General features: G+C 42.7%; 3 protein-coding genes across 3 annotated transcripts; 1 reads left to right on the top strand and 2 right to left on the bottom strand.

Moving 5' to 3' along the window:
- Positions 1-9,852: 9,852 nt before the first annotated feature.
- LOC308042406 (cardiac-enriched FHL2-interacting protein) lies at positions 9,853-14,484 on the top strand (the record flags this gene model as incomplete). The annotated part of the gene is made up of 1 exon (XM_080347770.1): positions 9,853-14,484. The coding sequence occupies one exon, from the start codon at positions 9,853-9,855 to the stop codon at positions 14,482-14,484; it is 4,632 nt and encodes a 1,543-aa protein (XP_080203896.1).
- A 16,786-nt stretch (positions 14,485-31,270) lies between these two features.
- On the bottom strand, positions 31,271-48,762 carry DRGX (dorsal root ganglia homeobox; the record flags this gene model as incomplete). Its single annotated transcript, XM_080347405.1, has 6 exons — positions 47,993-48,762; positions 45,064-45,161; positions 44,704-44,805; positions 41,942-42,114; positions 41,489-41,601; positions 31,271-31,536 (listed from the first exon to the last, which is right to left on the bottom strand). The coding sequence occupies exons 1-6, from the start codon at positions 48,024-48,026 to the stop codon at positions 31,271-31,273; spliced, it is 786 nt and encodes a 261-aa protein (XP_080203531.1). The 5' UTR covers positions 48,027-48,762.
- Positions 48,763-63,375: 14,613 nt separating this feature from the next.
- LOC308042405 (bone morphogenetic protein 2-like) lies at positions 63,376-68,695 on the bottom strand (the record flags this gene model as incomplete). Its single annotated transcript, XM_080347769.1, is given in 6 exon segments — positions 63,376-63,824; positions 65,546-65,747; positions 66,990-67,106; positions 67,866-68,005; positions 68,214-68,620; positions 68,622-68,695. Coding segments are annotated over 6 exon segments (1,389 nt in total).
- Between the last annotated feature and the right edge of the window lie 3,394 nt (positions 68,696-72,089).

The raw sequence follows: 72,089 nt of genomic DNA, 5'->3' as shown, positions 1-72,089 counted from the left end.
GTTCTTCAGAGGTTCTGGGTGATCTGGAAAAGCGCTGTGACTACAATATCACTGATTTTGCTGGGGGCCGGATTCAGCCAGTTACTGGCCTGTCTTAGGGAGCAAGTGAGGATTCTGCTTAAAACTCCTGTCATTTTCCTTTCTGTCTTTTGCATATGTCCTTTACAGAGTAATCACAAGAAATGCCTTAGCGTGTGCATTAACTATGAAAGAATGAGGAATTGCCTTGGGGAAGCAACATACCACACCACAAAAAAACACCAACCTCCTGTTGCACAGTGAAGAGGGAACCGGAAGGAGCTTCCATCTTGCTCAGCACAAGACCACTGCCTATCTTTTGCTCCTCAAAAGGAGGAAAATAGTATGACTTCCAGAGATAATAATATACTTGGAGGGCAGAGGTGGGTGGGCTCTACCCTGCCCTATTAAAATCCTCCCTCTGCCAGATAGCAGGCAGGAGTAAAGCAATCCACAGCTTTTTGTCCTTCAACTGGAATGGCTCTGTTATAATCACAAATGGTTAAGGAGCAGTTTGTCATCAGAGGAAAGATGTTATGTGAATGGATGGTTGTGTGCTGGAGTCATATCCTCTGGCATGTATATAAGTGTGTATTTCCCTCCCTATCACACTGCTTGCTCAAGATCTGAGCTCTTTTGACTGCATTTGAAAGCTATAGCAAGGTATAAGTGAGAAATAGCGCTATTCCTGCAGCCTGAGGCAGAAAATCTTGAAAACTAAATCCTCCACCTTCTCTTCCCCTCTCTGGTACACCTACCTGTTTGTCTTCGGTAACATACAACTGGTATTTCAGGATATTGCATCTCTAAGTCCCACGGAATTCAGTGAGTGAGAAAACCACTTAGAACTTGAAACAATTTTGAACCCAGCATGTACAAATGGCTTCAATTCTTTTCTTCATAGAAAACAGATTCAGCAAAATCCTTGTTCAAACCCTGGAAACATTCAGAAGATATAAAGGAAAGGAGCAGGTGAGACTATCAGTAAAAGAATAATGCTTGTTTTCTGCAAGCCTGTTATTTCCTGAGACTGTATCCTGTGTGAGTGGGTGTGGGTCAGACTCTCCTTGTCAAAAAGCTTAAATGGTCTAAGTGTAAACTTGACAGTGTAGATGGTTTCAGTGTGCAGGGGCTGAATTGGAGGGCAGTGTAAGTGGGGGATGGTTTCAGATTCCGTAGCCTGGAAAGAGAAATGAGGCATGGCTGGTTGCTAGCTGCAGATTTCCTTGTGTCGGTCACAGAGGAGAGTACACCTGCTTCCTTCTTGTGCCTAGTGTACTTGCTGGTATCATTACAATTTTCCCATGACAGAGGCAGGGACTGTCTGGCATACTCCTTTACATGGCATCCAAGCCATTAGATTTGGGCTTTTGTCCATGTATTTTTCTTCCATCCCCCCTTTGTAATCTCCTGTCTCTAGATACTGCAATGCTGTAGTACTCTACATCTTTCTCTCTACTGTGGCAAAATCTCCTTTCTCCCACTCAGAAAGTGAATACTCAGAAGCTTTCATCCTCTGAGCCTTGCTTGAGGTGAAAACCTGTTTCGTTAGCCAAAATCCTGTCAGTGCTCAGTGAGGGGGCTGTACCAATGCAATATCAGTTGTCACCTTGAACTAGTGAGGAAGGCTTGAGTCTTCATGATCCCAAAGACAGGCATAAGTATCACAAACCTGAGGTGAAGCTGTGGAGATCTTTGCAGTAAGTCAGCCACCTGCAAATCTGGATGGATTTCACTATACAATATGGTGCCAAGCTACAGCACCACACTCATCTGAAGGGATTTTTTTGCAGAGGCTCATGGTAAAGTACCATGCCCTTTGAAGGGCAGTGGGAAGGCACATTTTTGCCTTAATTGACAAATGCTAAGCTCTTCTTGTGTGATTCAGAAAACATAGACTTGGTTCCATTCCCTGCCACAGATGTCCTGTTTGATCTTGGACAAATCGTTCAATTGAAGCTGGGCCTGAACTGCTGATCTGTAAATGTGACAGAAATCCCACTTGCAGTGAGAGTTTGTAAGGATAAATAGCCATGAGGTGTTCACATACCATATTACTGGGGAGCTGTATAAATATCTCAGTGTATAATGACTGACCTAGTTATAGACAGTGGCCTTTTCCAGTCAGACGTTTAATGCCAAGAAATGCACTGTTTGGGTTCAGTTGCTTAAATGTCACTTGTCTGAGCTGACCTCAGATCATGGGAGGAGCACCATCTCTTTGCCTTGTGGTTCTCGTAGACTTGTGCTGTTTGTCAAGTGTTGCACCTGCTCTTTGCCTGTGTTAGTAGTGTGCTCTGTGCCTTTGACATCCTCCATCATGTCTGCTTTTAACTGATTCTCCAAAGGCCATGGATATGGCTCAAGTAATGGAAGGAGTGAACAGGAGTTGCAAGAAAGCCTCAGTCTAGATACAACCCTTTCTGAGAGACATCTCCTTCTTCCAGACTTGACAGGCCTCTTGGCAGGATGAGGCATTTGGAGGACATTGGGAAAGGCAGTCCGGAGACCAGCTGGAAGTAACTGTTGGGTCTTTGCCATTGAACCAGAAAGGGAAAGGTAGAGAGACTTGCCATGATTCTCCATAGCTGTCGCAAGCAATCCCTGTTCCTCCCATTTTTCTTCACATGAGGTCTTCATCTCCCAGTGCTTGAAGCTTTGTGGTCTGAGCTGAAGAGGTAAGCGTTCCAGCTGGGGCCCAGAAGAGGTTCATATCCTTTGAGGAAAGGACACAGAGCAGGATACATAACACATGGTCATCAGTTACGCTGCCTCCTTACATTCATGCTTCAAACAGGTTGCACTGACCTTTCTTGAGCTGTGAGTCTGATGAGTCCCAGGTTCCAGCTCCCATGGCAACAGATGCACCAGCTTCAGTAGAGCTCACTGGGAGAAAAAGACTTCAGCTGTCTTTTCTCCAGAAAAAATACATTTGATTAAACAAATGAAATCCCAATCATATTCATTTTAATGACATTTCTGTGAGAAAGATAATTGGAAATTATTTTTTTATCATTTGGATATTTACTTGGGGAAATTTCAAAACAAGATCACACTCTCTGTTGAAATACCATCAGAGTACTGTTTGACATAGAAAATATAATGGAAAGTTTCAGTTAATGTTGAATAACATACACCCTTTCTGACTTAAGGACAGTAATAATATACTATTTTTACTATTATGGTGTGTATTACATGCTACTTCTCTTTGCCTATAGTGTAAAAATAGTTAAACAATCTGAAATGAAAATATTTTTTTAAATTCGGAATGAAATTTTAAATTTAGAATTTAATTTATCTTCAGAATCTTTATTCCATGTGAAATTTCAGAAACAATCTAAATTAGAACATCCTCCCATCATGCACACATACACACACACACACACAGACAAACACATTTCCAAAAGATAATATTGACCACAGGTTGTCAATTCAGATTGGCAGCCAGCTCTGCTGGTCCCATTTGGGATTGTACAACATCTACTACACCACTCTTAGGTCTAGGTATTCTAGTGAACATTGTAGAAAAGAGAAAAATTACTTTATCCCAAATGCCTTGCTATTCTTAGTGGTGAGTGATACAGGTTAGAAAATCAGAATTGCCCAGAGGACATGATTCAGTGGCATAGCAATGTGATATTGATTCCAAATCCCTTTCCTTTGCATGTTGGTTTTCATACCACATGGGGGTAAGGCTTGGCTCTTCAGAGATGTTGGATTTCACTTTACTGTGGTTACAGTTGCTTATGTAGCCTTCTGGATAGTGCATCAATGTCAGCTTAGGAAGCAGATGTATTGAGGGGCACCAATTCTGTTCTCAGTTATTCTACTGACGTCAGTAAAGTGACTCTAGATTTATACCAGTGTAACTGAGAACAGAAGTTGGCTCAAAGTCAAGAACAATCTCTCCTCTTCCCTGGCCCAGAACAAGCTGTTCGAGACACAATTACTGGGCCAAATCCTCAAGAGGAATGGACCCAGTCTATGCTGGTTTTGTTCAGACACAAGGTGCTTTCACCTTGCTTTCCAGTGCAATGAGCAAAGATCTGATGCTGGAATAGCTGAGGTCACCTTGTTCTATGCTAGTAATTTCTGTCAGTGTTTGGGATCTTTACCCTGAGATGGACAGATCCAGTACTCCACCCTCCATCAGCTGGAGCAGGTATTAGTAATTAAGCAAAGTGGTTCCCCTTTCCTCCAGTGGGAAAATTCATTTTGGCTGCCCTTTATGGCCACAAAGCCTAGGTGAAAGTGACCTTGTTGGATGAGGGAAATTGAGGCTCATACTAATAGCTTTCATCTTATGACTATCTTAATCAAGAAGTTTCCTTTCTTGACACTTCAGGGAAATGTGGCTGGAGCACCATTGTCTTTCTTGCCAAGTAGCTCTCCCCTCCTTGGTGAGGGTGTTGTGATCCTCCTCCCAGTCCATGTGCCACAAAGGTTGCCCAGAGAGGCAGCATGCCTGGAGCAGCCCAGGCAGCAGGTCAGATCAGAGAGAGCATGTTCCTCTGATGTAGCCCAGTATGACCAACTCACACACCCTTAGTAGTCCAAGCAGCCCAGCACAAGGGATTTTCAGGTATTCTACACCAGACTACAGGGGTTTTTCGTTTCTCCTGGACATCCTTCTGGCTCCTTGTCTCTGATGAGGACTCACAAGGTGACCTTTAACTCCTTGACATCTTTTTGTCTGTTTCCCTAAAAGTGCAATGAAAACAGTAGTATTGTGATCATCGACCAAGAGCAGCACACCCAACAGCCAGTCATGTACTAATCACTGCTGCAATGCAGGATTTTCTGGCGATACCCAAGAGACCTCACTGAGCCACCCTGCTCAGGCAAGAGAGGAGCTGCCATCAGCTGGGAGCGCTGCCTCAGCCTGGTGGCACATAGCTGAAAGGGCCTGCTTACATCCAGCCCCCTGATCTGATTATGAGCTCCCACGTGTGCCATGAACAAACATGCTCCTATGTAAAAGAGTCATCAATTCATTAGGGATTCACTGATTTCCCAGGGTAAGAAGCAATAACTTTGTTGTCATGATGTGGCCCTGGAAACTCAAAGCAACAGCGTGTGTGCAAGCAGAGCACATTGCTGAATGAATCTCAGCCAGCAGTCACCACGGGGCTCTGAGTTTTGGACTGGAGTTGTGGATGGAGCACCATATGAAGAAACCAGCTCACAAAGGTTAAAGAACAAACAAACAAATATTTACTCCCTCTCCCTTCCCATCCTCAAGGGGAGTGCAGTGCTGCTGACTTCAGACTGCTATGCAACTCCCAAGGGCGCTGCCAAAATGCCACTGCAATGTCTCATGGCACAACACCTCAGCCAAATACCAGCCCAAGGGGGATGGGAGGACCAACCAGCCCTTTATATATCGCAGCAGCAGTGATGTCACATGCTCCAGCCAAGGTTGCTGGATTTCCCAGCTCCTGTCTAGTGAAGAAAAGTTGACATTCAGTCTATGCCAGGCCAGGAATAGTCTCTGTAATTTAACCTCCTCATCACAACTTGCTAGGCACTTAAGAGAGTCACTGAAAAAAGCCTCCTGTTTAAAAGAGAGAGAAGGCTGGTTTCTGATTAAGCTCCTTGAAATCTGTACATTCATGCAAGCTTTTACGGTAGCTCATATCAGATGATGCCTACTGCAAACACCTCTACATGTTTCTCTGCATTTCCCAAGCAGTTCCAAACACACAGCCTTACTTTCCTCTGTCTTGAAAACAGACTAAATTCAGATATCCTTAAATGTTTGAGCTAGCTTAATCCTGACCTAAGCTCAAACTCTGCGTCTTGCTTGCTGGCTGCCATGTTTGTCCAAAAAAGTGAAGAAAAGAGACTTTACCAGGTTACCTAAACAGCCATGAGGAATTTCTTTGTCTAAAGTTCAGACGTTGTCATCATACCTATACAAGGGATAGCTAGATCCATACAGTGTTCTTGTTTCCATCCGGTCCCAGTAGTGATCTGCACCTTGAATAACTGGTGCAGATAGAGCTTTTACAACTTGAAACATTACACTGCCCAAGTACAAGTATTATGGTCAGGCAAGACAGACAAGAATCTTCACAAGGGTTTCAGAGACAGTGATAATCACTATACTTTTTTTAATCAGATGCGCTGAGTTGTTTTTGTAACAATGACTCCATCTAGGAAAATAAGTGCTGAGATTACATCATGATCTCCATGTTTATTGTTACCTTACTCACTTCTCAGTAAATGTTCTCAGTTTACAAGGGACAAGATGTTTCCTCAGACCTCTGTCCATGAGATCTGAAAGCCAAGCTTCCTCCTAGTTCAGGCACCACCACCAATTTTTTGCTGGAATTTAGTCAACAACTCCATTGATGAGTGAATCACAGCATAATTATAATCTCCCATGGCTGTGTTGGCTTTGCACACTACCATGGAAGCAGAAAGATTGTAATTTAACCCTTGAGCAGAGATAAGTGAGTACACATGTCTTCAATGAAGATGCCCTGTTACATCTGGTTGCAACCAAACATTGTATTGTTTGGTTTTTTTATCTTTGCTTTTACCTTTTTTAATCAGACATCTTAAACAAACCACAAAAAGCTGATTGGTACAAGCTTGTTCCTGAACTAACACTGACTACTGTCCTTCCTCAGGTAACACGTAGGAGACCATCTGAGTGGGCAAGCCCTTGTTTCCACTTTTGCCATTATGTTTTGAATACCACATGCTGACACAAAAGTTTCTTAGAGGAGACCCTTGCTTCAGAAAAATCTACTGTATCTACACCTATGTGCTATTTGCACTACCTCAGGGCCAGTTCTCCTTGTAAGAAATGGAGATACTCTTGCAAAGACTAAACAAACTAGCCTGAACCTCTGGGGAGTCCACAGCAAAAGAGCAGCAGCAATGCACATACACTATAGCTGAGCTTTCCTTTAGCATGTACTGGCACTGGTTCATGCATGGAAGCAAAAATATGTTTTGTTTACTGCCCCTCACTGTCCCAGCTGTCCACCATTCATCTCCTTTACAACAGGGACAGTGAAAAGGCTGGACTTTCAAACATCAGCTGCATTAGTTCCCAGTCTACCCATCTGTCTATGCTCATTGGCAATAGGAAGTTATATACAGGTGGAGCAGAGACACACATCTTCCTCTGCAGTTCCTCTGAAAGGGTGGTGCAGCAGTGATGTAGAGAGCAACAGGGAAAAAGTCACCCCTCTTTTATCCTGGAGATGTCACCCAGCCGGTGCAATGGACAGACTGCCAGGAAACAATTGCTCATTCAGCTGTTAGTCCCTGGTGGGGCTACCAGAGAGTGGTGGAGGTTGTGAGAGTTGCTTGCCAGGAACCTGACTGCTCTCCATAAGCTACCAAACTCTCAGGGCATCTGGTTATTATCACTCAGGGATGGATAGCTGTCTCTTTTGGTAAGAAATCCTGTAAATCACTCCTAAAATAGTTGAAAAATGTGAATTAATGAATAAATGAATGAATACATCATGAGACAATCTTCATACCATGGTAACAAATGTCTTTGTTTTCAAATTGCAGAGTTCACAAGATCAAAAAATGCTGAAGGTCAGAAACATCCCAGGATGCTACTTCTGTCGAATCTACATCATTGGACTATTTCTATCTTCTCACTAAAGATGGTCAGAAATGAAGCTGAATACAAGCATGAGAGGAAGTTCTAAAGATGAAAAGCAAAATTACATGGCAAGTATGTACCTGGACTTTCCACTCATATAACAGTTAAGAATCAAAACCAAGAGTGGGATGGCTTTTCATTTGTCTTTTTTTTTTCATTTGTCTCTTTTTTTTCTTGCTGCATTACACACAAAAATGTGTGCGTGGTGGGGGGTGTGAAACTCAATTCTGAAAATTCTTTGTACAAAGTAAAGTGGAGAAGCTCTATTAAGCTTGGTTTATTTCTGGTATAAATCTATTGTAGTTTTGCATAAGTCATTGGAATTGTATGGCTGAAAGGACAGAATCAAGATTCACTGTGACATTTTGAATCTAAAAATAGGTTGGCTGAGGTTTTTTTTAAATAGAAAAGGAAGGTGAGGAGTGTTTTCATTTAAAGAATCAACTGAGCCTGAGTAACTCAGCTTATTAAGCCTGGTTCCTCTGACTTTTCATACTTTGATCAACGCTGAGTCATTATAGGGAAAAACATGCCTTTTCCAAGAGTTTCACTGACATGGGCCAAAGTGGGACCATCAATTTGGACAGCTGGTGGGGCTGAAATCTGGATCTGGATGTCATTGCTCAGTTCTAGAGTGGATCCAAGCTTGAGATGAGGACAGCTTCCGCTTGCATAGAAGCTGGAGGCTGCTGTAGATGTGAACTGTGGTGTTTCACCTCATCACAAGTCAATGATGCAATTGTACTTGGAAATGAAGATAAACATCAGACTGTCTTTAAGGGGTGGGTTTAGCTAGTTCTTGAATATACTTTTAAACCATGTCTCACTGTAATTTAGTCAATACCCTGCTCAGGCCCTTGAATGTGAGAATAAGTATCTAAAGAGTATACAGAATAAAATTTAAAGAGTTTTAGTGTATATGTTTCAAGTACAGCTGAAAGGTCTATTTTGCTTAAACTTATTCCATCCAAGGATTCCCCTATCCTGTCTTCAGTCTGATGTGGAGACAGACAAAAACCACAATGCTGTGGTCCCTGACTTTGCATCGTAATCAGGGATTAATGTAAGGCTGTTATATTTTATAATTCTGTTGAATGGGTTACCATTTGCTCTCATCAGTCCTAGAACTGAAACTGAACGTTCCCTGTGCTCCTTTAGTGGGTCTGCTAGAGTCCCCTAGGCACTCCTGCCTTCTGCTGGCTAAGCTGATATTAGCAGCCTCTTCGGTTTCAACATACCAACCCAACCACATCTGGATATAGGTGGTTAAAGGATTTTACCCCAGCAATATTTGCTTGGAACATGCTAATGCACAGTAAATCCTCTACCTGTGGTGCCATTCTGTTTTATTAAACAAGAGTTCTGCTCAGAGTAATTGTCACAGCAAAGCTCCAGCCTGATACAAGCAGGTTCACCTCTGTAGACTTCATTTTCCACAGTCATGAGCTAACAGACAAGTGAGAATAGAAACTTCTATGATAACTTTATTTTTTACAAAATATTTTAAATTCTAATTATGATGTCTTGCCAAGTAAGTTTTATCAACTTTCATTTCATTTTTGACATAGTGTGAAATGATGTACCGTGTCATTTTTTAAAAATATTTTTGCCTCTTTATTACTAATTCTTCATGACCAAAAAATGGCTTTCTTAGCTAAATACATGCACAGCACCTGAAAGTGCTTATGGTTGGAGATATGGAAAGAGATGTACCTGAAATTGGGCTCTTATATCTTGTTTAAAAGCCCAAGTAAGAAATCTGAGGTGAAACTACATTTTTAATACGACTTTTTAGAAATTAAACTATCCTATATCCTAGGCTAGAATTAAACTAGCCTATTAAACTATAGGCTACTTGAATTGATCAAAATAATAATTGTTTTTCATGTGTTTATTGTGTTGTTAGCATCTTGCTTAGAACACATGTAGGAGCAAATTAGTCAGTGACTGATATATCTGGAAAATGCTCTCTATCTAATAGTGTTAATATAGAAAAATGATAATTTATATTTTTTGGCTTTGCAGAGAAGAAAGTTTCCTTCAGCTATTCCATAAGATTAATTGATGTGCAGCAGCACCGTCTGGAGGAATTGCTTTGTGCTTGTGAATTGCAAATAGCTGGAACCACGCAACACAGTCATCTGCCTATTTGACACCTGAAATTAATCCTTTGGATAATTCATTCATGATTCCTAAGAACAATGCAGGGAAATAAGAAGCATACAGAAGGACATAGTGACTCCTCAAGTATCGGGAGTCTTCTGGATGACACAGACAGAGAGGTGAGCAGCCTCACAGATAGAGCTTTCAAAAGTTTATGTGTGGCAGAACTCGAAGACTCTCACAGTGAACCAGAACTTGCCATTTCACCCGACTTCACCCTCCAGTTCCCTGCTAAATTTCACCCAGGGACATTAAATCATGTCATCAAGAAAAGCAATATCTGTAACAAGCTAACAGCGAGAAACAATGAACATACAGTATGGGCTTCCACATTCCAGCAGTTACCAAAGCATGCTCCAGAGGAGAAAAGGATTGATAAAAATAACACTTTTGCCACAGAAAGGAAAAAGCTGAATTTGCCAGTCCCTGGTCCAAGGAACAATAAACATGTTTCAAAAGTGTCCTCGTTGATTAAGACGTTTGATAAGACTGCAGACCAGGGGTCAGGAAGTTCCCTGATAGCCATTAAGCAGCCCATTAAGAACAGCTTTCAAAAATGTAAATTAAATCATGGAAATGATATGGCTTTCTGGGATAACACAGACATTTTAAACATCCACAAGGAACTTTCTGAATTTTCTGAGGCTAGTCAAGGTAGCCACTGTCTCATCAGTAAACATGAGCCAGAGAAAAGACCTAATAAAATGAACCTGAGTCACTGTGGCTCCGATGGTTATTATCCTGTGCTGATTGAGATGTCAAAAGTAGCCAGGTCAAATTTTTCCCGTTCATCTAAAAAGGCTTTAAAAAGCAGAAGTGTGAAAGTTAATGAGCCAGCAAAAAAAGGTAATTTTCTTCACAGTGAGAATAGTGCTTTTGAATCATGGAATGTTCATCATAAAAAACTGACTGAAACGAAGGAATTTGTTGATATGGAAATGAAAAAAGAAGGTCTCACATACCTGGAGGAAGCACCATTTCTTAAGGAATCCTACACACTTCAACATAAATTGCCACCTGCCAAGACCACTGTTGTTAAGGAGCAGGAGGAAGATTTTCAGATGGAGCCAGCTCCACCAGAAGTTGCTTTCAGCATCCCTCTCCCAGCTGTACACATACCTCAGGGCTCCCTTTCTTCAGAAACTGAATTTCCTGCTGCTCTTCCTCCCACTCCTCCGCCCAGGATCCACATGCACCAGGGTCCTCCTCGGCCACCCCCTGTCCCACAGGCACTTCCTCTTCCATCCCCCACCCAGGAGGGTCATCTTCTAACACCCCCCATCCCTGAAGCCCCCCCTGTGCCACCACCCCCAATGCCAGCTCAACTTTCCCCCCCTCCCATGTCCCAAGCTTCTGTCTCACCTCAGTCCATGTGCTACAGGACAGTTTCACCCTCACCCATGTCCCAGGCATCTAGCCCACCACCACGAAGATCCCTGGCCACCTTAACTGAAGAGGGGGCCCTGAGTCCCCCACTGGACAATACCTGCCCACCCTGGAGGAGACAGAAGGCTACAAAAGGGGCAGCACAGAGGACACAGACTTTCAAGGAGAAGTTCACAGCCAGCAATGAGACATGCTCGTTATCTGAGCATGGTTTGGATGCCACTCCTCTGGCTAAACAGGTAAACTCCCCTGGATCGATCAGTCCCTCCTTCAACATCACTGAACTCTTAACACCCATCATACCACCAAAACAGGAGGTGGACCCTATGGAAAGTGAGCTGATCCCACTGACACCTTCTCCCACCGAGAACACAACAGCAATAGACCATGAGGGGAATGCATTTGGTGATTACAGGTCTCGAGATAGTTACAAATCAAAAGCATCGAGTCTGTTATTCAACTTGAAGGATGTGCGTAGACGTGTTAAAAGTACTTATACCCCTTCTCCTCTGTTAAGGGCTTTGGAGGAAAGAAATAAAACTAGGGAAAATATACAGGAGAGTACAAAAATGAATGTCTCACTGTTGACTTTACAAGAAAAAGGTAACAAAAAGGTTGCACAGAAAGATGAACTGAGTGATATAACCTCCATATTGTCTGGCAGTATTCATGAAAAGGACAATAAAACTGATTTAACTGGACACTTTACAGACAATTACCTGACTTTGAGTTCACCCCAGACAACAGCAGAACTTTTAGTTTACCAAACTGGAGACAACTTACAGCAAGATGATTCAAAATGTGAAGGTCTGGTTAAAAATGCAAGGGGTAATGAAAACTTCTCCTTTTTCAGACATGAATCAAATAAATCTGATTTAAGAAAACGTATGCAGCATCCAGCACTGAAACCATTCAGCAGAGACAATACAGATGCAACAGCTGAGCAGCCTGTACAAAATCCCAGTGTCCAGGGTGAGGTAGGTGAGAGACAGGCTGCTATTCAGAATGAAAATTTTACCTTCAAACCACTCCCAGATCAGCTCTCACCAGCAGATGATGTGCCTTACAGTGACACACAAAACAGTGTGGTGGTACTTGGTCATGAAACACAAGGCAAAAGAAGCACTAGTTCTTCGGAGCAATCTTTTGTCTCCACGGTAGAGCAACCACTTCAGGAGGAGCCTTTTCCGCAAGTGCCCCTGATGCAGAAGGCAGGTCTTCAAGAGAGCCAGAGGACTAAGAGTGAAATGGATGCAGGCAGCAAGAAAAACCACAAGGAGAGAGGGAAAGAGGTTGAGGAAGATCAACTGCAATATTATGCTTGTATCAGCTCTAGTGATAGTGCAGCAGAGAAGAGGGAGGGGAAGGTTACTGAGAATGAACAAAGCAGCCTGGTGACGGAGAAACTAAGGAGTGAGAAAAGGGAAGAAGCCAACAGCATGGATTCTGCTTCTGATAGTATAAGGGACACATCTGCCCCCAAATCTGAGGAACCACAAACACCTCCATCTTCAAGCTCAACCAAACCCAAGCTGTTTATGATTAAAGATAACACAGTCAGGTCACCTCAGGTAATAAGGGCTGTCAAACTGCCACTGTTGAGGTCCTTTTCGCTGGACGATACAGTGAGCAGCAGTTACAAGGAAATGGAAAGTAGGTCTGTGCCCTCAGCAGAGCACAACAAGCAGCACCAAAACATGTTGCATGCCCAGGATTTAAGCTGGTCGGCATTGAGGCGCAGAGGGCAGCAGAATGTGAGGGATGGAGCAACCGACAGAGGGAAAGAGTCCAGTGAGCCTGGATCTTCAGCAACACTGGATCCTAGTCTTCTGGAAGATACAGAGAGCTTTTCATTAGGGAAGATGGCAGAAGATGATGAAGAGACTTGTGCTGTCTTAAATAAAGTCGGAAAAATGAATGAGGAAAGTGTCTGCAGAAGGGAAGAGAAGCCCAAGACTAGGAAGTCAAGGCACAGCTTAACACAGCCAAATTTAGGTCTGGAAAATGAGTGGGCACAGAACAACCCCATCTATCCTGCAGAAAGAAAGATGAATTACTTTAAGAATCCTCATCTATCTAATCGTAGAGGTGGCTCTTGTGCAAAAAAAATCATCACTAGGAATACAATTTCCCCTGTGACTGGCTCCATCTCAGAGGGCCACACATTTTCTCCTGTAGCCTATGAAGCTTTAGAGGATTTCCTACAGACGGAAGGTGCACCAGTTGTGTTAGACAGTCTTGCATGTTCTGCTGTTACAAGCCCCAGATCAGGCAGCACAATACACTCTCTTGCTGCCAGTTCATCATCAGAGAAACCAACAATTTCTGGCCTTAGAGAGACAGAGGATGTTATGAACCCTGACTTGCTAAACAAGGCACTGAAGAGCCATGCTGGTATGTCTGCAGAAGTGATACTTGATCCAGTGCAGAGAAATCTGCATTCTGATTCTGCAGGAGATGCTGAGAGACTGGAGCTCAAGGGACCTGGGGAGAAAGCAGCGGGCAAGCCTCCTGCTGTGCCACCCAAAACAGAAAAGGCTCTGCGACGGGCCAAAAAGCTGGCAAGCAGGAGAAAGAAAATTCAAGAGCAGCAGAAAAAACATCAGATTGAGCATACAGATGCTATAGGAAGAAAGTCTTCTAATTCTGGACAGGAGCTAGCATCTTCCTCACCCTTAGGATATTTTCCTCTCCATCCTGCCCCTCACTCAACGTTTACTCCCACAGAAACCAGTACAGGAAGACTCAGTGGTGTATCAGCAGTAAGCCCTTCACCCTCTTCAACCCAGCGTAAACTCCTCCAAGACCCAGACTCTGGCCAATATTATGTAGTTGATTTACCAGCTGAAGTAAATTTAAAGACATTTTATGACCCAGAAACTGGAAAATACGTTCAAGTCTCAGTCCCTTCCTCACAAGGGGTCTTATACCAGCCCCCTTCTTCAGAAATTATGAATTCGCCCTGTTCCTCTTACCCTAGAGTGCTGCCTTTACCAGCTTCATCTGTAGCAGTGCTGAAGTCACCTTCTCAGCTCTCCGAACCTACTCAGTTAATGTCAGCTGTACCAGGAGAACCAGCTGAACTACCTGAAGATGGCCAGCAGGACTACAGATATGCTGAGACTGTGGATACTCAGCCTTATATTGAGCCAGCCTCTTACTCCTACAGTCAAGATGCTGAAGAAACTCAAGTTCACTTACGAAAGGGCATGAGCCCAAGCCCAAATACTGACATAGTGTCCCTCACTGGCTTAGATGACTTTGCTGCTGAAGGAGTGTCTTGAAAACTGAAATAACAAAGTATACCAGCTAGTGTTTTTAAGAACCATTCGGACAGACACACAAAAGCACATGCATATTTTATGTTTGTACAACACTTTATGTCTGAATCTCATTGTGGTTCGGTTAGGAAGGAAAATGAAAGCTGACCACATTGAGAAATGTGAGGTGATTATCACTCTGAAGAAGTGTGAAACTGAGTAAGCACTAAATTATCAGTGAGATGAAGGGGCAATGCCAGCTAAACAAGCAAATAAGACAGTATGAAGCCACTGCTTGCTGCTGCTGCTGCTTTGCCATTATGATGGCTGGGATTGCTAAAGCAAGTGTCCTTTTGCCCAGATGTGTTGCATGATAAATGACACAAAGAAAAACCAAAACCTATGAGACCATCATGTCTTGTCCTATGAGACCTCAGACAGATGCCACATCTACTGAATTCTCCTCACTCACTGCCTTTGAACTATATTGACAGGTAGAAAGCATATGGCTACAAATATATCCCAAACCCAAGATTCATTTTTTGCACACGTTGATTTCCCAGATGTTATTGATAAGAAGATTGTGTACCAGATGGACAATACAACAGCCATGTCAAAAAACCTTTGAAGAACCAGAAAACAGTGGCAGATGCTCTAGACTGCTCATATACTTCTGCGGTATCCACCAACGTGCTGCTGAATTCTTTGTATTTCTTGATGATCTCCAAATAAGTTCTCTTAGAGTCAGGGGTTATTTATAATGCAGCTTAAAACCTTAACTTACATTGATACTTGGCCTCAAATATTTTGGTGCAGAGAAAGGCTGAATGAAATCTCATAACTGTATTTATTTTTTTTTTGTTAGGCTGAGAAGACCTGTGGTTATTATAAGTGAAATTATTTTGGTTTGTTTCCAGGCTCCCACTGAAATACATTACTAACTTTTAAAACCTGAAAAACATATTTAATTTTGGTCTTGTGAATTCTGTGATTGTTAAAAAAAAAAAGAAAAAAAAAAAGAAAAAAAAAAGAAAAAAAAAAGAGAGAGAGATCTAAAACATCCAAAGTATTCACTTCTAGAAAAGTGTTTCTTTGAATTGCCACTCTTCCTTGAAAGATCTGTATCAAAATATCACTCATCCTTATGTAAGATTTCTATCGTTATAGAGAATGAGAGAAACTTGGTGAAAAGACGGGAAAATTGAATGTAATATGCCTGCTTATAAATATCTGTATTTGGATATTGGTTTCCTTTTTCTCTGTCTCATTTTCATACAATTTTTCCCAATGAAAACTGAAATGCAGGAACTATAAAGAAGAATTATATCCGTTACTTTCAGGCTGATTCACATCTCAGGCTATTTGTACAGGATTGTTTTCAGTTAAGTGACTGTTGACTTGCCAAAAAGAAAGGGAAGAATCAGGCATTTTGCTAATAAATACTATGTGAAGTTGGGACACAGGCACTGACCCACTCTACCAGTTTTAATATTTACAAGAGAGATTTTCTTTAGTAAATTCTTAATTTCTCGGTACTGAGGTTCTCTCCGGACACAAACCAAAACCTGGTGGTCTGGCTCCTTCCCTAACCTGAACTCAGCTTCCAGCCTTCCTCCATTCCTGACAAGAGCCATATATTCAGAACCTCCCTTGATCCCATCAGAAACTTCCTTTTGTCAGTGCTACTCACTAGAACATTTAACTCAGAGGGGCTAGGCAGATGCTAAGGGCATTTCTTCATTGATTTTGGTGGGGTTCGTGTTTGGCCTTTAATGATTTTCTAAGGTTCATTTCACCTGTTATGCAGAGTTGTGTCATATTTGTCATTTTGTGTTTTGACAGGGACAGTTGCAGCAGAGGTGTGTGGTGGAAATACAGAAGCTTGTACTGGTTTGGTTTGGATTTTGAGAAAATTCAGCCAAGTGCCCATATTTGGATAAACATTTGTTATTCAGTCTCCACCCTTGAAGGTTTTCAACACCTGACTGGATAAAGCCCTAAAAGACTCAGGCTGGCCTCAGAGCTCACCCTCCTTGAGCAGGAGGTTCATCCAGACACCTTGTGAGATCTCTTGTAGCCTGAATCATCCTGTGACCCTATTCTGCAAACATAATTTTTTTAAAACCAACCTTGAATTGACACTCAGAAAAGACAGTTTCCCCTGGGAAAGGGCTTGTTTCAAAAAAAAGTAAAAATAATTTGAAAAAGAAGATTGTTTCAGGAGCAAGGACCAATTTTCAAGTTGTTGAATTAAGGGAAATGGCTCCTATTATGTATATTTTTCCCTTTTGTGATCACAAATATTTTGCTACATTGGCATGGTGCCATTCATGTTGCACTTCTCTGTTGCTGTCATTGTATACAGCATAATGTCCCTCCAGTATAAAGCAGAATGTCATCTACATGCTAAAATACAGATAAATAGATCTATTAAAGTTTTCCATGGTATATTTAGGCAAAACCTATGTAATCTGAAAGCCTAGTGAAGTGCACAAGCCATTTTTTTGTTCGATATTATGAAATCAAAGGCCCTTAACATTTACTAGTCAAGAAGCAGGCAGGGTCTCAGAGGACAGGATAAAGACGTGCTTTCCAAGGGGAGACTGTGGATACAAAGGATCTGTGCACAGCTAAAAAAGAAATTGTAATTTTCTAAGCAAAATCTACAACTGGATTTAAAACTCTTATTGTAGAGAATGTGATTCTCCAATATACTACTTGTAGATATGCAAGTAAAGTGGAGTATATTATTTTACTCTACTGTGAACACAAACTGAAATGTGGGCATCTGAAAAGGAGTCAGTCCTAACTTGGATACCAAATACATTTCAGGTAGGACTTCTTTATTTCGGCCAATACTTTCTGCCAGCTTGAGGGAGCTGCATTCACTGAAGCCTCTGTCTCTAGACAGGCACATGTCACAGAGGGAGTTTTGACTGAGAGAATTTGTAGGTAAGTGAAACAGAACTGGGAAGTTTTGAAAACAAGTATGAAAGTGGTTCTCATCATGTATCCAGAGCTTTCCTTAGAGCACTTTGCCACAGGGAGTGGGTGCATTATAGAAGTGTCACTCCAGGTCTCAACCTGGTATTGATTCCATTTGAGTATGAACCCATCGGCAAACCTGTTTCTAGCCTAGACCACACTGTTGACCAACTTCTTGCTAGGCCGTGGGAGTGCATACAAACACACACATGCATATGTATAAACAACCCTATATATAAAAATACTATACATATATAAAATATACCTATAAAACATCCAGTTGCACATCATTATATGACAGCAGTAATGCCTGTGATGGTGAACACAAAATGTTTGTGTATTAAAAGGAAGCCAAACTACAACTTTTCAAATAACAAATATTTTTTTTCCTTGCCCTTTTCTGTTTGTGTTCATTGGTGCCGTTTTTTGGTTTTTGTTTGGGGTTTTGTTGTTGTTGTTGTTACTGTTGTTTTTCCATTGCTACTGTGAGAAACTAGAATGGAAGTTTTTAGACAAAATGACAGCTATGAACTGACCTTTTTGGGGCGGGCAGAGGAAGGGTGGGCATGGCTATGGGAAATGCGCAATAGTCATGGAAGCAATTGAAGGAAAGTACTGTTTCATGGTACAGTGACATTAAATAATAGGTTAAAGAGGTGTTGAGGCAAACTAAGCTGCATTTTGCCTTGCCAGCAGCTAGTGATTGGGACTAAAGATCACAGCAGGCTCTTCACATGTGCAGAAGCACAGCAGGCTGAAGGGAACAGAGGGCCATTGCTTTCATTGCTCCCTTCTCCGGCTGCACAGGCCCTTCCTTGCATGTTGCATTTCTTGGTGCCATGAGGCTTATTTACAGTGATGGTTCTATTTTGGCAGATGTGCTTAAGGCTGAACCTGGCTTATCTAGTCTTTGGCTCTAGGGACACAACCACCTTACTTTGAACCTGCTGCTCCTTCTGGGGCAACTGCAATGTCTTCCAGTTGGGTTGTCACATGGCAGACTTGGACTGTTGTCCTAAAGCCATGGCTCTGTCCCAAGAGCTCAAATTTCCTCATACAAAATACTGGATTTGTTTTAGAGAATGCAGCTTAATTGAAATGGCCTACATGAGTGTATTTTTATCAACTCCTCCTTGGGTGTTCAGTGCCTTCATGAGTCATCTGTCAAAAAAATTGCACGTCATCAGCACATTCACAACTGTATTTGCAAATAAGTAATTATTTATTAAACAAAATAAATGGGACTTGTTTTACAATACTGGAATGACTTCTAGCCAGCTTTTTCATTGTAATAATGTCCCATTATAATTTTATCTCCAGTTGTGCCAGCAGAAAAAGTCAACAACATGAAGTGTATTTGTGTGTGCATATGTGTGGTATACAATTAAAAGATCTAGGAGGTAATTTTATGTAGGGCTTTGTCCCTCTTCCTACCACTCCTAAAGAGAGGGAGCAGGAGGCTGGGCAGAAGCATCTTTGGCCCAGGACTCCTGCAATCATTCCCACCCCTCCTTGGTGTGCAAGAGCAGCGGTCTGGCCAGAGAACCCTGGGTATGTGATGCCAGCACCCAATCCAGCAGCACTGGAAGATCATCTTCTTGCCACCACCCAGAGGACATCAGGGCTTTTGCATTCCCTGTGCCCCAACAACCTGGGGCAAAGTTACCAGTTGTGTACCTTCGTGTAACTTGTCTTTTTCTTTACTAAGAAGTCCTGCAGAGTCTGCGTAATCTCCAAAGTCTTGTTAGTGATGATTTTGCATTTGTCCTCAGTTTCTCTTATTGTCTGTTACATTATGAGGCAGAGTGTAGACTCTTCTCAAACTGATTTTGGCTCAGTAGTTGTCCAGACTGGCAATCATATTTAGAACTGCTCCACTTTGATTCCTGACTAGTCAAACAGTTCTTCCTGGCAGCAAAAGTGCTGCTGCAGTTTGAATATAGCAAATCATAAACAGAAAAGTTGTCTAGCTAGTTTTTTTACCAGAAATACATCGACAGATTTGCATATCTGTATTTGGGGGATATACTCTGTTTATTTTCTGAGTAACTAAAGAATTCCAACTTTGATCCTCTGTCTCACTCAAAAGCAGCATCAGAAGAAGGTGGTGGTATACATGATGGGTTACATGAGCTCTAGGGAATACACACAAATGTGTAATTTAGAGCAAGTGGTGTACATCAGTCATTTTTATTAAAGAAACTCTGCTTCAGAGCCTTATAGGAGATGGAAAGAACATGAAACACTTGAGTAAATTGAACTTCAATGTGGGTTTTTTTGTGAAATGCTCATTATAACAGCAGAGGCCAATGATTAATTTATTTTGTCTTTAGGATTATTATCTTGGTCTGTCCCCTGATGTTAAATACAATATTGTAATTACGGGGTTTGAATGGGCAGGAAATGGCTGAAAATGACCTGTGGTCTTCCCTTGCTTCTTTTTGATATTCTCGAAATTTCCATGATGTTGTTTTTTTCACATTAGATGGTCAGGTCTTGGTACTCTACGACCAATTAGAGACTTGTTTCTAATACGTTATTGAACATACTTTGAAAGCAGCATTTCAATAGTGCGGAAGAGAAATCATTTATGTTCCAATTGCCTAAAGCTCTGTGTTTTTATTAAAGCAGATTTGACTCAAGTTTTTGGGGAAGCAGGTTGCAGTGCTAAAAGATAAGCACTTTCCCATGTCAAAGTCCATATTGAATAAATTGAGACGTGGGGTACTTAGAAAGAAGAAGAGCGGGAAGACTCCGTGAGAAGCAGGGACAAACTTTAAAATCCTTCTAACAGTTGAAAGAAGTTGAACTCCAGAAAAAAAGTAAAACATGTCCAAAGCTAGAGATATGCTTTGAAAAGCCCAGGCTTGCCGAAGTCAAGCTGCCTAACTGGCTAATTCTTCCCTACTCTGTCTTGGACTCCCTTGTCCTGGAGCTCCCTGGTGTGATCATGCTCAAGCCCACTGGCATTCAGTATCAGAGCCTCATCTTCTCACAACTGCCCCTCCAGTTACTTAAACCTGTCATAGGGAATTCAGAGCACACAAAAATTGGCACTATGCTTTTTTGCTATGGCAGAAATGCCAGCGTTGCCACCAGCAACATGAAGCATTTCAGGTGAGCTAAGGTGGCCTTCTTCAGGATCTTCCTGACATGGACAGGCCACAGGTGGCAGAGAAACTCTGAGATAAACAGCAGTCCTTCTTTCTATTACAAGCACTGATTAGCTGCAGTGGATCTGGCCCAGGAGAGACCCTTTCTTGATGGCACTAAGGTTGCTGAAAGTCTGTTGGCAGAATTGGTTTCTGCTGGCAAGCACTGCTTGCCTGGATCAGGTCTCCCAAGCCTGTGTCCCTTCCCCTGGAATGCGGACGGAAATATTGCAGAATGATTCCAAACCAAAACTGGCTGTGGCTTTGTGAACTTTTCAAAAGGAAAAGTCAGACAGAAATGAAAGGAAGATGTCATACTGCATTATAATATAAGACAATGTTACTGATATTACATTCATACATGGATGTGTGTCTATATAGAGATGTATCTAGGTATCTCTGCATGTGTACATATAATTATAGATATAGTATTCATGTTCTGCTGAAGTGTCTGGATGTGATCTAAACAGTGCCCTTGAACTGTCCTTTGCATCTCTCACCTGTCAATCTGCGTATCCTGTCACTTGCAGGTTGGCCCCAAGGGAGCTTCAATTTCCTCTGGGCTTCCCATATACTCTGGCATGTCCCACTTGCTTGGGGAAACAAATGTTTGCCTCTTCCCATACTCTTGCGTACACTGAGGGTGTACTGGAATGCCTCGACACCTCCATCTTTCCTGCTGGAAGAGAGAGTGGTCGCCCTCACATAGACTCCTCTTCTAAAGATTGTGCAGTTGGTGAGTCCTGAGCAGTCCCCCAGGCTGGGCCAGATTGGACTGTAAAGGGAGATGGAGAAATGCTTTGTTTAATGCTCTCCCTTCTTGAAACCACTGCATTATCACCCTGAGACAACAAACACTTCTCCTGGCAACAGGATCAGCCCCAACACTCCAACCCAGCAGTGTAACTGACCCCAGCACTGATCCTACTAACAGTAAACTTCTTACCTTAGCAACCAGATGGGCCCTAATATAAACCAAGCAGGATCAAATACTAAAATACCAGCTGGAATTCTGGTCCAAAAACCTACTGATGCAAACAAATCATATTACTGCACCTTAGCAGGAATTTTCCAATAAAACAGCTTCTCTGCTGGAAAAATAAAATAAAAGTAAACTTTAAAAAAAAGACTGCATTGACAACACTGAAACTGCTGGTAAAAAAAGCACATTTAGCATGGTTTTTTTTTCAAATACTGTCTTCTGAGCTGGGAAATTTGCTGAAAAAGTATTGAAAGTCCTCATTTGCTTACATGTATGTATAAGTAAACAATCCTAGAATTTTTGCATTGAAACAGCTTTCAAAGAAAGCTAGAAACTAGAGCAAAAGTTTTAACATATCTCAAAATGTTTCCCGTAGTCCAAGTTGATTTATTACGTCATTGTTAACTGGGCTAAACATTGTGTTGGTATTTTTTTTTTCAGTGTTTGCCTTCTTTTTTTTTTTTTCTTTTTTTTTTCTTTTTTTTTTTTTCCAGTTTGGAATGAAGAAGAGATGTCACCATCACCAAAAAGGCTACGTGAGGGGAAAGCAGCTTCTGATCCAGTTACAGACAAATACTCCACAAGCGCCAGCTGCTCCTGATGAGCCACTGTGGAGCTCCCCCTTGTGCTGGACTGTCCATATCTCTGCATACAGCTGCCATCCGACCAGCTCCATGCTGACAGTTTGTTATTAACACTGCGGGGGGCCCTATTCCCACTGTTACCTGTGTTTTCAAGTGGTAGAGGAGCCTGGTTGTAGAATCATATCCTTCTGGCCATCCAAGACATGTCTAATGGTGTGCAATATCTGCATCCCTGCAGTATACTGAGAGAGCTTATCTGATCATGCTCAATAGGATGCTAACCATGTGGTTTACACTTGTCAATTTTCACAGTTCTCATCTGAAGAACCCAAACAACAGCCTGGTCCTTGAAAAGCTTCCAGCCACACTCACGCTATGAGAGTGGCGCTAATGTAAGAGTAATGGTATATTCATTCTGAACTTGAAGTACTCCTTCAGAGGGCACACCTTTGTCAGTAAAACTGAGCTTCACACCATGGCAGTAAGACCACTATGTAAACAAATTTGACTCAAGTAGTAAAACAAAAGTTTTATACTTCTGACTGCATCTGTACAATGGGCTTTTGCTGAAATAGCATTGTCAGCCAAGGTCACATACACATGATAGGGTTGAGCAGGAGGAAGCCTATGATGTTCAGGCACTACAGATAAAACTACACAGATCCCAATGAATGCTTTTTATTTCTGGCTAATCTTAAACCCAGCCTAAATCACACTAAACCCCCACTCACTCTTAAATCCTCAAAATCAGTGCTCACATTGCTGTGTATACACCATTAACTAACTCAGCACACAGTAGACATCTCCCATACCACACTGGGCTGTTTGAAGACTTTTCTGCCCCTTGCTGCTTATTGCTGTCTTTGCTGGCAGAAGCACTTCACAAGGGCTTCCTGGTTCACCTGTAGTGAGCCTAAAATGCTCTCTCCTGCTGACAGAAATGCAAGGAGCTGAGCTCAGAAAGAAAAAGAGTCCCAGGCAAAGGGCAGCAGGGGGAGGATGAAGGAAGAGCGATGTGCTTAACAGGTGTCATCATTTACAAAAGAAATACCTGGCCAATACAGCTCCCTTCTGCAGGAGGTGCTTTCCTGTGGGCCTCGTTAAACTGTGGCTCAAATGTATCCACCCAGACATACAGGAGCTGTTTCAGCTGGGCATGTGTAAGTCTCAGAGACAGAGACTATGAAATCAAGGCCAAATTGCCAGCTCATGCAGTGGCAGTAGGAACAAGGTGACTCCAGTACTTTGATTCTTCCTTTCCTGGCTCATTAAGGTAATTCTGAAATCTGATTAATAACAATGACTTTCATTTATTTACTCCTTTGCTGTTTTCACAGTGTCTGGCAAACAATGTATTGCAGAACAGAAGAGTACCATTGTCATTAAACTAATTTCAATATGTATCTGATGAATCGAGCTGGTGCAAAGACATAGCTCTTAACTTACTGGATTATTGTTTTACAAGTTTGATTTGATCCAAACTGGGTAGAAATTGGAAGGTTTCCAGAGTTTCCCATAAACAAGAGGCTTCCCAGCCTCAGCAGCTCTCTAGATACTTGACATTTGTACAGAGCAGCAGACCTATGACATTTTAACAAAACAAATTGAATCCAATCAGTGCTATGTCAAAATATAATTTCAGTCCAGATCTAGTGATCCATTTGTGTGGGACAAAGAATATTGCCCGTATCTTCAGCTTTACTGCTCATTATATCTAGTGATGGTGTGATGCAGCCAAGGCAGCATGTCATTGAACAGCAGGGTCACACAGGGGCACCGAAGTGGCTCATGAGCCCTCACTGAGGGGACAGCAAACCTCCCAAGCTATGGAGGCTGGTGCAATTACTAAATAAGGGGGGCCCTTGGCAAGTAGTACCTCCTTTTGGTATGTTTGCACTTAAAAAAAACAGTTACATATGGCTCAGGATGGCTGGGCATGGTGCAAAGGAATCATTTGTAAGAATGCATCAAGTGGGAAACTCTCTTTCCTTCCAGCTCATCCCAGGTTATGAGATCTGATCCACAGCTTCTTAGTGGAGGAAGAGATAAAACTGTGCAGCAAGCCCTGGGCAGTGAAAAGGCTCTGTGCAGTGCATGAAACTGACTCACCCAAATGCAGGTCCTGAGCCTTGTGAAGGGAAAGTCCATTAAAAAAAGATGAAACTGGGATTTGCTACCATGCACAAATGCCTGGCTGCTTGTTATCTGTCCAAACAACAAACTGCAATATCAATCTGGATTATTCCTGTGTTCAGCCCCATGGAAGAAGTATTTGGGTATTTAGCTTTCTGAGTGGGACTTTGAAACTTTCCTTTCTGACTCCCATTGGACTGTGACTGTGAAATGCTCCCTGGAGAGCCTCTGGCTCAGTTCCAGTTAGATTTGTCTATAGGCAAGAGTAATGGTTCAGAGGATAAATTGAATCAGCTCTTTTCTCCTGCATATCTTCCTTCCCTGACAGCAGCCATTTTTTTGTGCACTGCTACAGAAATACTTCTAATAAAAATGAACAGGTCCCAGGGATGCTCTTATCCCTTGCTGTGCCAAAGACTGGTGATCACATCAGCATCTTGGTTCTCAAGCATCTGCCAAAACCTGATGACTTCAGCCAGCATGACAGAGCAAGGGTGAGCCAGCTGTGATAAAACAGGCAGAATTTAGGTTCCTTGGGAGTCTTCTTTGCAGAAATGGCCTTCTTCATTTAATGGGCCTTGGGTCTTATTTAACACATCGACTCATGTACAGTGAGGGTGTAAAGAAGCTGTGTGCATATAATAAAAAACCTTAGACTATTCAGTACCTATGGGAGTCCTGATAAATTTGCCACTATATAGCAAGTGTTAGTCTCTATGGCCAATGCTGAATGCTGGAGTTTAATAAACAAAAAGTCTAAAGCAGGTGAACAGAAAGGTAAACCAGTTCAGCTGACAAAGCAAAAGCAATTTAATTAGAAATGAAAAGTTTTTTCCTGATGTTAACAAGTCCCAAGGACCAAGGTCTCAGAATGGTTGTGTCTGGGCCAAAATCATGCAAGTGACTGGCTCATGCTATTACAATATGGAAACTGAAATGCCTTCTGATGGCTGCTCTCAGAGTGCACTTTTTGACCATACTATCAGATGCCTCCCAACCTGGGCTGAAGGGCACATTCAGAATACACAGGAACTTGTATACGCGAATAGACCTTGGCAGCTAATAAGTCACATTTGTCCAGGCCATCCATAGTGCAGAAGATAGGCAAGTTATAAAAGATTACATGCTTCCAGGTGTCCACATATATATGGCAGTACAACTTAAGCTGGGAGCTTAAAGAGTGGGGTAGTAACAACCACCCTGGCATTAAACCAGCCCACAGAAGTGGGTATTTCCTCTGTACAAAAAAAGCTGTCACAGTCTTGGGTGCTCCAGGAGACTGTGGGGTGATTTAGCTAAACTGGTAACTGCCCAAGACCAGAAACAGTTTCAATGTTGCTGTCACTTTTTATGAGAAAATATAGAAGCAAGGTAACTTCCAGGCCCATCAGAACAGAGCTGGGGTAGGTATTAGATCTGAAAGAGACTCAGCCTGCAGAAAAGAGCTGCCTTTTGTTGCTCTGCATGTAAGGATTCTTCTTGGCTAATAAGGCCATTTTTTTTTTCTTTCCTGTTTCGTTTCATGGATGTTACAGCAGTATTGCAAAAGAAATTACTATAGAAGAAGCTATCAAGGTTAAATACTGGAAGAGTTATGCAGGCTGATACTTCAAATCCTGGTGATTTTTAACTATTATGAGTTTACTACAGGAGACTTGTCACAGCTCCAAAAAATGATGCTCAGTCTTCTGAGACAGCAGGACAGCACCTACTTGTCTTATGGCAGAGAGCTTAGGGCAGGCAGTAAGAATGTCGTGATTGGATTATTAAAATATGGTCAACACATGGCTCTCAAATAAGGCTGGATTTGCTATATGCCAATGAAATTCTAGTTTTCATGGGCCAGATCTATGTAAAGGCTTCTTTGGTTGGTATAAGGAAAATATAATATTTTGTGGTACTACGGTCACCTGAAGTCAATATTTTACCACAGTGCAAAGGAAGTTTTTAACTGGAAAGAATATAGCATTTTTTATTGTTATCTACTGCTCTTTTATTTATGACAGAGGTGTCAAACTCTTCAGTGGAAAGGTCTAAATTAAGTACTCAGGTCTTGGGCATCAGTTCAGGGCTTCTCACTTCCCCCACTTTAATATATTGCTTCCACCACACAGCCAGGCACAAAAGGATCTTTATCGAGTAACACCTCTTCTAGAGGGAAAATGTGCCACAGCAGCACACCACAAGCATTTCATCTCCATCCCCTGCTCCCTTGTGGTCCAGCCGGCAGCAAACAACTTCCTCCTGCCCTGTGCTGGCTTCTATCTGCTGCAGGGAAGCAGAAAGCCTAAGCGTGCAGCAGAAGTGCAAATTTCACATAGACACAGCCCTGCCAGCAGGCTGCTCTGCCTGGCTCTCACATGGAATGCAGGAGTCCCCCGGGATGTGCAGAAAAGGTCAACCCAAACTTGCCAAGGGCAGCAACCTATGGGGAATGGAGAGGCGAGGACATCCACAGCAAGAGGGAAGAGTTTGATGGTATAGCAAGATCTTTTCCTGCATGCACTTGGTCTTCAGCATCATTGTAAATAATTCTCTTAATAAAGAGCCAATTAGCCTAACAATCTCATTACTATCCAGCATGCCATGTAGGAAGCACTAGCCTAGAGCGTAACAGAGCAATTCTCATCTTCACATTTCCTGCTATAATCCATGTAGGCATAAGGAGGTCTAAATAGATATGCAAGAGATAAGAAGCAGGAAGAGCTGAGAGGATGGCATGCAACCTTATAAAGAAGGTCCCATGGTCTGGTGCTTTGCATCAACCTCCTTTAACAAAACCCAGACTAGTGCACTGCCATAAACCCGCACGCATGCCCTGAGCACCGATTCCCCCGGCTGCCTCCGCCACAGCTGCCCTGGCACCGGGCTCACGCTGGGACAGAGCTCTGAATGGGGCAGGTAGACAGCACAAGCAGAGAGCTAGCACCAGAGCTGAAGGCAGGACTGCAGGCTTTCCACAGAGTGGTAAGGATGGTGGGAGATGGTCCATGCAGGGAAGGTGGAGGATGAGGGGAAATCTGGGCATTGTGAGTGCCTGTGATTCTTTGAGAAAAGAGCCCAGGACTGGAGACACTTTGCCAAAATCACGCAAGTGACTTTTGCACAGAGACTGTTCATGCTATGCCTGGCTCATGCTGTTATAGTATGGAAATTCACAGAGAATTACTGCATGGGATCTAGTACACTATTAAACAAACCATCTTTGTCTTACATCTATCCCTCAAATCTTGAGCTTCTATTTTTCATTCACAGAACTTGAAAAAATGTTATGCAAGCTGATTTTGGAATAGCTCACATGTAAATCATCCCCTTGGGCCTATCATGCTGGGGTTCAGCCTGACTTTTTATAGCCGAGTTATAAATTTTAAAATGCCAGACCTAATCAGAGCTAGTGAGATGGCCATTACATGTGTGGTTTAAGTGACATAGCCCTGATCTGTGATAGGACAGAAAGAAGGTAGGTGGCTTATCTACAATGGACAGACTATTTGGGAGTCTGATGGCTAGAAGCGGGCACGAACAAGACAGAAATCTCTTGAGTTTTGCTTTTGCCCTCATGCTACGGCTCAGTGACCTCAAGCATGGTCCAGTGGGCTACACTGCCCTAAGCAGAGAAGTCTCAGACCAAAACTTGAGAGGAAAACGTTGCTCACCATACTCTGTTTTCCCCAACATATTAATGAGAATGCAATTATGTATCTGTCTCTTTTAGGTAAGTCGCAAGTATTGTGGATGAATTGGCCTAGGGTTGGATGTGGAATTGTTCAGGCTTAAAAAATATAAAACTGAAAGTTTCATTTATGGCTGACTGAGAGCAGCCACCCTCAAAATTGTACTGAATGATTGTAACCACAGACACATGAGAGACTGAAGAGTCTAAAAGTCTTTGGGCTCAGGCTTAAGAGAGACTAATGCTACTTTGCTCCTAACAGGAGGCTCTGCAAAACTTCGAGCCCACTAATTTTGCAAGTTGTGAGACACCCAGCAGGTTTCAGCTGTGAATCTGAGAGCCTCCCCCATGGTCTAAGCAGGACTAAGGACTGGACAGTCACCAATGTAAAAGCAGATGCTTGGACAAAGAAAGTGATCTGAATGAAAACAGCACAGGAATTTTTTGGTGTCTTCTTTCTAAATTTATTCAAGTATTAAACAAACAGAAACTACAGCATGCATCAGATACTTTACTGTACAACAAAACTATGGACTTGTTTGTAATTGCAGCATTTCCAGCAACATCAGGCAGACTTGTCGATGTTATCCAGTTTTGCACAGTCACTAGAGTGTCACATCATGAATTATTAAATCAGTGCTTCGTGGTAATACATAATTTCTTATCAATTATTCATGCTAATGTGCGTGTAGTTTACTTAATTGTGTTATTGACGATCAAAAGTAATTTCCTGAAAATCCTCAAGGACAGAAAATTTAATCAGCGTAACTACTTTTCAGATGCAATGCTGTTAAGTATTCTTAATTTGCTCAACAATTCACTTATTTATGTACCTTTCTGGAGGAAATACGAGTTTAATCAAACAATTAGATTGAAGAGTTAGTGTACAGAAGGGCTGGAGTTCAACTGAATGCAAGGTAATTATGTTGAAATGAAGTTGGGTCTGCCTCTTTGGACTAGAATTTTTTTGTTTTTTCTAGTCTTTTTTGGGGGGCAACCAGGAAAAAAAAAAAATAAACATATATATATATATATATGATCAGGAAGATCACTAAGAAAACAATGATTCTCTCATCTCCAGCCACTCCCCACAACAAAGCACACGTCAATCTATTTTGTTTTGATGAAAGAAAAAGGTTATTGTTGTTGTTCAAACTAAGGCATAATTTGCAGCCAGGGAAGCCACCTCCACCTACAGCTCAGCAGAACAGTTTCTGAAGCTGGAACACAAAGGTAGATTGCAGACTGGATAACAGACTACTACATGTTATCCCCACAGTTAAGACAGTTCGAGATTGCCAAAAGGAACATATGGTGTGGCAAAATTAAAGCAAAATTACTCCATTTGATGAATGTGAGCCCTGCCAGACTTTTCTTTGTACCTGGATCTATGAACAGACCCAACACTGCTCCCCCTCAATGGCTTGACTCCAAAAGAAAAAAATCCCACCCTGGGGGCATGCCCAGTACCCTTAGCTCCTGGAGCAATTAAGGTGTTCAATGCTACCAAGCCACCCCCTTAAGACCAGGGCTTCCACTTTTTGAAAGGGCACTGAGATCAAGCTGTGTTCTAGGTGTGCAATGGGGCTACAGGAAGGTCTTGAGAGCCTCAGAGAAGTCCTGAGTTCTGTGAAATTCATAGGGATCACTTTGGTACAGTAGACAAATTTTTGCTGTCAACCTAACTTGGGACTGCCTTCTCAAACACATCCTCAGTCTCAGATCCTGTGAGAAACTGAACACAACACAGTGTAAAAGCATGTGCTCAACAAATTGCAGGGTATCTTCAGCACAACATGAATGAGGAGCGGCAGAAAAAACTTGTGCTGGTAAATGGAAAACTACAGACTCTGCTAGTTAAGATTCTGTTTCAAAATAAGTCTGTGGGTTAAACAGCAGCACTTCTAGGGTTGTAATGGAAAGAATCTCATTGGCAGTAGGACAGACCTTAGCAGTGTTCTCGTGAACAACCTGCTCTGAAGACACTGATAGCTGACAGGTGTCATTCCACTGGCCTCCATGTCACTTGTTAATTCTCAAAGTAGTGTTTTCACCCTGTTCTCCAGGGATGTCTATGGACAAGCCTAAGGAGTCCGCAAAAGGCACCTGAGAAAAGTAGATCCATGTCACTAAGTTTAAATTTGCATCTGCATTTCCCATGGAAATTATGTGGGGCACCTTGGATTAAAATGCCTGCTCTAGAGCATCAGATCATAGTCTGTTTTGCTTTGGGGAGCTTTGAGTCAGAGATAAGACTATATGGCCTGAGGCATCAATTTCTCCTTTACACTGTGCCCATTCTGTAATAATTAAGACATTTTCATATCTAGATTCATTACAACAAGCCTTCGGTGAATGAAATAGCCTGATTTTGGATGGCATAAAGGAATATCCTTCCAAGATTTATTTCCTTTTTATTAAAAACACAACATGCAAGGACATATTTGTAGTGTTGCAATGCAGGACTATTTTGTTTCACAGTCTTTCTTTCCAAGACATTGATGCTAAATACCTCAGGTTTGTGCAGATCTAGTCACAAATGCCCTCTCTATTTAATACCAGCATTATCCTTTGAAGCTATGAAAGCTGCTCTGGAGTCATGTGCTTTATGTCTAACCCAGAGAATGGCAAGAGTAACAGACTAATGTTCACATAAAGACTAGTGCAAGGATTTTACTCACAGGTAAACTGACCTCAGTAATTCGCCAGTAATCTACTCCATGGCAAGTTTCCATTTTGGGGAAAAGGGAGAAGGAAAAAATTATGAAGAGTTTCATTCTATTTCCTATTTCTCTTACACCTTGCCTGGGATAGATTTGGTTGATTTTAAACACCACTAGAAAAAATCAGGCCAAGCCAGTTTATACCTGCATATTCGTTTACCTCTACTGTGCATGGTGGGGTAAATTAAGCCTGGATGCCTTTCCTGCCCTGGACCTCATGTCTGGAAGTGCTGCCATGCAGCCAGCCCTCCATCTCACATGGGACGGGCAGCTGAGATGTTCAAGAGCAAGTCAGGATCCTGGGCATTTTGATGTCCCTGGGATGTGGAAGGAGCCTAAAAACAGTTTCACAAACGTTTCCAAACACAGATGGTGCTGATAAATTAGGGGAATAAACCTGCAGTGGTGCAAGAAAAGCTAGGTCACATGAAAGGCAGCCAAAGAGGCCAATCTGATTTTGGGGTCCCTGGTGGCCCCATGATGTCCTGCTGGGGCACGGCCACACTGCAGTTCACCCCACAGCAGAGCCCCGGCAGCGGTTCCCTGCCCCGAGTCAAGGGGCTGGCGCTGGTCCGGCTTCATACACTCTTCTCCCCTTCCATGTGCTCCTTGCCCAGAGAGGGCTGCTTGTCCTGGCTGCCCTCAGGGCCGGGTTTGGCAGGAGGAGGGGGGCTGCTGCTGGCAGTGGGCAGGAGGTTGGCAGACTGGAGCACAGCCTCCGAGTGCTCCCTGGCCTTCATGCGCAGCGCAGCCACGCTGGCGGTGCGGTTGCTTTGACAGCCGTAGGCTGGCAGGAAGGAGAGGCCCATGGGGTCTGGAACGCAGCACGAGCACAGCGGGCTCCCTAGGGAAGAAGAAGACAAGGCACCATCACTGATGAGGAAGGTCATGGGAACTGTCTGACTCTTCCCTCCATGGTCAGTCCGGAGAGGACAGAGATGGGGCTGGAGTCTCGAATGGCAACAACCCCCTCCCCTATTGATCCTTAAGTGGGTACATAGATGTTCTCTGGATCAGGGCTAGAAAGTCCAGCCCTGTTCTGCCGAGGCCCACTGTGAAGTTTCTTAAACTGTGAGTTGCCCAGGGTGACAGAGTGAGCAATGGCAAGCAGAGTCAGAAGCAAGAATTGAAGTTGGGATCACACATGAAATTTCCCCACAAGCAAGGCTGAACTCGTCCCCTGCTCTCATAACAAGCTTCTGCTCTGTGGCTTGGCTACCCCATGCTGGAGGTGTCCCCTGCCCTCCACCTGCACACTGAAGTTTGATCAATTTGGGCAGCTGCATGAGATAGGCTTTTCCTCAGCCAAACCCCTACCAACTATTAGCATCAAGTCTACCTCCAAGAGTCTGTTCTACCTTCACACATCTAATATCTGTGTTGATGAAGGATGACACTTCAAAGAGAATGGCCTCCGGAAGTGAGTCAGGGCCACCTAAAACTGCTGCTGCTGACATGGCTTAAGAGTCGCATCAGGAGAGATGGGCCAGACCATCCCTACTGTGTCATCTGAGACACATAGCCTCTTCCAAGCAAGTAATAAAACACTGGAGAAAGAGTGAAATGTGTATTCCTATCTCTTTAAGCCAAAATGCTCCCCTGAAATGCATTGACTGAGGCAGTCCTCACTCCACCAGCTGCTTTCCTGAGCTGGACCACTGCAGGGTCTTCCTCTGGCTCATCTTTGATAACACTGGGACATGGGTCAGTTCCCAAATAAGCACCTGGAAATGTAAATTGACCACCGAGCAGGACATACAATACCTAGCTTAGATGAATCTATTGAATCAAAGAGAATGTATCAGAGGAGTAGGGATGGGAGGCAAGGTGGGATGGCTGAGCTACTATTTTAATTTGCTCTGTGGGGAGAAATGTTGAGTCACACCATTTTCCCAGGGGTCTTAGAAGCCACACAAACTCCATATCCTCTTCTACACTCATGGCAAAAGCCTGTCCTTTGCTGATATGCTACCTCCCAACAAGAAACAGCCCCGCTGTGCACATGCTGACATGATGCAATCTCTCTCCCTGTTCTTTCCAAGCCAAGGACTTGCATTAATTTCTGTAGTTAATATTTGAGTTAAATGGCTCATGACTAAGTGATGGAATTAATAACCTGCAGGGAGCAGGTAGTCTTTCTTTTACACTTCTGCTGTCAGTAGCAACGGGTCAGCACCCATCTGCTAGGGATGAAGGCGGACAACTGTTTGTTTTTAGGATATTGGCAAGACTTCTCCATAGCAATTGTCAGAGATTAGCAGCTTGCAGGTAACAATCAGGAAAATTTATCTTTGCATTTTAAAAATCACAGCCTATAAGGTACAAGTTAATAATGTAACTGGAAAGTGTTCTTTCTCTTGTAATTCTCCTCTGACAGAGCATGTGATCAGCAGATCAATATTTTAATGAGTCCAGGCATTCAAATGAATTGCACCAGCAAGTTCCAGCACTTGACTAAAATCCTCCATCTTTTTTGCTTTAAGCAGTAGAAAGCTCAGTCTGGAATTCTGTGGCTGCTTTGGGCAAGTCAGGAGGGTTTATAACAAAATCCATACAGTAACACAACTCAGAGGTTTTGCCAGCACCAACCATGCTCATAAAGTCATTTTTTTCCCTATTGAATCACAGCCACTTCAGATGTACTGGACAGCCACTGTTTTAACAAGAGGAAGGAGAGAAAGGTCAGCACTTGGAAGTCCCTACAATTTACAGCAGGTCTTTAGCTGCAGAAGCCACAGAAATCTCCAGAAGTGCTTCTTCACTACTATTAAACCCAGTATCTTAAGATTCAGCTCCGAAATGGGGGAGTGTGAAGGTCTGCCTGGGCACGAGCTGTCTTTGCACTGCTGCTTTCCACCACAAACAGAGTCAGGCTGTCGCTCACAGCTGTTCAGCTTGCAGGCTGAGGGCAGGGCTGGCCCAGTTGCAGTGCCTAATGCAGGATGGAGCACAGGCACTGTCTGCTTAGCAGGAGGTGGGGAGAAGTGGTAAAGAGTCTTCCCCTTTTCAACAGAGCAGGGAAGAGCTCCATCCCCTAAGAATAATTTTCATTCCATTGTTAGAGAGGGATAAAATATTTATCAGTCTTCAGTACCAATCTAAGCTCTTTGCTTAATAATTAGACCTGATATTACCTAGTGGCTCTGCAACCTGAGGGTGCAGTTACCTGTGGTGGAAACCAGGCTATCTCTAGCAATAATTCACCCATAAACTATTTCTTTCATTTTCACTGAGGTTAAAACACTTGCAAACAACAGCTCGCATCCCAAATAAACGTAAAGTAATAAGTGTCATTTGCTCCAGGGTCCAGCTAAAATACAGGAGAGCAGGATTTAGCCCTGTTTCTTTTTAATGTAGGTTGTAAGGAAGGTTGAATCTACTTTACAGTTGCCTGTGTCTGCTGGTAATAAGTCTAGTGAAATCTGTTGGACTTTACTGGCACAAAAGCCAAGAACGATGGGAGAATCAGGAGCCCAAGGTCTCCACCTGCCTGTCAGTCAGCCCATGATGGACATGGATACAGCTCTCACCAAGAAAGAGGAATCCACATATAACAGATATCAATGTTATTTTACATCTTATTGCAGGAACCCTGAATCTACAGTGGGGATGGAAGGAATTGTTCCCACTTATTTCAGATTCTTAGAGAAGTTTAAGCACTTAGTTCCCATCAAAATCACAAGTGAGGTTTAAGCCACTAGCCCTAGATTCAGCTTCCACTAACATCTATGGCAGTCTGATATTACTTTAATGGGATTTGGATCAAGTTGTTACAATACAGACAAGGTAGCCTTTTCTTTCTTTCAGGAACTTACTGCCTCCTCTACATAAAATTAAAATACACAATTAGATTTCCATTAACTTACAGTAAATTCTGCTGAATTGATCTGAACCTCCTTGTATTCCTATATGAGATCATGCTTTAAATGCTCAGCCTGAACATAAATACTTAATGTAATAAATACAGTCTGAAATATTTGATCCACTTGGCAGTTTAATTGATCTACTACAGAGACTGACAGGAAAAATTAAATTAGTTCTGTCTTGTCTCTGCCAACATCACATTTCAATTGTAATGACATTTGATCTACAATTTTGGTTGCGGACCCTTTTGTGCAGTTCCAAGATTCAGTTTCAGCTGAGCAGAGTGGGGTAGGAGAGGCCCATATTCATATATAAGTATTTGAAATATACATTTTGTATTTCAACTCAACAGTTTGAAGAATTTAAGAGACCACTTTTCCAAAAGGCAAAAATCCAGTTCTTTTCCTCTTTCAGTATTTATGCATATCAACATTTGATATGGACAGCTGAACAGCAACCTGACACGGAGGAAAGTAAGGAAAAACTCCCATTTAAAATCCTCACCTGTCAATGCATGCTGTTTAGTTTTCAGGGAAAATATTATGCTTGATTTAAGTATGATTTACTTCTGATAGTAATCACATTGGTTTGCTTGAGGTCTAAATCCTTATAAATTCTGAAATCTGAGGGTTGGAAGGTCAACAACAACCTTGAGTTCATACTGTCGTTTACAAGTAAGAGCTGATTCAAAGGGAGCTCTCTCTTGCTCTTCATATATGATGCCAACACTGTGTCTAGTAAAGCCTGACGCACAAGCAGGGAAAACAGAAGTGGCTGTATCCAAACCTTCTTGAGCTCTGAATCAGGAGGTTCAGAAGAACAAGAAAGACATGAACTTAAAGCCTGAAACAGAGAGGCATCAGATGCTCCCAGTATAATTTAGGGTATAGGCTGCTAAAATGCTAGATAGTTCCTCCTTCTTGTGTCTAAGCTGCTTAAGTGTGGAATGCACCCTGTGCTGTCCAGAAGCTGGAAGAGCACTACAGAGCTGACAGAGAAGAGTCCAAATGTTATAATTTCTTATCTCCTTGGTTTGTGAGCCCTATATGGCCAATGCAAACAACAAAGAGCTGATGATCTGGCTCAGCTGCTGTAACAGGAACATCTTTGTGTAAATTACTTGATACTGGAGCTGGAAGATTCCATCCTCTTTTATTTGTGCAAATAGTACTGTTCCAAAAAAATTATTCGGAAGCCAGAACCTTGCCTGTTTGGACGGGAAAGCTGGTGGAAGGGTCCACAAGAGCTGGGAGAACAGAAACAGTTCTTTGAATACCATCAGCTCAACAGCTATTTATGCCTCTACCCTTCCACACCAAAACCATTAACTGATTCTAAATCCTGCAGACATGTGTCACTCCAAGAGGAGTAAACAGGAACGCTTGCCCAGCTAAGGTCCATTAACCTAATCAAGATTTGTCCTGGAGGAATGAGCCAGAACCTATTTCCTTCCTGTGGCTCTTAAGGCTCCTAGTATCTGCATATTCCCTAATATTTGTAATAAAGACCAAAAAAAAAAAACCCACCCTACCTATGAGGTAGGGCAATGTTAGAGTCAGGCACCTGTGCTATAGGAATCAAATTGATTTGCTCAAGGTCTGTGCATCTACAACAAACTAGAAGTCACAGTGTCAGGTAAACTAGGGCAAATGCCCAACAGAATCCACTCAATCTATTTACTATATTATATGAGAAAAGTCAGTAAGTTCATGACGAAGAATGACAAAGAAAATAAAGAACGCCAAGAGTGTTGATTCCAGTTGCCTGGCCTTATGGTAAGCTGTGGTGCTTCAGAAAACACCAGGTCAAGGGTAAGTTAGGTCCTTGAATGCTGCTCTCTCAGCCTTGACAATTGGAATTGCCCAGTGGAATCAGGCAAATTCTCTTCATCTTTCCATAATACAAATTGAAATGTAATGCATGGGCAGTTCTAGTTGTTGTGGTTTTCTTCTTGGATACTGCAATTAAGCCTCCCTAATATGAACAACAGCAACCACAGCAGCAACAAACTATAAAAAATCCTAATCAATGGTGCCCTGGAATATCTGCTTTGATGTGCAAAATGCAATCCTGCTTCTGTGTCAGTGGTGTGGAGGTACCATGAAAACCATCCGAGCTATAACTTGCACAGAGCGGAGCTGTGGGTGAATTATGAAAGTAATTCCCTGGCAAGTGTAATTATTTCTCTCCTCATACACGGCACTCATCACAGGGTCTGGGGAAATTTCAGCGGAATGTAACAGACACACTCTTGGCCTCAGCCACCAGAATGGTAGAACACTTCCGCTAAAAACCGGAGATTCTTGTTTACACCCATTAATAATGTCTTCTGCATTAATGAATTGCATTCATGCTGTCATCCATTAAAAAGGTACTTTGAGGTCTCTCTGCACAGAACACTAGCTTCTCCTGATGACTCTATTGTTATACAGCCCATAAATAAAACAAGTATTTTCCCTTCATATTTGAGGTCTGCAATTAAACCTACTAAATGGACTGCAGATGCATGGTTTACAGTAAGTGATTCATCTTGAAAGATCATGGAAATGTCGAAGTCACCACAATGAAGTAGTGTAGTTGTCAAATTAGGACAATTTCAGAGGGTAATGAACACCAGAAATTTCATCAATGCAAGCCAGCCTTCTAACTGACTATGCCTAGTGATGAAGAACTAAAACCCTGCATACCACAGAAATTATGAACTTATGCTGATTTTTCAAATGAGAAATTGCATTTCCTGAAAGAACAGTATGTAGTGGGGTAATATAGTAGTTAGCAGACACTTGCTATCAAGTATAGCCTCCAATGTGCTAAACTTCAGAGAGGGAGAGGGCTCATCTAAGAAAAGGAAAAGGTCAATTGTATTACTGGATAGAGAGAATTGGATAGAAACACAAAAACTGTCCAGTAGTAATACACCCTTCCCTGGAACAGTTTATGCTCTGAATTACCGTTCTGATCTCTGTTATAAAGCTGGCCTGCTTTCTTCACAGAATATCCTGTGGTGGTAATATCAACCCTCTGAAGAAAAAAAAAATCTCCATTTTAGAGATAGCAGGGCTCATGGGGCATATTGCTTAGGGAGAACAGTTTTCTTCTCATTCACCAGAGTAGACCTAATCTCATGCACCAACGATATTCGTACCTAGAAGTGCCACATATGCAGTTCAGATGAGCGCTGCCAGTTGAAGAGTTGCAGAGCCACACAAAGCATGAGACAAGCCTACACTGCACTGCACGGTCTTTCCCAAAGCAAAGTTGCAGACTCAGTACTTGCCCATGCTATGCTGTCCTGAGATTTTTTGTCTCTCCTAGACCAACTTCATCATCAATTATTATCCTTACACTATAAATTAGAACCTGGAACTATGTACCCTAGACACTTTATACTGGGGCTGGAGCCAAGCAACCAAAGTCAAAGAAGGAGAAAGAGACATATTAGTTTCTTTACAGAAGACAGAGAACTCTCAGGTGGCAGAATGAAAATGGTCCCTGAGAGCATAAAATAATTGTTGATTCGTTATATCGCTATCATAGCTTGTTATTCACTGCATTGATTTTAATTGTCTCCTTCTAAAGCATCAGTCAAATATTACTCATTGACACCAATGAAGTGTTGGCTCACAAGCCCAACAAGGCACAACTTGTCTCCTGAAAAGAATAAGAAAACAACTTAGACTTCCCAGTAGTATTTTATGTGCTTAGGCTGCCCATTTGTCCACAGGCCTCTTTTATGATCTAACTGAAGAGTATTATTATTCCCCTTACTGACCAGGATTTTTCTCCCAGTGATGGGAATACATATCTATTTACAGGATTCACATAAGAGGAGCTGCGTTTAATTTGACATTTGCATAGAAGAAAGCTGAGTCATGCATCCATTGGCAGTGAAATGGTGCTTTGATTCAGGAGCAATTATTTTGTTTTCAAAAGCACAAAGATCTCCTTGTAGTTTCAAAGTATGGTTAGTGCAAGAAAGATACCAGGAAGACCTTACTACTTGCTGAATTTTTCCTTACCCTAGCGATCCATAAACCCAACAGCTCAGAATTATATGTCCTGTGCTGAGTTTGGTGTGATTTCATGCAGCATAAGTCCTATGTCCTCAGAATCACTGTGACAGTCTTGTTGGCATTTCTGCTGCAAAATGAGACTAGATTCTCAAGCGAGGTGCTTAGGTCACTCCATTAAGACACATAATGACATAGACTAATGCCTACCTAAATGTAGGGTTAGTTGTTCTTTGACAGGCCTGAAGTGTGCTGTTCAGCTCCTACATCAAAGGGGGAAATGAGAAGAGAATGTGAAACAAACTGAGTTGAGCAAGACAAGGAAGGTCATATAAAGGTTTTGTGAACACTATGTATCTATGTGTCCTTTCCTTCCTTCCCACAACTGTGTCTTCCTCCAGACTGACAGGTGAGCTCAGCTGTGCTCTCAAATACGTTAGTTCAGATGAACCATCATTCACCTGGTGTTTCCATACCAAAGAAAAAGAATTGGGCCTCTGATACTTTTGGTCCACTCAGAACCTCTAGAGATCATCCTGTTCATCACCGCAAATCAACAAGACTGAAGCTCAACGTCTGCTGTGCACAGCCCCTATCCTAGCCCAAGTGAATTGCTCTTGGAGAAACAGGGAAAAAGGAACTTGCAGAGATGAGCCAAGAAAAGAGGAGACAATACTCCATATATAAATACCACAAGAAACATGCTACAATTATTCTCTGCTTGTATAAATTAAATTTTTCACCTTATAGAACAATAAATTCTTCCACGTTGACATCAAGGCCAAAATTTGATGTTACTGAGACCTAGCTGTGGAAGACCTCCCCTCAAACCAGCAGCTCAGTCTGCCTGTTCCTTACAAGTGTAACAACATACTGACAAGCACAGCCAGCTCCACAAAGCTCCTGGTAGGTGGATATGCAAATATGCAAATCTGTAAATGGATTTCTTAAAATCAAAAATACAAATCTGTAACTGGATTTCTTAAAATCAAAATATGCTACCTTATGCTCTTCCTCTGTCATGTATCTAGAGATTTCTGGTGCCAGGCAGGAAAAATAAACAGAGCATCTCAGAAATGAATTGCAGGTGTAGCTAATAACATCAAGAGTATGTGCATTCATCTGATAACTGATCATCCCTATACAAATTATTTTTAAAAATCTATGTTTATATTTGGGACTAATTTTTCAGGGACACTGCCTTTTAGCCTGGGCAACTGACTATCTAATACGTAACACTGCGAGAAATTCAGGAATAGGATATTTCCTGCCCCTATGTCATAAAGCTGGTATCAAGTAAAAAGAAGCAAATTATTAATTTCTCAATTTAGTGGCTGAGCTGTAAAATAACAGAAAAGAATATGTAGAAGTCTTCCAAATAAACAAAACTAAGAAAACACTTGTGACAATTTTTTTTTAATTAATTTTTATTTTGTTTTGCTTGACTTTTGTTTATTTGGGGTTTTTTTCTTAAAAAATAGCTAAATTTAAACATGAAACAAGTGAGAACAATGTACCAATGCATTTAATTTTGAAAATGCTTAAATGTAAATTTTAAGGAAAAAAAAAAAATCCTTACTACTATCCAAAATTTTTCACTGAAGACAATCACATTTCCACACGTTTCAACCTGCCTGGAACTACATTTATCAATGAACAATCTTTTTGCCTGAAGAATTTCACCTGTACCTACTCCATAGAGGCTGTTCCTGCCCAATGGGAGAAGTTGAAAGTCTCTGCCCCAAGACCTCATGGTCACAGAGCAGAGCACATGAGGACTCGTGCAGCCCAACAGCTGCTGCTCGCTTACAGGGTTTAGGTTGAGAGACATTGTTTAAGTTTTAGGGTTCAGGTCACACCTGCACAACTTTTCTTGATTCAAAATCACAGGTCCAACACCTATCAAAATAACAGTAGACCTGTGGTGTGTCTGGCTTCAGCTTTTTTGGAAAGACAGGAGGGAGGACAAGGAACAGGACCCTGGAATTAATGCAAAACTCAGTAGTCCCAAGCATTCGCTTCAGGAATATTCCTTGGCAATGCTGATTTAACTGGAAATACAAAGATCTTGAGGCATGCTGGAGAACATAGTGAAAGGTATTAGAGGACAACTGTGCTTGTAGTGGAGGGTCTGAAACAGGGAAATTTTCCTCACAAATTACTGCACCACACTGGGGCACAGAGTAAATGTATGTGCCACTTTGTGCTTGGCAGTGCTATGAGGCTTTACATTCTATAAATCTATAAATTGAATTCATCCTGCTTACACCCTTAGTCTTATAAATTGTTAGACTAGGAACAGCTAATGGATCAGCTGGTGATTTATTTTTAAAAGATGCATACTGCTGCTTTTTGGGAACTGAAAAGGATATGGACACTGGATGTACCCTTCCTGAAGCCTGGGTCCTAGGTAATGAGGAATTACTTCATATCCTCCCTGCTCCTATGCACACACTTTATTCAGGTTCTCAAAGGGGACCTACTGTTCAAGAAGAGAAAGGTCTGGTGTTGTGCAGAGATATATTGCAAAGGAAACTGCATGCAAAGAGCGGACTAGGCATCAGCAACAGTGCCAGGTAATGAATAATGCAAAAGGATGGTATAACTAATTTATTAGTATAAATTTGACTCTCAAAAAAGCACATGCAGAGAAAACTCTACTCAAGCAAACCCTACCTGCCTTGCTTGAGACAAACCCTGACCTCACTGAAATTAACTGTCTGAGTAAAATGAAGGAGCTTCACCACAAACCATGCTAGTTTACAACAGGACACTCACTCCTGTAGCTGTAGCACTGGCCAATGTAATTGCTGTCAATCATAACAGAAAGAAGGATCCACCATTTCCCAAAGGCTTCTCAATGGGCTGCTTAGCTTGAAAGAGCTGCTCTTTGAGCTTATCCCTGAAGTTAAAGTCACTTACCTTTTAGAGATGCGACATGGGATAAAGCTTGTGCGTATGTGGCTGTGTTGAGAAGAGTCCCCGGCAGACAGGAAGGGAAGAAAGGTCCTGTAGGACCCACCGCTCGACTCAGGCTGATGGAGAAGAGAAAACAACTTACTTAACAAAACTAGAACTAGCTGATTTCAAAGACAGCTTATATGCATGCACACAAACATGTTGGTATCTCAGTGTCCAACTAGATGGGACAAAGCCTGAATAACATTAGTCTTCCACAGCAGCCAGCTTCTCAGCACCGTCACAGTGAACAGTGAGTTGCATGAGAGACAGCCCACCTTCTGATGATTTGAGCTGCACCTGAAGATGGGGCTGTATAAGTCAAGGCTTAGCAGGAGGCAATTCTGTACGTATGTACATACATATAATGTACACTTGCTACAAAGAGAGGTGGTTGATAACATATACCACTCTTACCTTTGTTGGATCTCCAGACTCTCTTTTTTATTCCTGGTCTGATCTGCTGGAGAAGGGGAATTTAAATTCCTTGCAGGTGGTGCCACCTCAGCCATTGTTTCCTTAGAGCCCTCTTGGTCAGAAGTGCCCCTCTCTGTTTTCCTCCATTTAGCTCTTCGGTTTTGAAACCACACCTGGAGCAGGAGAGCAGTCCAGGCTGAATACCACATTTTGCCAAATGTCAAGCAAGAAAAATGCTTTTAAATTGTTACTCTAGTGAAATGAGTCATTAAGAATCTTGGCTAAAATATTCCTCTTATTTTGTGTCCCCATTAGTATTTTACTTGAGCCTCAATTTGTATCTGGATTATTTCTGTATCTGGAAAAGAAGCCAGACTGTCTAAATTCACTCAAAAGGCATGTTTAGAAAAAAAAAAAAAAAAAAAAAAAAAGAAGCTCCAATGTTACTGTGGCAGTTAACAAAACATTTGAATGTGTGGTTGACTTTATGCACACATTAAATTCTCACCAACTTCTACGTTTTAACAAGTGTAAAAACCTTTGTAGGGAAGTACTTAAATACGTCTAAGCATTCTGGCAAAATTGTATATATATGTCTTTAAATGAGCTGCTGCATTTTCAAAATTAAAAGATATGTATTAGCCCATTTTCTGGAGAGGAAAGATACTTGCTGTTAATCTGATGTATTTGTCCAGTCTGCATTTAGAGGACTCAAAGAGTGATCATATTATTCACACCAGTTTCCAAAAGTTATTTTTCCCTGTAATGCAACACAAATATTCATGTTCTTGATTTTATCCCCTGACTTATAGACCAACCACTTTCAGTTTTTCCATTTACCTTGGGGCTGATGTTTTGAAAGAACCTTATTTGGGGTGGAAAAACACCAAGCCTCCCTTGAGGTCAGGAAATTCACATTTTAATACATGACTTCAAGTATAGGCAAGATTGTTATTATTATTATTATTATTCTCCTTCTACAACTCCATTTTAGTTAGCTGCCTTTTAATTGCATGTATCAGCAAACGTTGAATAATGATTTTATCTGAATTCTAAATTTAGAGCAGTTAAATGCAAAGCAAAATGCAGACACTTTCTTGTGTCTTAATTGAATGAAGGTCACAGCTATAACAACATTTAATTGAGCTATTTTTCATTATCATATTTTAATGACTTTGCACTGACAGTTCTCCTGCTTCTGAGGAAAGAGCATGATGAAGTCGTTTATTTCCCTATTTAGTTATTGTTTGACAACATCATCTTCGATTAAGACTCTGCTTTATAGCACATTAATCATATTTGAATGAGCAAGGGGTATAAATGTAAACATATCTCCCATCCTCTGTGTTTCCCCATGTCCCTGCATGAAAGCAGGCTAAACAAACGCTGGCATCTATTGTCTGTTTGCATAATAGCCAACAAGGCTAAACACCAGTCCTCAGCAATCTAATTGTCACCACCCCTATCTCACCCTTGCACCTTTCAGGAAGAAGTTATGATCTTCTACTTCTGAATGCTCAATAATTATCCCATTTATCTCAATTTGCAGTTCAGTCTTTAGGCACCAATAGCCAAAATGGCTTTTTTTTTTTTTTTTTTTTTAAGCCAGTACCTACAATGCAGTGGCAAAAGGAGATTTTCATTTCCAAATAATAATCCGTTTAATTTGCCCACATATGACCAATGATTCATGTTCAGATTTAATAATCAGGATAGCGTAATCTGATTATAGGAGAAATAATTTGTTTACAATCCCCAATTTACTGCAGTGAATTCCATTATCTCTCTTCAGCCATTGGGTTTTAAGAGATACTAACATGACCCTAGGGAACAAAAGGCAAGCTATTATATTTCCTACAATTAGATCTTTGCATAGTCTTAACCCCGAGCATCTAAATAAATAATAAAAAAAAAAAATAAAAAAAAAACAGCGTGCAGAAAAGCCCCATAAATAAAATGAATACATAATTGTGTTCAAAAAATGGCTTGCAACTCTGTTCTGGATGCCTGCAGAGTTATAGGGATCCATCTCTGACAACTGCAGGACTGCTGTTATTAGCAGAGCTTGTACACACACAAAGTTCCTCTCTGGGTGGATATGCAAACCCAAACACCTGGATCAAAGGAAAAAAAAAGTTGGGGGGAAGGAAGGAAGGAAGGAAAGAAGGAAGGAAAGAAGGAAGGAAGGAAGGCAGGCAGGCGTGGGAAAGAGTGAAGATGGAAAGACAGTAGTTGTGGCCAATGGTATTTATTACATTGTATTAAAGGTGTAGGGATTGCTCTGCAGGCCCTTTAGCTGTCTAAATTAACTGTTTACAAAGAAGGCAAAATGGAGAAAAGTTGAAAGTGCTGCAGGTTCCTTCCTGGCAGCTGGGGTCCCTGCAGTTGACTAACCCCATTGCTTGACAGTGGTCATAGTTGCTTTGGAGAATCATGCCTCAGCTCTTCTCTCCACACCCACACCCCCTCCAAAAGCAAGAAAATGGATGTGCATTGATGTAATTTAGTACCTTGGAGACGCGGACAAATTAGTGTAGAACATTATCACTAGTTAATTATGAATGACCGATTAATCAACCTAATCTAATATTCCACATTATGTTGATGTTATTAAAGTGCATCATGAAAATGACAGATCGTCTTCATTTGCGTTCTTTGGCCAAATGTGCACTCTGCAGTCATGATGTCAAAAAAAAAAAAAAAAAAGAAGAAGTTTGCCAGCTTCAATACTCGAGAGTTAAGTAATTCCCCAGGATGTTTACCTGCACCCTGGCTTCCGTGAGGTTGATTTTCATCGCCAGCTCTTCCCTTGTGAACACATCGGGGTAGTGAGTTTGAGCGAAAACGGCTTCCAGTGCCTCGAGCTGGTGGAGGGAAGGAGAGCAAACACCTGTCAGGGCAGCACACGGCCTGGGGCGGGGTGCGGGCCGGGGAGAGGCCGTCTGGGGAGCGTCTGTGCAGCTGCCCCAGGGAGGTTTCAGCGAGGGACGGGAAAGCAGGGCCGCCCCTGGCCGCGGGCCGGGCAGAGAGCCGGGCGGTGCGGGGCGTACAGAAAGCAGGCACAGGGCAGCCGAGGGGCAATCAGGGTGCAGGTCAGGGAGAAGAGAGGAGCAGGCTCCTACCTGCTGCAGGGTGAAGGTGGTGCGGTTACGGCGCTGCTTCCTTCGCAAGAATCCATCATCAAAGTCGCCGGTGGAGTGACCTCCGAAGGGGGCCGCGCCTGCGGGCAGAGAGCCGCGTTAGGAACCGCGTAGCGCGGAGCCGCAGTCCCCACCGCGCCTCGGGTGGGGGCAAAAGGTCGGGAGCCAGGGCCACCCCAGCGTGGCCGGGCGTCGTAGCCTTTTGGGAGCAGGACGGAGCGGGCCGGGGGATGCTGCCCCATCTCCGCGGGGCGCGGAACCCCAAGCACCTTGGTCAGCCTCGGAAGCACCACGGAAGCTACCCAGGGCAGCGGGAGCCCCACCAGTCTGAGGGATCCTGCCGTTAGGTGAGAGTCCTGCCAACCTGAACTCACCAGCTGGTGAGGGCTTGGCCGCCTCGGGAAAGGGTGTGTATCGGGCCATTTGTGCATTAAAAAAACGAAGACACGAGGCTTTGACCTAGGCGTGGTGACGGCAGCTCGAGCTCGTAAAAGCCCTGCCTGTCTGCCGAGAGAGCAAGGGGAAGCCTCCGTGCCTGGAAGGAGCAGGACTGGGGCCGTTGGCATTTTTTTCCCCACTATCCCACAAACCCTCCGAGCAGCGGCAGAGCCACCTCCCTTGTGCTAGCCCTCATCCCTGGAGGCGAACCTCCAAAACAGTTTTGTAGAGCGCCGAGCACCGGGGGCGGCGGGAGCGCTCGTGGGGATCTGTCGCGGCTGAACTTGGCAGCGGGGCTGGAGTAGGGAGCACCTGCCCTTCCCCAGCAGGGGCTTTCAGAGGCCCCGAGGAGGAGACTGGGGCACTGGGAGTTTGACCCTGGTCGGAGTCCGCGAAAGGCCAGACCGTCCGCCGGGACTCAAACCACCCCCCGTGGAACAGACCCCGGCCTTCGCTGTTATCCCAGTCACACGTCACTGGTGCCCTGGCTGAACTTCTTTGCTTCCCTCCCTTTCTGTTGACTGACAAAAACAGGTGTAAAAAAAACAAACAAACAAAAAACACAAACAAACAAAAAAAAAAACCAAAAACAAAACCCCACACAACCAAACACTAAACCCCAGAACCTAAACCGAAACGAAAACAACAGAAAACCACGGGACAGAAAAGTTGAGCGTCTCCAGGACCCTCCTGAAGGACCTGCCCAGCGGAGCGCCCCGGGCGGGCCCCACCTTGAGGCACTGGGGTTGGAGGTCGCCGATCCTCTTGCAGCATCATTTAGAAGATAAACGCGGCCCCCAGCCCCAGCCTCGCACAGGCGAACGTCTCGCTGAGGCCCTGCAAAATGCTTATCAGAGCATAAAATACAGTCCCGGTACAGACCCCCAGAGTCCGGCCACTTCCCTCTGGCACCGCCGGGCTTCCCCGAGTGCCGGCACCCACCGAAAAACCTTGCCGAAAAGGGCTTTTCTATTGCCGCTTCTTCGGATTTTGGGTGGGGTACTTTTTGGCAGGGGAGGAGTGTTGTTTGTTTTCGCCTAGGATTCTCTACGCTGGGTGGTTGCACCCTTTACAGGGCAGACCGGTCCCTGTCCACTGCTGCCCACGCCGGGAGAGGCTGAAGCCCTCGGGGACCGCTCCCCTGCTCGGGCCGCCAAAACCAGGCACTAGCCCCAAACCGCCACGGGAAAAACAAACAGGCAAACAAACAAACAAACAAGAGCATATTTCCAAAGCTGTCTGCCAGAAACTAACGAACAAAGCCTGCCCAGCGCTCGGTGTCACAGGCGGAGGCGGCAGGGCAGGCTAGCGGGATACGGAGGGACCCATGGCACTGATTTGACCATCCCGGCTCTCCGGTCAAGCCGGGGACAGTTCTGGGAAGCCAATTTTCGCGCCGAAACAATGCGCGGACCGGCTTGGGTCCGTTGGCGCTGGGTCACCGCCGTGCTTAAATGGGGGATGACCCTTCCCCGGCGGAGGGTGAAACCGCTGGACCACCTCTTTCTGGCAGCGCTACAGCGGGGAAAGCCCCTTGCTCGCTGGGTGATGGGCGGGCAGGGTGTTTTGCGGAACGGGCCGCTTCCCCCGCCGTGCAGCTGCGGCGAGCGCCGGCACTGCCCGGGCACGGCAGGACAGCCCGCCTGGAGCTGCAGTTGCCCAGCCGAGACTCGGGGCTGCTCCATGCACTAAAAGCCCTGGCTGGAGGGAGCGGGGGCAGAGGGACGTGGACATATGCGGGTGTGACGGGGTAAATCCCGAAGGGTGACGTTAAAAAGAAAAAAAAAAAAAAAGGAAAAAAGAAACAAACAAAATCAATGAATAAAAACCTCAGATCAATAACACAAAGAACAAAAAAATCATCCCAAATATTTATTTTACGCTTTTTTTTTTTTTTTCCAGTCATGCCCCGTCTTTCCCCATCCTCCCGCAGAATGTTTGTAAAATACCATTAAAGATTTATGCGGTCCCTTTGGCTGGAGGGAGGAGGCGTGACCACGTCCTGAAAGTGTCCCGATTATAGCCATGACACCAACATCTGTGCTGGGAGGGGAGAAAAGCATCTCTTTCGTAGCCTGAGGCTCAACTGCGGGATCGCTATTCACAGAGGGGAGGCAGGTGGCAAAATGACGGGGGTGGGGGTGTAAAAACAAGGCCTTTCCAGCAGGAATCAAATGAAAAAAAAAAAAATCATGCAATTCTTCTTTCCACCCTGTGACAAGAGGGAAAAGCTGGACGCGGGGAGGGGGGATAAGGTTGGGTTTTCTCATGGAAAAAGATGTTGCGATTTTACATTTCGCTGTCTCTATAGACCTGTACCTTATTTCAGCACATATCTGTACCTTGACAATCAGAAGTGCCGGCTCTTGGAGCAAGTCAGACTACAGTTTCTTCCGCCAGCCCCAGTGCACACACCCCCCGCACCTCGAAGTTCAGCTCTTGTACTTACACATCTCCGTGCTACAACACTCACCCTCTAGCTGCGGGGGGCAGTGGAAGTAGAACATGGCCCTGCGGCTGGGCGGGCGCCCGCTGCCCGCCGCTGCGAGGCCGACGGCGGCCGGGGCCGGGGCCGGGGCCAGCCCGCGGGGCGCGGGGCTTCCGCGCACCCTCCGCACCGACACACCGGCACCAGCTCCCCAGCCGGGCACCGCCACGCACCGCCGAGGTGTCTCCCGATGACCTGAAGACAGAGAAAAGGAAAGAACATAATAGGTAAACAACCAGAAGAAATCACCTAGAGAAACTTATTGATAACCCTAGATTCCATCCCAGAGGGAGAAGAGTAAGTAGTGTCCAACACTGTGCAACGGACTGAAAAAGCCAAAGGCAGAAAACTCCGTGGTAGGTGCACGGTAATCAGAATGAGTAAAACTTTGTTGCTTCTCTTTGTCTTTTTTTTTTTTTCTTTTTCTTTCTTTCTCTTCCTTCTTTTCCTTCTTTTATTTATTTTCTTTATTTCTTTTTTTCTTTTTTTCTAATAGCAGATAATCTATCTATCTATCTATCTATCTATCCATTCAGTGATCTGCCCATCTACTTACCTATCTACCGAGTTATCTCAGATATTCCCATCAGGAGCAAATAATTACATAAAGAAAAAACATGCTTATAGCTAAGAATTAACGTTTTTTTAAAAATCTAAATTAATCTATCTAAATGAAACAGCAATAAAACCTAAATGCCGTCTTCTTTTTAAAGCATCCAACAAATTAGGAACTGTGTTTGGGTTGGAAACCAATGTCCTCGGCAAGAAAGAAAAATCAAATTTATATGTAGTCATATTAAAAAAATCCAGAAGGCAAATAAAAATAGTAATCCATACCTAAACCGAACAGAAGTAAAAATCACCAGTAAGGTTTTGGAAAATTTTACGCTGGAGTAAGGCACCGTGAGTTGTTGGCTGCAGAGACAGAAGGGCTCTGTGGAGTTCTGGAAGTGGCCAGATGTCTTTATATCTGTCTACAGCATGCTCTGCCTCTCAGCACTTGCCTTTATAATCTCACGCATAATTGGCCTTAATCTGATTATTTCCAGCGCTGTCTACAGTGAGTAACTTGGATAGGTCTATTGGGCCCTACAAATGGCCCACGTGGTGTGCAGAGCAGGGAAGGAGGGAAAAAAAAAAAAAAAAAAAAAGGCTGAAAATAAAAAGCCCGTCATTTCTCAGCAAACACCAGGAATGTGAACAGTAGCAACGAAATCCCATTATTTTCTCAATGTTGGTGTTGCGAGGCTCGGCGACCCCCGGCGGCCACCGTCCCCCCTGATCCGGGGAACCCCTGGCTGCGAGGTCGGGGGGAGCCCGCCGTGCCGTGCCGTGCCGTGCCCCACCGTGCCAGCCCTGCCCCACCGCCCGGACCCCGCCGCTGACAAAGCGCCGGGTAATTGCCGCTGGATGCGTTTTGGGGGCCCGCTCTGCATACGCCTCTGCTTTCCAAGCGATCGTACCACGGCAAAGTTTGATTTTGTTCACAGCGAGGGGTCTCTGGATTTATGCTCGCTTCCCGTCTGCAAATGATATGCGGCGGGACCCTTTGCAATTACTTTTAAAATGCATCCGAGACATAGGCTCAGCGGAGAGAGATGGCCCTTGCCTCAGCCCGGGTGAAAATTAGGCTTTAAAGTACCCAGATGAAATTTTCAAGTCAGGGACGCGGGATTGGATCAAATCACATAAACTGCAAAAAAGCAAGTATAATGGCGCATAATTGGTTCTGTAATAGCATTACACAAGGATAATAGCCTGTTATGGCCCCCTGCACATTAAGTGCTTCCCTGGCGTAAAGCCTTTATGATATTAAAGGGGGAATATAATGATATTTTGGTTATTAAATGCGTGTAATTAATTTATGCACCACTGAAAATAAAGTTGGTATTATGACCCACTCAAGATGCATCAGAAGATGTAAGTCAGACAACTGTTGATAAGTTCTGGTGTCTATGTTTCGTCTAGACTGCTGATTTTATTTTGGAACAATTGCTTCTCCAGCAGACTACACAAATTTAATATTTTATAAACATTGTAATGTTCTGTGCAAGAAGAGTGAGCAAATCTACACAGGCTCTCTTAGATTTGATGAGAGTTTAAAGACATAGCTTGTTCATACCAGAGCAAAGGAGGTGGATACAGATAATACAGGTGGAGGAATAGATAGAGATTTTGAAGAGACAATGTTTTGGGAAAGTTATGTATATGTGTATATGATCTCATTAAATAAACACTAATAAGCCTTCGAAATATCACCTGGTCTATCTGCCTTTCATACTAGGCACAGATGAGGAAAGTCCCTTTATGTATAATCAAGCTGAGATTATGTTTCAGTCCTGTAAAGCACTATTTTACCAAAGTAAGGCAAAAAATAATTGTATCCTAAATCCAAATTGATTTGATCTGATTTAATCTTATCCATTCACCTATAATTTTAGAATACTAGTTATACATTTAGAAAGCTGCATTCAAGTGTGTTTATATATATAAATATATACACATATGTATACATTTACATGTATACACATACATAAACACTTTTAGGGATATCACTGTTTGACAACAGATATTGACTTATCATTCAGGCAAGTCCCTGAACAGCAAGGTATACTATGAATTGAGATGGCTTTTATAGAACTGTGCAAGATGCAAGACCAGTGTTCTGAATCTGATTGCATTCCTTAAAATAGTAGCACAAGCTTTAGGTCAATTAACCTTAGAAAGAAGAACATAACCCAGAGGTACTGTCTGGATCTCCCCCGCCAGTCTCTCCATCCCAAGTTTTAAAATCCACACAGGGCCAATACTGCAGGACCCCTTTGCACAGAGATAGATATGCCCTTTCCTTTTTCTCTGACATCAAGAAGAAAGTAAGAGAGAATGTTTTATCATAAGAACCCCTAATAAAATAATAATAACTTCATTATGGCACTCTCAGGCCTTGCACTAGTCAGGGGGTTGCATTGGTGTTTGGCTCCAAGACTCACTTTCTCCTGCAGTTTGAAGCCTGCAAGTTCAGCGTATTGCAGAAGGCAGAGAAGGTGAAATGGAGCACGGGGAAGTGCTCCAAGCCGCTGCTTTTTAAATAGAAGCAGAAGGACTCTAAGCTGAGCGAGGCTGAACTTTCTCTGTAGAAGCAGCAGCTGCAACACAAGGAGATAACTAAGCAATATATAATCCCCCACCCCTCGTCATTTCGGTGCCTGTTTAATTTTAATGCACGAAACGTGGGGTTGACATAATTAAAAGTTAGTGCTTCGCAGTCTTGGGTGGCGTTCTCGGGCGGCCTCAGCCCAGGGGCTGCGGCAGCGGCGCGTTTCAGCACCACGGAGAGCGCCCGCCGCTGCGCGCCCTCCGGCACCCCTGGCCCCGCCTGGCCCGGCCCGCTGGGTGTAGTGCTGGGCCAGCACCTTCCCTTGGGTAACACTGCTGTCAGGGCTGCTTCTGGGGCTCCTCCTTCTGCAGGCGCTTCCCTGCAAAGCTGGGACCACAGGGAGAAAAACAAAAAAAACCACCAAAACCAAACCAAAACCCACAAAACAAACGAAACCAAACCAAAACACCAAACCAAACCAAAAACCAAAACCAAAACAGTAAATTGTTTTAGATCACGGCTAATATTTCTCTGGTAGTTCCTGGCATCTAGCTACCGAAGGCAAGCATTCAAAACTAGCTGAAGCTTGAAAAAACACACAAAGTAGAGCTACAATATTTCAGAAGAAAAAAAAAAAAACAACAACAAAATCCCTTTTTATGCAAAGTCCTTAAGGTCTCTCTCACATACATTCATTATTACTATTAATTGTTACTACTACTACAACATCAGTATTAGTTACTAGGTCTGCAAGGAAAGGTCCAAGTAAATATAATTCTGGATAGACGTTTTGCTGATTGTGTCTGTCTTAAAGCAAAACTGTTCATGTGCAGCACAGGCAAACACACCTCTTCTCACTTTTCTGCCGTGACAATAAAGCCTAGAACTGAACTGATGAGAAAAATCACTGAATGAACATTTTCCTTGAGAGTACTCAGCTTTGAGGGATCATTTCAAAAATTCAAGAAAGTCCGAATGATTCAAGTTTGATGAAATGGCTCTCTTGCCTTTCCATGTCCAAACACTTCCTTTCCCATGATCCCCAATACCTGACCACAAAAAAAAAGACTAGCAGCTAAAAGGTTATTTTACCCTAATTCATGTGCAATAAAATGTATTTTCCAATTAACCAAATTTGCCGATTTGTCCCGCTTGGACACTCTTATAATTTATAATGTAAAAGTGTTCTTTCTTTATCTAAAGACCAAGGTGACTGCTTTTAATTTTCTGTAACCTCTTTACACTTGATGTTCACCAGACTCATAATGTTAATTGGCTTCATATACGGATCATCAGTTTAATGAAGGAATAAATCCTATGTTGCTTTATGTCCCTCTGTTTTAACAATGATTGCTTTAATGAAGAATGTGACATGTTTGAAATCAAAGCTGCAGGAGACATTAGAGAGGCTTTTTTATGATGACTGAAATGCTTATTTAAAGCTAGAACCACGAAGTTTGCATATTTCAAAAGCTTTATTTTTTGTTAATCATTTTCCATAGAAAATACTGACACATTCTTCAGCAAAGAACTTTTACATTGTAATTGTGAACAGAGACTGAGAATAACACCGTTTTGTAATACAAACATCCCAATTAGGTTATGAAAATCTCTCTGATCTGATTTTATACCGCTGCAGTAGTTTTTATTCAGAGTTCAAGTAGAACTCCTATTGAGTTTCAAAGGAGCTATGCTTGCCTAAGTTAGGAGTTTTTTGGTGTAACTAACACAATTCTTTGCAAACCTACTGTATTTTCATTGTTCATGTGTAGATGGACAAAAGTACAAGGCAGAAAGAACTGTCAGTTCACACACAAAAGCTCTGGATTGCTGTAATCTATTTCTCCCCATGGGGATTTTAGTATTTCAGGAGCATGGGTAAAATGTAATGAAACATGGGCTCATAGAGGTAGGTGACTGCAAATCAGAGCATCAATTAGACCAAGCTGGAAAGCAGCAATTAGACCCAACTGCATGTGCCTGTTATATAGCTACAGCAGGTTTAAAATGTACAAAGCAAATGCATTCTGGTAATTGAACTTTTACATTCCTAGTCACACTTTTAATGAAAGTAAGTCTTCTTTTTTTTTTTTCTTTTCTTTCCTTTTCTTTTCTTTTCTTTTCTTTTCTTTTCTTTTCTTTTCTTTTCTTTTCTTTTCTTTTCTTTTCTTTTCTTAAATGGGGACTGCATATACTGGATGTATTTTTTTTCTCATTTGAGACCTGCTATCTGCACTGAAATTACATAACCCTTAGATATGAGAACATGCAATGCAGAAAAGGGAAGTCTCTAATCAAAGCCTAAGCAACCAACAGATTTGGACAGAAATTTCAGGACATGGTAGAGGAAGTGCTTGGGAAGGATATTAGCTTAAATTACACACCAGTGAGAAGTCATGCAGTGTTCCAGACCCGATTCCACAACCCCTTAGGTTTATGTCCCCACAAGTATTATACTCATTCAACCCAGGTCACACCAACTTTCAATTAGATACACAGACATCTCCTCTCCCTTCCGCCGTATAGTTCTGTGTCTGAGAAAAATGTGTTTCCTTTCAGAGCCAACCAGTACTATAGTCCTATGACCAGAACTGCATAAACATGCAGAAAACAGTCCAAAACCCATACTTTGCCTTCCCTCTCCATGGAGCGCAAGAGGTGTTCTTCTCCACTACCACAAGAGGATTAGTCAGCCAGAGGCTTATTCAGTAGTAACAGCTCTCTACCCGGAGCTGTGCCTTTACTAGACCTATGCCCAGTCCCCTTTCCATTTGAAGTGACTCAGAGTGCAGGCTGGGACCATGACAGAATTTGTTGAAGTAAAACAACACTGGTTGAGAAAAAGTTTGATTCAATGGGAAACCAGGACCAGGCTTGTCTCCATCCAAATCCCTCTGGAGTTATTTCCAAGGATCTGGATGCTCCGTGATAGAGTATTTCTAATGAAAGGCATTACTGAAACACTGATAATGGTCTTCACTGATGTTCAGAGATTTGTTGATTCAGATAATGAGATGGAACAATTTAAACAAGCTGAATATTACATGAATGAAGGAAAGGAAGAAATCATGATTCATTCTTCAGGCTTAAGAACAAGGCAATAAGAGTCATGCAAAATTCAGGGCAGGGTCCTAAAGCATTAAAAAAAAAATCAACTTCAGAGACCATCCATATTACCTTTCAGCCTTTCACTTCCAGTTAAATGAAGCTTATCTTTCCCAACATATTTTCTTAAACGAGGACCACGAAACCTTCCCTCCAACCTTTCCTGTGCCCTCTGTCCCATTTTCTTACCTTAAAATGCAGGTCCTCTTCCTGTCTCAGGCACCTTGGAATATTTGGTGAAATAAGCTGGGAAGGCTCGAGACAGGACTTTGAACAGGAACAGATTATCACGCATCATGGAACTTGAAAGGTCAATTACCTATTAATGAAACATGCATAAACTGCCTCGATGACTTTTGTATAGACAAACAGCACACAGGAGTTACCACAAACTGTTGATCTCAAGACAGTGTGTGGTGAAGAAGGAAATATTGGGTGGCATTGAGTAGCACAGAGCTCTGGGCATCTGATGGACTTCTTATACTTAAGGCTGTTCTTGCTTGAGCAGCAATTGATACCTTCATGAGCTGTCATACATTTATGAGCTGTCAAGAAACAACAGGAGAAGTGGAACGGCCATGGTTGTGCTGTTAATCAGTTTGTTCATGCTGCCTGGCTAGACGGAAGCAGAGAACCTTGCTGGCATTCTCTGGAGTTATTTAGGATTTCCAGCATTCAAACCTTCATTTGAATACATTTGTTTTTAAATTAGGTTTATTTCTTAGCCTGTCCTCATGCAAGTTACATTTACACTTTCAAAGTTTACATTCACATTTTATATGCATGTTAGAGTTGCAATCACGAGTCTCAGAACACATCTCTTGCTGCCCAGAATGAGAATGAACATCTTAAGAATATTTTAACTATTTTCTTTTAAAAAAATAAATCTTGATCTTTGAACAATGAAGCTGTTCACAGAAAACAAACAAACAAAGCCAACAAAGAAAACACACCTGCCCTTTTGACGTATTGTTTCAAAATGTTCAAAAGGCACTAGTAATGAATAAAACTCAAAAATAACTTTATATTATAAATGTAAAATTATGTTGTTGAAATCAGAATAAAAGATCATGGAACTCTGACATTATTTTGAGTAAACTTTTTCTTTTAGCTTTTTGGCATGCAAAAATTTGAAAGCTGATTTAAGTGCTTGACCCTGAAAATTCACATGCAATGGGGGAAATATTTCTGCCCACTCCTGCGCAGTACCTGCTGCAGGAAAGAATTGAGGCTGAAAGGTGTTGAACTACAGAGGCAGCTGGTATCCTGGTGTGCAGCCATGGTCTGTCCTGTCCATTTATCAAAGACTGCAGCTTTGAAACAGCTTCCGAGCTGTCACATGTATAAACTAATATGAGTAGCCAGATGGTGACTTCAGTGGCCATGGATCTACCTCAAGCACAGCACATTAGCAGTGGCAGCAGCCTCCCAGGGAGTGAGCTGGTAGGCAGCTGGAAACGGCAAGTGTGCTGCAGCCTTGGATTCCATCCACCTGTACAACAATTTTTGGCTCCTGAAGATCTCAGGCCAGTTTGAAAATGTCACTTGGTAACTACCTATCATCACTGTTCTGCCAGCAAGAGGTTAGTCTTGGGGTCCAGCTCTAAGACTACCAGGCTCTTGTAGGACTCCAGGTAAGCCACTTGGGGTGGGATTAATTTGATCACATGTTGGTGTCTGTGTTGTCAATACCTGAAGTTGGGTGAAGTGAATCTCAGCTGCATTTTCTCTAAGTCTCAGCCACCTGCCAGCCCATTCACACAAGAAGCAGTCCAGATCAAAACCTCATGTTGGTAGAAGTCACTACAGTTGGTAATAGGACTTGAACCTGTAAAAACAGCTGAAAACACAGTACCTGTAACAATGTACCCTTGTGAAACAGAAATATTGTTACAGCAATAATAATTATAAATTATATTTGGAAATAAGGTCTTATTATAATCTGGGAGAAATAATTCTAGGAAGTCTCAAGACATCTCAGAAATGATAAGTATATGTTAGTTACCTGCTGATCCATTTTCCACCAGAAAAGCAGAAAGCAATGTTCTGTATAGTTTTACAATACCATGTGAAAATAAAACAACTACTTTCAGTTTGTAATCTATGCAGATATTTAGCCAACATGTGTGAACTTTCTAGGTTAATATGTAAGAGTAAAGAAATTTACTCAGGAACTGTGCATTTCCAGAGAAATATTTGAGAATTATGAAATGCTTTTGCATTGTCATAATCTTAAAATAAATGTGAGGTTTTGAAATTTTCTTTACAAGACAAGACCCTGGTGAAAAAGGAAGCAGAAAAATCTGTCAAAACCCAGCACTAAAACTAAACGCCACCTTTAGATAGTTCCCTCAGAGGGAACAATCCCATATTTAGGGACATGCCAGTGGCTGGCTCCTTAGGTTACTGGGGATCCCTGCAGATAAGGACTTGATCATAGACCCTTGGTACATCTATGCAGTGTTGAAGGGTAACTTGTAACACCCTTTTAGTTTGCATTAGCAAGAGCATAGTCACAAGATCCAGGGAAATACGCTGGGAGTGGGTGTGCACTGAGACAGCAGCTAAGAGATGTGGTGAGATCTTCATCTTTGAGACAGACATAATTCACCTGGACAGGGTCCTGAGTACTCTGCTCTGACTTTGAAGTGAACCCTGCTTTGACCAGAAAGTTGGACAAAGATAATATCTAGAGGCTCTTTCCAGCCTATTTTTTTTCAGTGATTCTATTTTTGAGTAGTTTAGATAAATAAATCACAGGAGTATTTTAGAAATGGCAAACTAAATCACTTCTTTCATTCTCTCAACATGGTTCATGGTCCTTTCTGTGGTACAGAAAGCATAAATCTTACTAAATAAACTGAAACAATTCTCAAAAGGTATTTGTTTTGGTCAATCTAGTTAAGTTAGATATCAAGTGGATTATCTAATGTGCTTATGTTTGGTTGCTGTTTTTTTGTTTGTTTGTTTTTTTAAATTGAGATGAGGTCTTAGTTCTAACTGCAAATACCTGTTTCTCCAGTCAATAAAACAGTTTAAACTCCTATTGCTCAATTATTTTTCTTGCAATGTATCTGTTCTAATTCTGATTTTGAACCACTAAAACCCTGATGCCTTCCACTTGCAGCCTGGACTCCAGCGGTAAAATAGGAATCCAAGGAGTAGCAGTTGTGACCCAGAATTCAGTGTTTATTCTGAAAATTGTGATTGTTTATTCCCAGCAGCACTTTCAGCCATAGGGCTTTCACTGTCAGGAAAGCTGGCTCGATTTTTAGCTTGATTTAGCCCCAGCAAATTTTAGACACGTTTTGGGGAAATTATACTTTTTGTTTTGTTTTTTTTTTTCTACCGCTTTTGAGGACACGGTTCCCTGGCCACCAGCACTGGCTCAGCACATTCAGCAGAAAATTTGACATGGACTTACAGTTGATTCCTACACAGAACACAGTAGAGTCTGTACTGATTTTTAAGTACACACACCAGTCTTATACCACCTGGTAACTTCGTTTAACCTGACAGTTAATCAAGCAAGATTTTTGTGAGCAAATCTGAACCAGTGTACTGGAATTTATGCTGTAATGCTGCTTTGTGTAATGCAGCCTGGATTTACAGAATCACCAGATCATGGTTTAAGCTAGGCCAATCACTTCTCAGTAACAGGTCATTTTCCCACTTACAGGCAAAACCTACAGCTTTTGTTCTCCAGAACCAAGACAGGCTGTGATCTAGTTCTGAATTAGAGCAGTTAGTATCTGCATAAATCTGTAGCTGCACACAACCTTGTGACAACAGCAAGTTAGCAGTCCCTCTTATTCTGTGAATGTCTTCTAGCAATAAAACCAGTATGAAGAAAGAAAACGTTTAATTAGCTGCTTTAAGACACAATTGTCTCATTCGCCAAAGGTCAATTCACACCTGCTAACTGCTCTCTTTGGAGGTGAGCTATGCTCAGTGCCAGGAGGGGAGACATGGCCTAGGTGTGACATACTTTCGCACAAAGCCATTGAAACGCACCCTCTGGATGTGGCAATGTTCTCCAGTTAGCTTGCAGCACTCCACCTCTGTTACAGGTAAGTAGCACCATCCTTCGGGAAGCAGTTTGGGACGAACAAGGAGGGAGGCTGTCCCTGAACATGAATGCAGGTGCCCATTGGTATGCATAAGAAAGAACTTGCATGTGTGATTTTAAGGGGACTGGAGACAATCTGGAGGGTACGGTATCGGTGCAAAAGCCCTGGGACTTATGATAGGCACCTAGCTTCTCTCTTTTTCAGGAGACAAGTTCCAGAGCTATGAATCAAATACTATCCTCCATGGGTCTTTCAAGTAAAGCACGTTAAATGCCCCATTTCCTACATGAACCATAGTAACTACCCCAGGCAATCTAGAAGCAACTCAAAGCATTCCTAACTGGATGCCTTATACTGAACAAAACTTTGAAGCCTGCAGAGCAGACAGAATAGAGCAGAGGCTTTTCAGCTGCTTACAGCACTGCTGTGCTCCAGCTTCCTCAGGGCAGGCACATTTAAGTTATCTCCCCCCTCACAAAGGAAACCATCCCACATCAATTTCCCCAAGCCCATCCCTTCTACTTTACCCACCCCAGGACATGCCCGGCATATCCCTTCCCCCTGCCTCAGTGCCAAGAAGCACCTTCCCATTATCTATACCTCATGAGAGGAGCATCACAGAAACCCCTTAAAACAAACCTTTCTACAAACAGGAGACTGTGGAAGTCTGTTCTCTTGTGGATTAGTGCTCTTTACCATTAGCCCTCCTCCACAACATACCCGGACCACACCACCATCCCACTGCAGCGTTGTCAGGACCAGGTTTAGTGCTCTGCCCACCTTACACAATGATGAGTGTGACTGCACATACCTCATGTACCTGGATCTCTTCAGTTTCAAACCCAGGCCAAACTATCATAGGGTTGCACATAACCCTACAACTTTACCACGGGGTTGGATTATCTTCCTAGACATTGTTTGAATCTTTCTGCCTCTGAAATGCTGCTTTCCATGTGCCTGTGGGTAAAAAATGCAAGGTGTGTTATTTGCCAGAGAAGAATCACACTGATCCCATGCTATGGAGAGGATGCAGAGACCCATGAGCTGCCAGAGATCCAAGCCAGCAGACCCTGAGTTGCAGAGCTGAGTGCTGTACAGATGCATCACTGTGAACAGCTAACAGCGTGCTCAGCTTCCAGCCACTGCCTGAGCTGGCACAGGCAGCCCCATGCCTGTGGTGTCTGTACCCTTGGTGACGTGTGGAGCTGGAGGTAGGGGAGAGATGCTGCAAGGCTCTCAGTCCTTTACTGTGGGATTGTTACTCTGTTTACCTCTGAATTTCAGTCTCCGGTGTGTTGGTGGCACCCTGCGTATAAAATCTGCAGTCATTCGTTTTTGTTCCTGCACTTCAGAAGCAGAGCTCTTCTGGGCCAAGTGTCCTCCTCGTAGGTCTCGGTACAGTATTTATCACAATGAGGTTCGCTGCCAGCTTTATTTTCTATTTCTGTTGTTGTGATGCAACATGGTATAACAACACACAATCTGAGGCAAAAATAATTTTCCAGACTGTCCATGCTGAAGACTACCCCTATTCCCTCCAAAACCCCAGCTCTTGCTTTTTGGTATGCCGCCTTAATGTATGACATTCTGATTAAACCAAGACTCCAAAGTGTAGCATTTTTTATTTTGGAATTCTTACGTGTTTCAGTTAATGAATAACAACAATAAAAATACCCTTTTTCTAAAAACAAAAACAAAACAAAAAAAAACCAAAACAAAACAAAAGCATACTTATCCTTAATTGTTATTCTAATTACAAGTTCTGGTTCTGGTGTAGTGTAAATTTTTTCCCTTGGCATTATTATGAATCTAATTTCCCTACAAAGTCCAGGATAAACAATTCCAATATATTTTGTTTTAATTATGAAGATTTAATGGGGCATAATGAGACTATGTTGAGTGGTGCAGAAAAAATAATTTAATGTGTGCAAAACTACTGAGTGATCCTAGCCTGACTGTGCATATTTCACTTATTGTAGGGCAACACTATGTTGGCTAATAATCAATGTGCCCATCATTTATTTATTAATCATACTTGCTTTTCAATAGAAATTTTTCCTCTTTTTTTTTTCTGCCTGGCTTCTAAAAGAAGAAGAAAGCCATTAAGAAATCCTGGAAACAAATAAACAATTCTCTGAGTTGAGCAGTGAAGGATGCAGCTGATACACGGTGCTAGAAGCATCTGTCACATCAGACAGAAGACCAGACCGTGTTGGACACAGAACCTGCCTCAGCCAGTCTGTTCCAAATGCAGTCCTTCTCCCAGCATTATTTGGCAGTGAAAACTTCTGGCTTCAGTTCTTAGGGCCCCTACCAAAAGAAGCATAGATAACATTAGCTGAAGTCACCATTCAGAAATGACCTTGTCTGGACTCTCACTGTAGGTGCATTTTCCCACTCCCAAGGTGTGGTTCCTGCAAGGAACACCACAAGTACTTCTGCAGTGAAAAGTGCAAAACCAGCCTAGAAAACAAACCACTAAGGTGAGATTATGACCTTTCATGCTCTCCGAAGTTCATTTGCCAGTGGCACTGAATCCAATGGCTGGGTGGGGCAGATGCAGCAGTTAGCACCACCCTGCTACCAGATTTATTCTACTTCACCAGGGTGATCATACAGCAAGATCAAAACATTGTGTTGTTTTTTTTTGTTTTTCCTGCCTGCACAGAAGTTTTATGTAGGCGGAGGAAGATTTTAGCCACCTGTCTGGGAATTCTGAACACGAGGCAGTATGATCAGTGTGGTGAGAACAGGCTATTCTGCAGAAAGAATGAACACTTTCGTTCTGCCATGCTGGGCATATACAACAGGCTTGAAACATTCAGTCGTACTGGGGTCCCTGTGACTGTGCCGTACAGCTCACACACCACCAGTTCAACACACGGTCTGCTGGATGGAGATACAGGAGCCCTATTACAGCCTGTTTCCCTGGCTTGGGGGAATCAAGCCTTTTGCCACTAACAGAAATGAGCTGCATGAACACTCCACTGCCTGTTCCAGCCTGGACTGAGCACCAACTCCTTTGCCTCAACTGCTGCTCCCAGCAGCAAGACCTGCTCTTGGAGCTGTTCCGACATCAGAGTGTCACAGTTCTGCTGATACTTACAAGAGCCTCTGCAGCCTTCCAGAGAAAAAACTAAGCAGGAGAAAACCCTTCTCTCCACACTGACCCACATATGTCATGCTTTTGTTATAAATTCTTGTCTTGCTCAGGCTTGCTCCTCTATTCCACCCATTCCAGACTGTGGTTCAGATACACATGTGCTTGGCCTACACACATGGGCCACAGTCTTCTCATTCATATATTGTACCTGTGAATAATGGTATTTCTTTTGTCTTGGCTTTCTAACCTAGTGAAATGTTAATGATGGCATCCCAAGATATTACAATGCACACGAAAATAAGGCCTTAAGCACCAAGAAAACCGAAACCACCTCAGGTACAAGAAGTTTAGAACCTGCACAAGGTAGGTTTTGTTACAAGTACCACATGTGACTCACCTTCAGGACTTTAATCTCTACACCTAACTCAAGTGAGAGTTACAAGAAGCTTCAATGCAACTTTCATTTCAGGAATAATTACTGGATTCTCCCTGAAGTTAAACACATCGATTCTGCTTATCCATAGTACTCTGACATGGAGTCAGAGGACTTGATACAGTGCCCACTGAAGCCATTGGAAATGTCCTCTCTTGTGAGAAGCTACTTGATTAATGACTCTAGGAAGGAGGCTCAAATAAAACAATCAACAAAAAAATGGACCAATGTTACATTACATTTATTTGAAAATGAACATTTTATATTACAGGTTAAGTTAACACACTTCAAGTGTTTTGGTTTTAAATAAAATAAATTTCTTACAGACATCAATATTTACAAAAGAAAAACATTTACATAATTTTAAAAAAAAATTGATTGGATTAAAAAAAAATCTCCATGAAGTTTCTACCCACAAGAGATGTCATGTACTGTGAGCAGGCAGTCTCCTTCAAGGATTAATGGAGACAAGAAACCTAATTAGGCTTAAGTTACAACTCAATGAGTTGACTGAGGAACTGCAGTGGGCTGGTTACCTGCATTAAATTGTAGCAAGACTAAAGACCATAGGGGGGCCTCTTCCAACTCTACGTCATATTCTCCAAGGAAGAATGGAAAGGAATCAGTGGGTACCTTCCATCAAACTTGGCTCAGATACAGGACCAGGCCAGCATCCAGTATGTTCTCACAGACCTCCAAAGCTTAGCGGTCTTCTTTCTTCCTGCTAAACTATAGGAATTCTGACCCAAGTTTTAGGATGCCACTGTACAGCCACTGTAGAAACACACAAAGGAATGTTTTCTGCTACAGAGCCCAACAACCACAGCAGAACACAGTGGAAGAGAATAATTTTACAGAGAGGCGGGTTGGCCGACCCTTCATCATACAGATGTGCAGGCCTGAGTCGAAAACCAAGTTTGCTGATTCCCAGATAAATACTGACCTATGTGTTCCTTGGATTGGCTAGCAAGTCCTGGGGGGACTTAGAGGCAGGTCTCCGTTTGCATTTTGTAGAGCTGTATAACAAACAAGTGCAAGAAATGCATTTCTGGGTAATAGATGATCTGCAGATGGTAGAGGCCTCTGAGATTAGCTCTGGGCAAACACTTATCCTGAAAGCTCTATGTAGGTGTGTGCATCCTCCCTGGATCATGCAGTTAAAACTGAATAAGGCTGTTGTTACTAAAAGATCAGCATCCCACCCCGAACTGAGGCAGGATACCACTTCCTATGAATTCACAGGAAATTCCGAGCCTCAGTATGCAGAACAAGACCTTAATTTGAATGTTCAATTTAATACGTTTCAAATTCTTCACATAGCAAGTTCCTCAAAGAGCTTTCCATGCAGGCCAGCATACCCTCCAGAATCCCACGGTTCTTCGAAAGCCAGACTTAAACACCTTTCCACATGGCCATGGTGAGGGGATAAGGATCTGAAGCACAGCTGAGTTTCTGGCTCTCCTGCACTGTAAACAGAAATGACGTCTCCCTTGGTATCTTCAGTGGCAAACAAGGAAGTAAATCCAGGTGCACACCAAATCCAGACAAAAAAGGGTCTTACTAATGACAACCACACCTAGTTGCCACCATGTCTTTATAATTTTTAAGGACCACATTCTCTTTGTCATCAAAGTAAAGAAGATTGAGGGACTTCAATTCATCTGGCACACAGCAGGGCGTGCTGACATCTTGAGACAGTTTAAGTGTGTGGACTATGGACTGAACTGCAGCATGGTTTGTTGCATTTAGACTTTCCCCCAAAGGGAAGAAACAGGATCCTCTGCAATAAAATGCATTGTATCCACTTGGGTAAATAATCCATCCTGACCAGCCAATAGCACGGAAGTCAACGTAGAGTTCCCTTCGATGACATGCTATTACCTGGCTTTTGGCAGGGGGGACTGCAGCAGCTCGAGGTTTCCTGCTCATGCCTGCATTGCTGCTTTCAACGATCGGAGTTTCACGAGGCACACCTGAAACATCTTTTTTGGCAGGGTCCATTTCTGGTTCTGAAAGGAAGTTGTGTGTTAATTTTTCTCAAAAGTAATTTGGTTCCTGAGTACAGTATTCTGCACAAAAGTCTATTCCATAAATCTACACCAAAGTCTTCAGAATAGATTTAAAAATGACACTTGAACTGTGAAAGTAGCAGAACGGGTGTGCATTCAACTGCTGTTTCAGCAATATTTCAAAAACTGTCAAATCTTGTGTTTCACTTTGTGGTCTGAAAGACCCTCACTGAGCAGAGATGTAAGGAAAAAGCTCAGTGATGTACTAAATACATTCTGTGAACTCAAAAGGCCCTTTTAAGGGCTGAATCTGGCCAGAATGCTATTAACAGTCTTTATACAGCCACTGCTACCAAAAGCATCACACTGAGCAGTGCTAACAGAGGGTGGAGGTCACAGCCTTTTTCTCTCTCCAGTATTCTCCTCCCAGGAACTCTAGTCATTCACTTGCAAAACACAGTATGTTCCTGTAAAGTAGTATTTAAAACAGCATTTTTCAATTTTGACATCTGAAAAAATTACCACCAGGTTTCTGGATCTCTACTAGAGAATGAAGCTTACTGACAATAGGTTTGCTCTCTTAAAGTATCTTCTGAGAAGCCTTGGTAAATGTCCATGTAGACCTCAAGACCCAGAGACTGAACACCACTGATCCACAGGCTAGTAGAACAATCTGCACGGATTCACTAACCACAAACAACAGGCAGGTCTAGGCAATTTCTTTATTGAGAAAAGAGTATAAGCTTCTCAGTCCTGCCACGGTATTCCATATAGAGTTTGATGCTCATTAAATTGGGATCTAGGATTTCATTACAAAAATTTCATTTAGAAAACAAAAACAGGCCAGCCTCATTTTTTGTTTTAATCAATTTCACCACCTACTTCTTAGTATTGATGCAAGTCCTACCTAGTTTATTTCTAATATGCAAATGCAATTGTTTAGCAGAAAGCCCTGCAAACCCAAAATAGAATCATTTTTGTCCCTCCTCCTAGCTTTTGCTCTTGGCATTTATCAGGCTCTGAAATCCAGCCTTAGCTGGTTTTACTGGAAGACCAGTGAGAAAGGTAAAATACTGTGTTTTGTAATTTAAGAGATGAGGGCGTTGTCTCTGAAGAAAACAGCCTTTAGTCACAATGCTAATTAGTCAATGGAGTTAAACTGGTGCTTAAAAAACAAGCCAAGGACAGAGAGGTTTAAATTGCTTATTTAACAACCTCTTCCACTCTCGAAAACTGCACTTAATAACTCTACTTACAATTGCTTTACCAGCATTTTCACAAAGTTTTCCAGGTCACTGAGGTTTTTTTTAGCCTAAACCTAATCTACAATTTTCATGCAAACTGCACCACCACAAAAATAACATAAATAGTAATTTTAAATAACGAAATAGTATTTAAAAAAAAAAACAAAAAAAAACAACAAAAAACCAACATAGAACTCCTACCCCTTCACAAACAAACTAAACCAGATTGCTCCTAGGCTTTTTGAATATTTCCTGCAAACAATATTATTCTGAGTGGAGAGGCAACTTAGGCTGCTGGTGACCTACTATTAAGAACTATCAAATCAAACTCTGATCAGTGACAAAGCTGAACTTCAAACCTATTCAACACTGCAAGTAAATACTGAGATTAGGTACACATGAGGCAGCAGAAGGGAACAGAAGATGAAGAGAGAGTTAATATTCTAAAACAGGGCTGCTGCTCTTGTGTGAACTTACTTGTGGGAGAGGTTACAAAGCTGGAAGATTTCCGTTTGTTACTGTTGGTGAAGAGGACAAGGAGAGCATTTCTACTCTCTTGCAAAGTGCCCTGGCTCTTAGCAAACTTAACCAGGTTGTGCTCAACTCTATTGTTGAATACATGTGTTGTAGTTATCAAAAAGCCATGGTTGGATCTGCTGTCTCCAACCCACTTGGAAACCTGGTAATTACAGGGAAATTAAAAAAAAAATTGTTTCAATATTCTTATTACAGCATTACAATTAAGAAATATTTATATTAGGAAAAGGGAACAGGCAACTAACATGCTATGAGAGTGTAAGAACACATATTATGACAGAAGTAAGGTAACTGTATAGCTAAGACTCAACTGAGTTTACGATTTAAAGCAGTAATGCAACATTTAAAAATACAAAATATCGTATGTGTTCCCCAAAGCTACATTTACAGGAAGATAATGAATTTCAGAAAATTCACTAGTGAATATACAAGTCTAGGAGTTAAAATTAACATTTAAATAAATCCTCTCCGACTTCTGCCAGGAATTTATTTTTCATAACAATCTTAATAACAGAATAATATGAACTCCCTAGACTTTCCATACCATTAAAACTCATTTCAATCTAACCAACATGGCATTTGAAGAAATCAGCTCTCAATTAAGCAAATTTACTTTATCTAATTGTTATAATTACAGACTAATACATAAGACCAGGCCATTCTCAAGCAGGGATATCATGACTTAAGATGCAACTCAACCAGCCATCCGAGCACACTGTTCAGTCTGATCACAAAGCGTAGGTAACAATACACACTGAAAGTACACGGTACATACTGAGATTTAAACACAAGAAACTGTATGTTTTGAAACACTTTTTCTTTTTTCCCCTATGGAAAAGCATTCACATACTGTTATAGTTTAAGGGTATTTACAAAACAAGGATATTTGCAAACCAAATCTTGAAACTAACAAATAAAGAAGTCTACAGATGAAGTTAGATGAAAAACAATCCAACCATGGTAAATACCAGAAATACAACGTTAAAACAGCCTGCACATCTGTTCTGTAGTAACATCACCAGGAAAAAAATAAGGAAATTAAAACCTACTCTTAGCACATAATCAATGCCATCTCCTCTAGTAAGCCTAAGGACTAACATGTTATAATCACAATGACATACTTGGTCCAATGCCCCTCCTATCGACTGGTTGGGTTACTCAGTCCTCCTCATGCCTGTGCTGCTAGCAGCATATAGTCACTTGTCCTCTATATTCAGGTAGCACCATATGTATGTTTGAGCGTAGAGAGAAAGCTTCTCCCTCTACTGCTGTCCTTCAGTTTGAATAGACCACAAAACCCAGCATAGGGGCAATGCTGGAGTTCTGAGCTGACTGTCATTTTAAGAGATTTCAAATTGAAATTAAGTCAAAATTATCTGCTTACTGTTTGCGTGACATTGAATACTTCCCAGCCTTCTGTGTACAGGGACAATAATCTTGATGCAACGAGATGTTTTTTTTGTGCTTTACTTCCACTCTCCAAGAGCTCATACACTTCCACCTTGATGAGAGCAATACAACAAAACAATAAGAAATGAAATCAATTGTTCTTCCAGCAAAACAAGGAGGATGAACATTATTCACATTTCTGCCACATCATAGCTGCAAAACTGTACTGTCATTCTAGATCAGGCAAAAAGTAAGTTGTGGACTGTTTAACAGAAAAACAAGTATTGCTACATACATCTGATTGTAGATGCGTTCAGAGATGGGATACTGGACATTTTAATACTACAGGAAGATATCCTGATCATCCCTTTGCTTTTTGTTTTGAACATCTGATACCATGAAAGTTTTTGGTTCCTCCACATCTTTGCCTTCAGGTTTGCAAAAGGCCCAAGCCAGCCTTTTACCAAAGGCACAGATACACTCAATATCAGAGTCCTCACCTGCCCTATTTTCCGATGAATCTCTGATTTCTATTATTATTATTTTTTTAGAGCAGCTCAAGCAGATAAATTTAAATTCGACTTGGAAAACATCTTAAACCACAGAAAAGTACAGTATGGTTTGAGGTAGGTCTAACATAGGTATCTTTAGGGACAGCTCACTGCATTAGTGTGCAAAGTACAGCATACTGCCAGGGCTAAAACCTGACATCTACTTCTTCACATGCTGTAGGCAAAGAAAAAGTAAGGACGACAATTAAATAAAAAACAAAGGAGATTTACGTAGTAAACGGTTGCACTCCTCATTTTCGGTATTATTATCAACGAAAGCACGAGTAAGTGTTTAATTGACAGGTTATTTCCCCACTTACTTTGCAAAAGTGTTTCACGTCAGACCTTCTAGATACATGTGTCCTCTTCAGCTTGAAGACCCTGAACTCGGCTTTCAGCATCTGCTCGCCCTTCTCCATCGCGCTGATGTCGAAGTAGAAGTGGTACTGGTCCACGTGAACTGCAAAAGAGCCTTCTTCAGCAATGTGGCGAGACCCCGCAGAACGAGCTGCACCCCCGCGTGTTCCACGGCAGCCGCGGGGTCCGCTCGGATCTGCGGAGGGTCGCGAAGCGGGATGCGCACGGGCCCGGCAGCGGGATCGGCGGCGGCTCCCCGGCTGGGGAAACACCGCCGCTGCTCGGCTGCGGGGAACGCGCGCTCGGCTCACCTCGGTCCTCAAAGCTGCGCACCACGTCGCCCTCCAGCAGCCCCGGAGCGCGAGTGATGCCGTTGGCGTCGGCCACCTTGTTGAAGAGATCCACCATGAACTGCGGCGGCTTCTTGCGGGGCAGGACGTCGGGCGGCAGCTCCTCGATGTCGAAGACCTCCCGCAGCCGCTGCAACGCCGCCGCCAGGACCTCGTCCCGCGGGCCGGGAGCCAGGGGCAGCCCACTGGCCGCCGGCAGGCTCAGCAGCCAGGCCAGCCACAGCCACAGCCGGCGGGTCGCCATGGTCGGCGGCGCTCTCTCGGGGAGGCGGCCGCAGGTGCCCCGCGCCGCTTCGCGGCTGTAACCGCGTTGGGGTGACGGGGCAGCGGCCCTTCCGCCGGCCCTGGCCCGCCGAGGCTGAGGGCGCGGAGCGCTGGGCAGGGTGCTCAGCCCCAATGGCCGCTTCCCCCGGGGGTGGGCGGCGGCGCCTCGCCCGGGCCATTAAGGTCCCTTGAAGGCTCAATGGGGCATCGCGCTCGCTCGTTAATATCAGAGCGGCCGCCGGTCGGGGCCCGGGGCTGAGCCGCGGGGAGGGTGAGCCGGGAGCGGCTGTTGGGTTCAGGGGAAAGCACGTGCCTGCAAAGAAGACCGCACTTTCAAAAATTTTGGTTTTTTTAAAGCTTTGATTTGGGGATTACTGATCACAGGTGCTGTTTCCTGTTATTGTCATAGCAATAAAAATTACACTTGAAAATGAGCATGAGGCTCTCGGTGTCTTCCAGCTTCACAGCCTACAAGAGTTCCCCAGGTGTGGGCCCGGGTACCGGGGGCTCGGCCGTGCTGCAGGACGGAGCCCGTGGTCACACGAGTCTCTAACTCCGGCCTTATAGCTGCCCAGAGTCAGGCTTTAGGGAGAGAGTACGGGTTTCTGCTGTTGCAGTGCAGCAAGAGAAACCAGCTGTCGAAGTAATTAGGGATGGGGGAGGCGTACACATTCTGAAAAGATATTTTAAAGCTTAAATAATCTCCACCCTGAACCAGTTTTCAATAACTTGACTCAGCTCCCCTCCCCCCCCCCCCCCCCCGCTTTGGTTGATGAAGCGAGTGCCAAACTCTAAGCATCCTGCATACTAGTCTTTTGTAAGACAGTTTGGTAACTTACTGAGGAGCAATTATGCATTCCTGATGTTCACACAGCAGTGCCTGTTTCAGTTGTGCCACATGTACCTGTGTTATCTTTCCAGGCAGAGAGAAATGTGCTCTGGTTCCTCTTCGTAGGCACACTATGTTAGCCAGGAGTACTTGCACCGAGCAAGCATGTGAGCCCATAGGGGAATGAGGTGATGACAAATAGGCTACAGCTCCACACACGTCTAAAACAGCCACTTGGAGAAAAAAAAAAAAAAAAAAGGTTTAATTAGAATTGTTCAAGCAGCTCAGACACAAAGCACTCAAAGCACTCACTTTTGGCCACTCTAAAGCTGAAGTTCCTAGGGCACTCAGACACGGGGGTCTTCAGATCCAGATTTCCTCCTAGTGTCACTCATTCCAGTCTTCAGCTATTGTAGCCACATATTTGGAAAAAAAAAAAATAAATTGATAGTTATTATTGCTATGTTTTTTTTCACCAGGAGACAACCGTGCAGATCCAGTTTGCCACATAAGGTGCAGAGGACTGAGGGAGCAAAATGAGAAGCATTGATGGGTTAATCAGAGCAGTGTAAAAAGCAGTGTTACTGCACATAAAGGTACAGCAAACTTTGAGCCTCAAAACTCTCCAGTTGTCTTCGGAGGGCTGTAAGTATCTCAGTTCATAGCTAACAACAGTACTTGATAAAGTAATATCCATTCAAGTATCTGCCTGAGAGCATGGAAAGATACTAGTAAGATATGAGAAATCACCACTAGACTGTTTTTCAGCCATTCTAAAAGCTTTGCTTTCACTCCTCTGCTTCTTCACATGCTTGTCCTCACAAACCCTACCCTACCCTTGGGCCTCTTCATTTACTCCTAGTATCCTCTCTAGGCATATCCCTCCATTTCTACTCCCGTGGTGCTGCTTCCAGACATTAATGTCTGGAAACACATAGCAAGGGTTCCAAAACAACCTTAACTCTGCCCTAGAGGCAAAGATTTATGAAAAAAAATCCTCTCTGTTTAATATAATCTGGGACCACAAACAATGAAATGCCTCAATCATAGTAGTACAACTGCAGAAATTCCAGCCTACAGTTAGCCAAACATAACCCACTGAGTGCTGTGTTCTTTTATTTTCATATTTCTGATTAGGCAAACAACATAATGAAAGCCTTGCTCCCTGTTCTTTTGTAAGACTGTATGACTCACCACTTATGTAAGCCATGTGCAGGAGTTGGTCATAGCTCCGCTGATGATACTACATAGTGGTTTGCAATTAGTGGAAGGCTTCAACCTCCCTGTTCTGTACAATATAAATAGATTCCCTCAACTTACATGTTGTGAGTAGTGTGGCTTTGGGAGCCCAGGAAAATCAGGGAATCTGTAGGGAACTATGATAGAAAGTTGATAACTTAAAATTTCAGATGGATTCTCTAAAGAGTTCAGCACTGGCATTGCTTTTCCTTCTCCCTCTCTTAAATGACCAGATAAACAGCTTGGAGTGTCTGAAGAGTTGAAAATCACCTGGCTTTCAGGTATAACTTGTGGGTAAGAATGGTGGTGTTTATTACGTGACCTGTCATATCATCTTTGATGCCATTATAATTAATATGGAACAGCAATATTGAAAAAGCATGGTAATCACATGGCATCATTAGTGGGCAGAACAAAATTTACTTGGGAGCCTTCATTGTGCAGTTTAGAACCCTGGCAACTTTGAACTTAAATGCAAATCCAACCCTGCCATTCAGAAACAAAGACCTCAGCTCAGAATACACTCTCCCTTCTCCTGTTAATTTCACATTAGCACCATCAACAAGAAACTAGCAGACAGAGCAGACTGGAAGTTGCTTCTTTCTCAACACAGCTGCCTGAGCCTTCCCTGTACACTCTCTGTGAAGGTTCTGTAGGTCCCAGTTTAGTGACTCGAACCAGATTCCTTCTTTCCGGAATAAAAAGAGTAGTTTTCTGTTCCCTGAACACAGCAGTGATGAACTGCAGTCTTCATGGTGGCTTTTGCAGGCAGCGAGCAGGAACACGAAGTATTCCACTCACTTCATAGCAGCTATCTTAAACCCATTTAAAAAAAGCAAAGCAGAATGACCCTTGCGTGAAAGATGTCAGACTTCACTTTTAATGATAATAGAGGCAGCAACACCAGGGTCACCAACAAAAGAAAAGAGGAAAAAAGGAAAGCTTCATCTTCTAAGTCTCAGCTGAAGGAACAGGACTGTACCACATCAGTGATACCATGATGTCACCGCAGAGCCTAGAATAGCAATCCCTTGAGGGCTGGGTAGATGGAGAGAGCCACTGAGTTAATAAGCGTATATTCAGCATTTAGTTTGAATGTTGGAACAGGGAAATTATAAATGGCCATAAGTTGCAGAGAGTGTTTTTACCATGTATCTAATATATAAATACCTCTCCCAGAGGAGAAAAACTCCCAAGTGCAGACTTGCCGGCACATCTGACTCAAAGATGTGCTCTGCTCAAGCCCTTCAAAAACTGGATTCTCAGCAATTTTGTACGATAGTTTTGTTTAAACTACAGTTGCTGAATTAATGATCTAGACAATAAGATGCTGTATTACCTCTGTTTTTCCAACTAGGGCTTCCTTGTACTGTGCTATCATTTCCTGAAGCATTTCCAAAGGACTTGAAAGATTTCTTGCCTTCCCCCAAAGACTGCATCTGTCAGATGGGGAAACCAATGCAGCAGGCAGTGTAGTACTGCATCCGAAGTCACCCAGAGGCTTA

This window comes from Nesoenas mayeri (genome assembly GCF_963082525.1).
Source record: "Nesoenas mayeri genome assembly, chromosome: 7".
Taxonomy (NCBI): Eukaryota; Metazoa; Chordata; class Aves; order Columbiformes; family Columbidae; genus Nesoenas; species Nesoenas mayeri.
This window is presented reverse-complemented; position numbering and strand designations above follow the sequence as displayed.